Below are 52134 nucleotides of genomic sequence, written 5' to 3'. Positions count from 1 at the left end.
ACCCTCACTCACTTTTACCAGCAGGGTGTTGGGGAGCAGGAGGGTTTGCGGGCTCTGGGAGGGGGCTCAGGCGTGGGGGTGCGGGCTCCGGCCGGGCGGCGCTTACCTCAGGCAACTCTGGTTGGCAGCGCTGCAGGGCTAAGGCCGGTACAAAGCATTCAAAAACAGGATGTGAAGTTAAGACCACTTTGGGAGCAAGCCTGCAGCCAAAACATGAATGTACAAGGTCAAAACTTAGTCATACAGCAAGAACTCCCATGTTTAAATTAAATAAAGGTTCAGTATGGGTGGCACCACAAAATATGCAGAAAGATCTGCTCTTATGGTTGCACAGGTCCACTGTGTTTGGTCACTCCAAAGAGGCAGAGGCCAAAGACAGACTGGCAAAAACATGGTGTCGGTCCCAATGGCAAAGAGACAGGAAGGAACACCTTGATGCTGGTCTAATCTGCGCTAGACAATCCAGCTAACAAAGAACGTAAAAAAAGATTTTCTGAGACGATCATAGAGAGGTCCATGGAAACGAGTTCAAATCAACTATACTGGGGAGCTGCCCTTAACACCAAGGGGTAATAAGTATGAGCTAAGAGCAACAGAGGGTCCTGTGGCACCTTTAAGACTAACAGAAGTATGAGCTAGTTGTTGTCAATGCTTTCTCACATTAGGAGTAGGAGGCCTTCCACACTAAATATGTGACTGCCATAACGAGAGCGAAATAATTGGTGGGCAATGTGTTCTGCAGGGGCAATAAGGTTATTGACTCAGACAATGGGAATCGTTTTATGGGGTCCGTTGTCAAAGAAGTGTGCTCCTGGCTGGACGTAGATCAAAAGGTTCCCTTTCCCCATCAGCCAGCAACAGCAGGACACGTTGTGAGAATAAATAGGACCATCATCAAATCCAAGCTTAAAAAAGATGCTGCAACAGGCAGCAATTGGGATGAAGCGTTACCGCTGGTACTAATGTATAACAGAGCTAGGGATGCAAATTCACAGCCTTTTCCCCCAACGAGGCCTGATGGGAAGACTAATGAGAATGCGGAAGGATATAATTAGCTCAGTTCCACAGGGCTGCCCAGAAGGGGGGCAAGTGGGGCAATTTGCCCCAGGCCCCGCAGGGGCCCCACGAGCCCTGGCCGAGAATCTCTTCCCTGGCTACTCACCTGGCGGCGGTCCGAGTCTTCGGCGGCGGGCCCTTCAGTTGCTCCGGGTCTTAAGCTGCATTTCGGCAGCGGGTCCTTCAGTGCTGCCGAAGACGCGGCGCGAGTGAAGGACCCGCCGCTGCCGCAGACTCAGAGCGCCGCCCGGTGAGTACAAGCGCCACAGCGGGTGGTGCCTTTTTTTATGTCCGCTCCCCCGCTTTGCGCCAGGCCCCCTGAATCCTCTGGGCAGCCCTGCAGTTCCAGCCCATCTGGCTATAGTGGTCCTGTCAGAAGCCTGGTACAGGACTTGCGGATGCAGATACAGAGGAGCTTGGTGTAAGAAACGAAGTGGTACATATTAAAAGCCAAGGCATGGTTCAATGCCAAAGGAGACCTGACTGAGCATCACGTGTGATCTAAAGTCATCATCCAGGATCAGGCTCCCTGCAAGCCTTTCCCAAAGGCAAAGTGGTACATGCTTCGGGTAGGATTGACCTGACCCCTCTGTATTCTTCATAGTCCTGGAAAGTAAAAGGAAGAGCTGGGTTCACAAAAGTCAGCTCAACACTCATAAACCTCAAAAATGTAAAAAGGCACAAAACGGTTTCTTCTTTTTGTCTTGTTAATTTGCAACCATGCAGTGGTGGAGGGTTACGACACCGCATGTCCTGATGTGAATGGTTTGGAGTTGGTCCAGAGGTTCAGAAACAGTCAGTAATTCCACACTCCCACAACCATTCAGAACATGCCAGACGCCAGCTGTACAATAAAAACAAATGGGAAAATATTCTGCACCCCACCATTAGGGGCAAAACAGAATCAGCCTACCAGTCTAAACCAATTGTCCTGTTTGGCCATTAAGGCAGTGGCTGTTAAAGCTGAAGAACTACAAGGGGTGTGTTCAAATGATAGATGTGGACAACAAGGGATGGGGCTGTATTGTTTAAAATCTATGAGTTCATAATATGTCCCCCAAAATACTAAAAAACAAAAACAAAAAATCCCAGAACGGTAGGATGTTGTGGCATATAAATAAGTCTAGGGAGTTTTCTAAGGCAAACAATTGAACTTCACTAGGCCTAAAATATTTAGCGGGCACATTAGTAAATAAAACCCAGCTGTTTTAGTGGCAAACAAATGATAGGCAACACCCTTCATCCTAGCCTGAAGTGAGTACCTTTAGCATATATTCCTTTGAAAATTATGTTCCTCCTCTATGTCCCATGACCACTCTGTGGCCAGACAATAGTATTTGTATATACCCCGCTCGTAAAACAGTGGTAAGAAATACAGAATCAATACACTTCCCACTCATATTAAATTTGACAAGATACAGACTGCCTGTTACCTGTCCAGTCCCATGTAAAAATAGTTTAGTAATTTATCAGAGCACACATTTGATGATGATAGGATCCAGTGAGAGGCATATTTCAAGGACACAAAAACCATAATTCCAAAAGAAAGACAGTGGCAGCTATACTGGCTGGCAAGAGAGTTGGGTCCCCCTATAAAATTCTGCAGACGCTAAGGCATTAACCCTTAAAATGAACTTGCTAACTCATAAATTTAGTGCAGCCATTAAAAAAAAGGAGGAAAAAAATTAGTACTTTAAATCTGCAGCAGGAGGCATTAAGCATCAGTGATAGGACACAAAGTCTAACATACAATAATATAATTAATTCATTAAGCAATAACATCTCTCAGGCATTTGCATGCAACATATATAAAACTAAACTTGTTATGCATTTAATCAAAAAAAAAATCAAGCAGGGGGAATGGTCAAGGTTATTTAACAGCACATTTATCTGGACAATCGTGGAAAAGGGCATTAATAATATTGGGGACAAAAATTTACCATTGCATGGCTAGAAGGCCCTCAACCTTGGGCACCACATGAAATTAGTCATTCAACCATGCCAATTCTGGTTGCTATTCCTAGATGGACAAGGAATGCTAAATAATTGGTATTTATTAGCAGTAGTGGTACAACAGAGAATGGGACCTATTCCCAGCATTATTCCAGAGTGAAGATGGCAGCACAAGGAGGGGAGGGAATAAATAGTCTGCTGTAAACGAATCAAGCACAGATGGTTCCGGGAGTGTTCGGCAGGATTGAACCTCACTGCAATAGAGGGCGTCTAGGCCCGACTACTCATCGCAGAGAGTGAAGGGGGTGGTACGGCTCGGGGACACAGCATGTGTTCTGGAGTCCCACAACTTTTTGGAGGGGACCTCACAATGCCAGGGGAGCATGGATGGATTTTGTTTGAACCTCACCTCTCTGGTTCAGATTGGGACCCAGGCCCTATAGCCAAGTGTGCTGATGAACAAAAACATGACAGACAACACTGAACTGGGAGTCACTGGTGATCAAATGCACCCGTACCCCCCTTGTCCATTAACACCACTGATTTAGTACAAAGGAAAATAGAGCAATTGGTTCCCATTGTCCAACTGAGAGCTGAGCAACAGAAAATTGGGGACAGCCTTACACAGGTAGTAGAAACACCCTGGTGGGCTGTTCCAGAGGAGGTGAACATGGGGGGAGGCTCATTTCTTGGAAGACAGGATTCGGGAGATAAATCGATCAGCAGGCTAAAAATTGAATGTTTTGTGCTAAGTAAATGGGTCAGTGAGCTAAGAGACAAAGTGTCTGAGTTAGCTAAGATAAGAGGGGGTACACCCAGGGAACCATTTACTATGGACAAAATAAGTTGGGAACATATAGATGAGGTGAAGAGTAGGTTGAACCGGGACAGTACATGAACAGAGCATGCTATACGGGGTTTGGTTCCTACAAGGTAACCAAGCCAGTCCCAATATATAATAATATATGGAGATATACCTATCTCATAGAACTAGAAGGGACCCTGAAAGGTCATCGAGTCCAGCCCCCTGCCTTCACTAGCAGGACCAAGTACTGATTTTGCCCCAGATCCCTAAGTGGCCCCCTCAAGGACTGAACTCACAACCCTGGGTTTAGCAGGCCAATGCTCAAACCACTGAGCTATCCCTCCCCCCATGTTCAATGATGCAGTAAATGCAATTGTAACCCTTCTGCCAGGTGGAGCCAGCAGCAACCAGGGCCGGGTTCAATATCTAGGGATTCCTTTCCATTGATAGGACACAGAACCGGCTTGAGCCCCCACCCAGCAACCTGGGAAATTTACACACCACCACTGGGTGCCTCTGAGGCAATACTTCCCCACTCGCAAGCACAATGTCTGAGTGTAGAAAATAAACTTTTAATTAAAGGAGGGAAGTAACTCAGCGTTAATTTGGGAGAACACCACAAACAGGGTTCATAAACATAAACCATGAGTAAAAGACCCACCCCCAAGTAGGTTGGGCAGTGTCCTTTTCCCCTCAAGGTCTTAAGTCCAGCAACCCAAAAGTCCCTTTCATGTGCCCGACCCTTCTCTGCACCTCACTCACAGTTGCTGTCCTTGGTCAGTGCAGACCCAGAGTTCACCTCCCACCCTGTGTGGGGTAAAGAGGTTCCTCACTTGCTCTGCTGCTTGGGCACTCGTTCGCCACCCCTCTCTGCCAGCCAGGTGTCTGCTCATGCCAGCCACCCACTCACCGCATCTCTCCACCAGCCACCCACTTATTGTGCCTTTCCACCCCACTCATTCACCAGCTGACTGTCAGTCACCTTCTGCTGCCATCTGCCTCTCTGCTGTGACCTCTGCACATCAGTCTCAGTATTTTTAGCTCTTTGGAGGCTAGGCAGAAACACTGCCCCATCTCAAGTGATTTCAGCTCTGATTAGGCATTTAACATAACAAAGAGGCTCCTAATGAAGCCTATTTAGCTCTATTCTTTGAATAGTCAGTAGGAACAGGTTAAACCACTCTAGGAAAGACCCATGAGGGTATGTAGCCTCCTAGCCAGGGATACCTGTCCCCACCCCTCTTACTTCACATGGGTCTGACATTCAAGCCCCTGACTTAACGAGGTTCTTTCAACTGAGGGGGACAGATTAAGCCCAGTCATTTGGGACAGGTTAAGCACAGTCCAGCTTTCCTGTATTCCTACAATAATTACAACATTAGTAACCATATTTCACTACCCCTGCATTCAGTACTAAGGTGATTTGTACCCAACACCAGCCAAAGTTGATCACTTTTTGCTGAATATGTAAGCAGAGCAGGAGCAAACTGTATTTACATAAACACACCCAAGTCTCTACCCCTTCCAGATAGCTGTCAAGGAAGCATTCATTCAGACCCTGCTTACACAATAAAATGTGTAAGTGTACATAAATGGAGCGAGTTTCTCTGTAACTTTGGATACGCATGTGACATACCCTATATCCACCGCCACTCCGTGTTTGAGTCTAATCAACAAAACGTAGTGTTGCTATATGCCAAATAAAGATACCGGAGTGACAAAGTCTGGAGTTGAACTTGGGAAGCCAAGTGGAAAGAGGTCTGGGAGAAAATTCCAACACCTCCCTCACAAGTGTATTATGAGGATAAATACATTAAAGAGAGTGAAGCACTTTGAGATCTATTGGTGAAAAGCTCTATATAAGAAGTTGGCATTAACTGGTTACCAACTTCAAACCAATACAGAACTTGACATTAAGGGCTTAGCTAGACAAGGAAAATTTGCACCAGTCCAACTACATCAATCTAGTTGTACCAGAACAAACCTCTAAGGTCAAACATTACAGCAGCACAAGTCCTGTCCATATGGGCTTCATTTTAAGTCCATACATTCAGTCTAACATTCTACTGGACCCATGAGCCACCATTATACCACAGTCTGTGTTCCCTATAAGCTGCGCTCTTGGGTGGCCACGCAGGAGATGTAAGTGCCGCCCAGTTGATAGCAGAGCATGTACAGCCGGCAGCATGTGTTCAGGTGCCCCGCCCCTTACATTGTGCCGTCCTGCAGCTGCTCCTGGGACCCTCCTGCTGGCTGTGCAGAGCGGGAGGTGGGGAAAGGAGGAGGGTGCTGATGTCAGGGTGTCCCCCTCCCCCCACCCCTGTACCCCATCTCCACAGAGCAGGGCAGAGGAGACAGCCTGGCTCAGGAGGACTGGGAGCTGCTGCAGTCTGAATGGTGAATGGCTGTCAGCTGAGTGCCTTTCTTAAAGAGACAGTGCACTATTTCTGAGATTTCCCCAGCAGTCAGACAGTCTCTCTCTCTCCCCTGCCCCCCATCTCCGCAGAGCAGGGGATGGGAAACAGGGCACAGGACAGAGCAGGAGAGCTTTCAGTGAGTGTCTTAAAGAGACAGCGCATGGCTTTCCCCAGCAGCCAGCACACACAGAGAGACAGCCAGTCAGTCAGTCTCTCTCTCTCACACACACACACACACACACACACACACACACACACACACACACACACACACACACACACACACACACACACAGTCTCTTTCTCACTCACCTCCCAACACATCCTTGTATTATTGTTGTTGTTGTTACTTCTTGGTACTTCCTGCAATGCACATATATTCTCCGTAATTTTATTCTTTCAAAGTGTTATTTTAGTGTTTTGACTTGTCTATGCATTTCATAATTTTTATTTCTCTTACACTTAAATTTAATTCTTTGAGTAGTGAGTTCTAAAATGTCTAACCTGTCCTGGCCGGAGTAATTATCCCTATGATAACTTTTAAAAAATATATATTATATCTAGGTTTTTTGTTTCTACTGGTGGCGCACATAGGCACATACCTCGGTGCAAATGAAAAAATGAGAAAATTTATTTCGCACCTGGATGGAAAAAATTAGAGGGAACATTGACCACAATAGCTGTAAAATGATTTCTGTATCTAGAGTACTATTTTATATTCCAATTTCCCAGGGAATAACATGTTACCCCAATGTCTCACAAAACCAAACTGAACAGGTCAAACAGAATCTTTGAGATGCTGGATGTTAACATATACAATGGGAAATGAAGCCAACTTTTATACAGCACAAATAATGTAACAACCCACCAACCAACGGTCAGCATCCCGAACAGCATCACCACCCATTCAGTTACCATGGCAAAAGCTGACAGGGATGAGTCCTTCGAGGAATCAGTAAAGAGTGGATGGCACTGATTCAGCCTGGCCCACTCAGAGTGAGGAAGACTTTTTCCAGCCCTTCTCCACTGAGGAAGTGGAGAGAGCACTGAGCTACATGAAAGCAGGAAAAGCATGTGGCCATAACAAGATTTCCACCAGAAATGCTGTTAAAATTTGATAAGCAGAGCATAAAATGGCTGTCAATTTTCATATCCAGTGTCATCCAAGAGGACAGCTATGGCAGAAAGCTCGGATACTAACTACACCAAAACAAGGAAAGTACCATTCCCTCCAGCTGTCTGATATCAATTTCAGCCGTGCTTCCAAACTTCTGGAGTGACTAATTCTACAAAGGATCATGCTCACATTAGAGCAGGCTCTAAGTGATGACAAGCCAGGTTTCAAACCTAGCAGGAGAACTTATGACCAAGTTCTTTCTCTTACCACCTATATAGAAAATGGTTTTCTACCAAAAGAAAACAAAAAGACAGGGGCTGTGTTTCCTGACTTGATGGCACACTGGCTTGCTGGTCAAGATGTCAAAGATGTTACTTTGATGCATTGTTATGGCTACAGAAATGATGCTTCAAAACAGACAGTTCCAAGCAGTGCTAGGAAATAAACTGAGCACATGGAGGAGCCAGAAGAACAGGTTCCCTCAGGAGGTCTGTTCTTGCCCAAACATATTTCCAAAACATCTGTCTCCAGATATCTCAAGACCATTCAAGTATGCAGATGACATCCACCTAGCCTCAAGAGACAGAGGTTTCAGAAAGGTTGAGGACAACCAGAACAAGATATGGCAGCCATCAGTGGTGACTGCAGGAAGTGGAGACTGAAGCCCAGCATGTCAAAAACGGTGTTGTCATGCTTTCATATCAATCAAACCAATGCTTCATGAGAACTCAACATCTTCTTGAATGAAGAATGATTGGCACGTGACGTAAAGCCAGTATACCTACAAGGAACTCTAGCTCACACACTTACCTATAAGGATAACATCACCAAGAGAGCTCAGGAAATTAGCAGCAGAAATGACCTGTTAGAAAAGCTTGGAGGCTCAAGTTGAGGAGCTAACGCACAAACACTGCATGGCTTGGCACTACCTCTCTGCTATTCAGTTGGAGAATACTGTGCTCCTGTGTGACTAAACTCTCCCCAGACAAAGCTAGTTGATGTTTAATTGAATCAAATGACGAGAATAACAGGGACTATGAGACCAACAAACACCGGGCAGCTGCCAGTCCTCTCTACTATCCCAGCTCCTATCAGGGAACACTGTAACATTTCAGTGAAGAACCTCCTTGACACAACCCAGGAGATAACCACAACTGTCAAAAATACATGGGAGGTGCCTCACCGCTGGCACATCAGGATGGTCTAGGTTACAGAACATAGGACTTAGCCTGATGGGACACTGCCAGGCTTCGGGCTGCCACGCTATCCGTGGTACAAGCTCTACCATTTTAGATGTGGGGTGGTGAGGAGTGCGGCAAATGACTAGACCTGGGGACTCCAAACAGCTCCGTGTGGCTGCAGGTGGGGATAGACGCTGCACACCTACTGAACAGCTGCTCATCTCATGCTGGTCTCTCAGGAGGCCGTTCCAGACTCCATACTGCTGACCCCAAAGCTACCGAATGGCTAAAACCCGCATGATGTCTACCTAAGCCCTTTTGACATTATTTTTGACATACAAATTTCTGTTTTTATCTCCCTACTTTCTATTTTGTTGTTTGAACCCTCTTCCATCTTTATTGTACCACTTCTGCATTCACTAATAACAATGCAACTGCAGAGACTCTATAGAAAAGTGATGTGATGGCATCGACATCCAGTCCCCTCTGTCACTCGGCCAGAAGTTTCTCTCTTTTCCTGAACTATGTTGTCTTCAATGTAAAAATGGCTGTGCTGACAGATCCAGGGCCCAGAACTGCTCACTGGTAACAACTGGAATATAACCTGTTCCCCACTACAGAAAACTTATGGACACTAATACAAAGACTGAATGAGACCCCAGACTCATGAGCTGGCTCTATGAACAGAGAAAAGACTTTTGTTAACGTGTGCACACTTCGAACTGGTTGTGAGGTATAAAAAGGCAGTTGCCCGGCTGGAGTACTAAGGCTTGCAGCCTGAATCCAGCTATGATGGGAAAGGTAAGAGAAACCGATCTGGACTGGATTGTTTGGTATGTCAGTCTGAAGCCAGGGACCTGATTCTCCTCTCATTTACATCAGAGTTAGTCTCTTGATGTCAAAGGAGTTATTCCAGGCCGATACCAGTAGGAGAGGAGAATCAAGAATGCAGAGCTAGGGGACCTACTGTCTCTATTAGTCCCTGTATATTAATCTCTCACAGCCCAATTCTGCTTTCGCTTACCCCTGTGTAAATGAGGATCAATTCCACTGAAGTATACCAATTTATGATAACTGTGAGTAAAATGTAAGGCCCAGACACTTCAGGCTTAGTGTGCTGGACGGAGAGAAATTGGAATGCCAGGACGCAGTCACACTGTATAGGATGTTACTGCAAACTCTGCCGTTTGTTTCTCACACTAGATCATCCTTTTCGAGGACAGAAACTTCCAGGGCCGCTCCGTTGAGTGCAGCAGCGACCGGCCGGATTTTCAAAGTCAGCTCAGCCGCTGTAACTCTGTCCGCGTGGAAAGTGGCTGCTTCATGCTCTATGAACGTCCCAACTTCCAGGGACAGCAGTTCTTTCTGAAACGGGGGGATTATCCCGACATGCAGTCTGAGGGTTTCAGCACCTCCATTAAGTCCTGCCGGATGATCCCACCGGTGAGTTCGATTTTCCTTCTTTTTTTTTTTTTCTTCCAAAAATGGTAACATTGCCCAAGCCACTGTCATAAGGTTCTTATTTGATCATTTTCAGCTTAGCTACCGAGACTGAAAACAAGAACTGCTTTCTTCCTCCTAGTGGTCGTCCCTCCAGGATAGCTGAGGGGGACATTCAAGGGATAGGATAGGAAACCTTCCACTGCCTGTTCAGGGCCCGGATGCAGCTCTCCTTTGGTTAAGTCTATGGACAGTAAATGACAACATACTTCCAGTTAAGAAGGGGAAATGTTTCCGTAACTTCTGGGGATTTGGAGATACACTGGGCCCACTCCCCTCACACTGGTGTAAAATAAGGAATAACTCACTTATGCCCACAGAGTTACACCAGTGTGAGGGGAGAATTGGGCCCCAATATTTTCTGTAACACTTTCAAACAAAGTCACTTCTCAGTTACCTTGATTCTGGGGCCGCTGAAGCCTGAAACAGCCCCCAGCAGAACTTGGCGTAGCCTAGGAGACCACTTTGCTCACTGAGGATTGGCCAGCATTGTAAATTCCAGCCCCGCCCCCTCTTGCACCTGGATGGGCTCCCTCCTCCCCACCCCAGACATGCTCCCTGCACCAAAGGTGGGAGTCACGGTTCGCGTAGGTCTGAGTCAAATTGGTGGATGTGCTGCCTTTGCAGCATTCAAGGATTCCCCTCCTGTGGGGAGCAGAGGCAGCTTTAAGGGCCCAGGATCACAGGCAGCCAGCCTGCTGCAGTCACTATTACCCTGTCTCATTTTCTGTCACAGCACAGGGGCACCTACAGGATAAAGATCTATGAGAAGGCGGATCACAGAGGCAACATGGTAGAGTTAACCGAGGACTCTCCACAAGTCATGGACCAGCTACGCTCCCCCGAGATGCTCTCTTGTTCTGTACTGGACGGGTACTGGATCCTTTATGAATTGCCGAATTACAGAGGCCGCCAATACCTGCTGAGGCCAGGGCAGTATCGGAGATTCAGCGAGTGGGGCTCTATGAGTGGCAGAGTCGGCTCTTTGAGACGTGCCACTGATCTCTACTGAATCAAGACGCCTTTCGCCTGGAAGGGTCTCAATGAATAAAATGCTTTAGCAACCATTGTGCTCTCAGCGTGCTGTTGTAAATGTACTAAGGGGAACGTTGAGGCTTATCCTGTGTTCTTGGGCTACAGTATCATCTTCTGATCCAAAATTAGTCCCTCATCTTTCCCTGCCCTCCCCCAGCATTGCATAGCTACTTCCAGCACAAAGAGCCCAACGCCAAACACAGGGCTCCGGCCTAGGCAGCCACACAAGGGAGTACAGGGGCACCTTCATGGCTGTGCTGCCCTTACCCAGAATGCAGTGCAGGACATGTAGTAGGAGCTGAACCATAGAGTGAAACATGCAGGACTTGGACCGTAGAGAGGCAGACAGGAGGACTGTAACCATACAGCTACAGTCTAGATCATAATCCTCCAGCCTCCCTCCCCCCTTACCAGAGATTTGGAGCTTGGGTGAGAGGGGCCCTGGGCTGAGCTCCAGCCTTCACTCCCTGGCCAGAGGGCCCTGGAAGTACCACCAGGGAGCAGCAGCCAGAGTCCCCTCAGCCACCAGGCATGGAGCAGGCAGAGCTGGGCACCCAGCTGGTGGCAGGAATCAGCCACAGCCCCCTCCCAGCTGAGGGGCAGCGCCAGTCACAGCTCTCCCCCCAGCCAGGGTCTGAGCCTCGGGCCTAATTATCTGATTACACTGGAACCTCCTGTTTGTAACAAAAGCGGAGGTTTCTGGCCCAGAGGGGTGTAAAGCAAAGTATGACTCAGGTGGAACCAATGCAGAGACATCTGCCTAAATCTGCAGCCAGCCTGAAACAATAGCTTTTGAACAATGCATCTCAATGTGAGGTCAACTGCAGGAACCATCAACACCAGCCCAGCGGAGGACAGTGGGAGGCAGGAATAGAAATGCTGCAGGCCCAGCCCATCCAACCAAGCAGATGCCCCGGAGCCTGGGTGAGAGTTTTTGGAGCTCCACTACCTCTACCCCTGTATCTCAGGGTGGGAGGGACAAAGAACCCCCTGTTGTCCCTGAGGGTGGAGGGCCTTTGCTCCCATTCCTGGGAGAGGGGAGGGCCCCATGCTGCTGTTCTTGTCTCTTTTGGAGGGGAGCCATACAGAGCATTCACCAGGCTGGTGGAGGGGGTGCCACAGAAAGCGCTCGGAGCCATACCAGCAGCAGATGTACTTTGGATCCAAAGAGACTGTTATATGCAGCAAGATGCGTTTTAATCCTTGGGTCTTCATGGACAGTGATGAAGGTGTCACCGTTCTGGAAAGACTAATCTGTATATATGATTATCAAGGGGTGCAAGGGACAAGATTAAATACAAAGGAAAGAGCAAAGGCAATGAGACATTCAGTTCTAGCCTGCCCTCCAAGGCTACAGTACAGTCCCCTTATGGAGATGCCAAAGTGAGGCCGAGCTGAGTGTCTGCACGTAGATCAAAGACACAAGCTCTTTTGTCAGTGAGAGAAGCCCAGCATTGTAGCAGGGGCCAGGGCTCCAGTAATAAGTGCTAGACAGTATCATCTCCAATGGCCTGTTGGCAGTATGTTGCACAGTCGTATGGGAGACGAATTCAATAGAAATCTCTAGACAGACTGCCCAAAACCTGTTGGCATTCTGGAAGCAAATGGCCTCTGGGGGACAGCATGAGGCTCTGATCCAGCAAAGCACTTAAGCGCGTGCTTAACTGAAGCTCATGGATAGTCCCATAGAGAAAGTTACACATGTGCTTAAGTGCTGTGCTTGATTGGAGCCTGTGTGAAACAGCCTGTCATGGGGTTCACTCAGCAGTGGGGGCACCTCTTTGTGACTACATCTGGGATCAGCTCCCACCTTGCGCAGTACTCATGCTGTGAGCCTGCTCTCTCTCTTCACGACTTGGCCCTTCGGCAATGTCACTATAGTCCCCCGCCTCCTTCCAGGGCATCAATGTCCTTCCAGACTAGGGTGACCATATTTTCCTATGCTGAAGATGGGACACCTGGTAAAATTACTCATATTCAAGCGAGTTCAACAGCAATCAATCAGCACTATGTAGTACCAACGTTCAAATTAACATCAAGTTGACTGAACCCCATGTTAAAAAGAAATACTGCGTAGCTGGAGTCTTTTTATTTACCTTCTTATCTTTAAGGCTTTAGGGTTCACACAGGTAGAGGTGACACACACACACACACACACACACACACTCCTACACAACAGGGAGAGGTGACAGACACACACACACACACACCCCTCTCTCAACGGGGTGGGTGACCAACTGACCCGACCCTACCTGCCCGGTGCTCTCCACCCTCCATGCCTGGCTGTGCCCCCAGGACGGACCCTCCTCTCCTGGTACCTGGCACCACATCTCCCCGATGCAACAGGTGGAGGGGGGCACACAGGCACATTCTCCTCCCCCCTCCCCCACCAATTTCTGTCAGGGTTCACACGAATGTGGCCAGCAGCAGCCTTTCAGCACTGTGCAGGAAGGAAGGGATGGGAGCTGCTTCCAGCCATAGGGCAGGAGGTGCTGGGGAAGGGTTGATCTGGCCCAAGTCTTTGCAGAGCTCATCTTTTCCACGCCCGCCCCTCTGTTTCTGAAAGCAGCTCCTGTCCCTTCCTGCCTGCACAGTGTCAAAAGGCAGCTAACACTTCCAGGCTGCTGCTGGCCACTGGCGTAACCCACCCACCTCTTGTCCCCTGGCTACAGCGCAGGCAGGAAGGGGTTAAGCCCCACAGATGCATTGTGCACCAGGGCCCATGAACCTTACTGCAGGGGCTTCAGTGAACCCAGCCAGAGACGGGGCTCAGCAGGGCAGGGTACCTAGTGGACAGAGCAGCCCCACAATCCCTGGGGGCAGGATGGCAGGTGAAGAGAGAGTCTGCAGAGTCAGGGCACGAACAGGCTGGAGATCGCTTCCCCCCCGCCACTCCAGAGTTTAGCTGAGGGGCGGAGAGGCTACCCCCTGCCAGCGCTGTGCGGGGCTTTAGCACACACAGGGCTTGGCTCCTCCTGGCCAGCACCCCGGGCCAGAGGGTCTTGGGCTTTCCTGGGGCGCTGGCCCAGCCAGAGGCAGTGGGGGAAGAAAGCAGCCTGCCAGCCAAGCTGTTGGTGAGCTGAGTGCTCCGACCAGGGGCTGGTTCTCTGCACAGTGCTGGAGCAGGATGCGCCCCAATGGGGAGGAGCAGCAGGTAAAGGGGCCAAGCAGGGAGAGGACAGCGAGAGGGGGAGCATGTAAAGGGTCAACGGGTGGGCAGCAGAGGAGACATGTAACCCTCCGCCGCCTGGTGCCTGCCTGCACTCACCAGCCACCACAGCTCACAGTGCGCAGCCAGTGCTGGCTGGAAACAGGACAGGGGGCGAGATCCTGCTGGCCGAGAGCCGGCACGCAACAGGAGCTGCGCTGATAGACCAGCAGGGGGAGTGGCTGGCCCCGTGCGCTGCAGCTTTGCCCTGCCACCAACCTTGCACACCCACCCACATCATCGGCCACTGGATTCACCCCTCCACTCACTGCTCGAGAGTGGTCAGCTGCTGAGCAGGGATCTGGCCAGCAGCAGGACCCACCAGTATTGACTGGGGGAGACAGAAAATATGGAACAATTTGTAGGTTTTAAGAAAAAGTCAGGACACCTGCAGGAAGACTTAAATACAGGAATGTCCCTTTAAAAACAGGACACCTGGTCACCCTACTCCAGACCAGCTGTCCAGTTGGTGTCTCCTGCAATCCTGTGCCACTTCCCAGTGGCTGGTAGGAGAACCTGTGCCTGCCTGCTACTCGGGGTTCCAGACCAGCCAGCCTATAACTAGCAACCATGGTCTTTGTTATCCCAGACTCTATTGCTGCTCTCCTAGGCTGCTTCCTACCTTCCTTTCACTGTGTTCTGGCCCATCCCTGGGTTACCATTAGAGCCTCCTCTGCTCCCTGTGGCTACTTCATCCTCTCTCAAGTTCAAGTCCTACAGTCCAAAGCAGGATCCCAGGACTTACTGTCTCCTTAGAGCACCTCCTTCTCTCTTACTAATGTGCTTCCTCTCTAGGGAGTAACTACAGAGTTCCTTCCTGTAGCCCCCTCCTCGTGCTCCACTTCCTGGTTTTATACCAGCTCAGCCTGTCCCTGCCCAGCTGGCCTTCATCTTCCATCAGACCTTATCTGCCCTAATTCTGCTCCAGGTGCAGCCTGTCTCAGCATTAATTGTCCCGTTATACTTACTCAGGTCTGGAGTGGGGTAGACACCCCAACAACCAGCCATTATTTGAGTGCACTCTCTTAAGCAATATATACTGTAGTGTTGATTGCCCCCTTCTGTTCTCAGTCCTACCACTAAGTCAGGAGTAAGTCTACTGGAGGCAGGGGAGTTATATTGTTGTATAAGTGTGGTGAGAGCAGAAGAAAGCCCTGCAAGGGTGCTACTTGTCACACTCTTCCAAAGAAGAGCGACAGCTAACCTGGCAACCTTTTCAGCATGAAAAGGAAAACAAGCCCAAGCCATCCAAAGGGGTTGAGATACTTAGTACAAAATAACCCCTAATTATTTATATTAGTTGCTCTCCTGCCTCATGACACATCATGCAACCCAGCGTTTCCAACTCCCTCTGTCTAATGCCACATGTCTTGCTCTATTATAGTCTTTTTTCAGGACAGTAACATTTTTCTCAATGGTTTTCATATACATTGTCTATTGTCCTCCTGTTTTCTGCCTTCCACTAAGTGCCATCCAGTCAAAGGCTTGTTTAGGAATACAGTTTTTTGACATCTACACATGGCCAAAACACTTCGGCCTTCTTTCACTAATCATGATCTCTATAGCTGTTGGCCAAACTCCTACACAGGAATAAAGGGGTGTGTCATCAGAAAGCCATAAACAAAATAAACCCCAAAGAATGAATGCTGAGTGTCTAAGGGAAGAACACAATGATCCAAATGCTCTGGGGCAGAGTCCTAGTTACAAAAGAGGACAGGATGTCAGATCTTCCAAGGTTATCTAACTCTCGTGAGATTTGTAAGCAAAGGTTTGGCCAAAGGCTAAAACTCTGGAGTCTAGATAATACTCTTAGTCCTGCCATGAGTGCAGGGGACTAGACTAAATGACCTCTCGGGGTCCCTTCCAGTCTTATGATTCTATGAGTCACAATAGTAGCCACTTCCTTTAAAAGGATATGGGGGAAAGAGAAGCTTAGGAAGCAGTCTGTATATTCCAATTAGAGCTCATCACAAATTGGCTGATCCTACAGTGACTGACAGTAGGGGCACAGGGTTTGATACACTGAAAAACACCGGCCTTCTTAGCCACTTGGCAGAACTTGGAGAAGTGTGTGGCATTCCAATGGCTCAAGGTGAAATAACACCCCACAAAAATCTGAGCACAAGCGTGCTCCAGAATTTCAGGTTTTAGCTCTTACCCCATCCCTAGAAAGGAGATTTGGCTACAGCACCAGAAAAAATGTGCTTAAGTGACTTACCCAAGACTATGTTGGAGCTGGGACTGGAACACAGGGGTGCTTGATTCTTACTCAGACCCTTAGGGCTCCCTTTTTTCTAGTATCCCAGGAGGTGACTACTTTGTGGACAGGAATTCTCATGGGGCATAACTATTCGCCTCTAGAAAACAGGCTCAGTGTTGATTCAATAGCTGCTGAGAGGAAAGATGGTCTAGTGGTTAGGGTGTCAGTCTTAGACTAGGTAGACCAGGGTTCAGTTTCCTCCTTCACCCCAGACTTCCTGTATGACCCTTTGCCAGTCATTTAGAGACCTGAGGCAGAGAGAGGCTGTCTTTAAAATGGGTATAATAGCATTTCCCTACCTCACAGGTGTGTTGTGAATATAAACCCATTGAAGATTGGGAGATCTTACCAGATACTGTGGTAACAAGACTGCAGTGGGGTCTACAAAACCCCATACTGAGCACAGACACAGGGGGGAGGAGACCCTCTCCTGTCTACAAGCAAGCAGCTTGATCACAACCCCACACAGCTGCCAGAGCTGCCAATCATGGAGGGAGGAACCCACAGCTGCAACCAATAGAGGAAACACAAGGCCTGCTATGAAGGGGAGCAGGCAGAGAAGGAAAAGGAGGTAGAAAGGTCTGGGAAAGCAATGGGGTGACAGCCCTTTCTTCTCTTTCCTCAGCATGCCCTCCAGTATCTCTTTCCCTCTGTCCACAACATTCAAAGCTCACCCCGTCTGGCTAACACCCTGCTGAGTGAAGGAGTCTGGGTGCGCTTCCCTCCAAATCCTTCATGCTCCTGTGCCAAAAATAGCCATTTGCTCCATTGGAACTGGAGACTAAATCATTGCAAAGAACGCTTTTAAATAAATCACCAAGACATCCAATTAAGTTTGCATGCCAAGTTAGGTGACAAGGTGGATACCCTTACATGCCTGAACAGGTTTCTCCAGCTGCACATACAAGCTCAATTTTGTGCTCTCATTTCTGAGTGTGCCAGTTTCTTTGCTTTTAAGCATTGCCTCTTGGAAATATTAAAGTCTACATGCATTGATTTGCACCCCCGGTTAGGTGTGCAGTGGTTTGTTTTAAAGATTTTAGATTTAGGGAATAGACATTGTCATAAGAGAACAAGCCAAATGGCCCATCCAGTCCTGTATTCCACAGGGACCACTACGGGAAGTGATGTATTTCCCCATGATGTACTGATTGTGTTCTTCTCGGGAAGAAAGTGTCTTCCTGGCTCCAGCTGGTGATCAGTTTATACTCTGAATTCAAAACTGAAGCAGAGCAATTCGTAAGAACATTCAAAAGAAGAGAGTTTGCCAGGACTAAAACTGCTGAGCTTCAGTATTAGCAAGTAACCCATAATTTGAAGTCAAAGCAAAATGTCAGATAAGACCCAGTTGGTTCAATTGCTCAAATATTTGAAGTAGCTATGTTGATAGCACAACCAGCCCAATAAATGGTGAACTTTTCAGAAGGTGCAGGGAAACATGTAACCCTCCCATGTGAAGTCAGTGCAAAGTCTACTTGAATATGTCTTTTGATCTCTGCAATTCCTCTCTCCTTCCCTTCCCTTCCCTCCCCCCACATAGCTGAGCTATGGTACATGATACACGGACAGAAATTCCTTTCTGTTACTGTCTTGTGGAGTCAGGATATGTTCCAATATGTAGGGTAGCATTGCAGCATGTATTATGATACACATCTGATGTTGTTTCTTTTGCATGCCTTAAGGGCATCAGTCATTTTCCTATAGTAACTGAGTTAATATTTTGTCATCTCTTTATAACAAAAGGAGTAAGAAACAATTTGTTTTCATGAAAGAGGCGTAGTGATTGGTTATGGGCCAAATTTAGACGTGGTGTAAATAAGTGTAACTCCATGGAAGTCTCTGGGCTAATTCAACAGTGGCGGGTAGATGGGATAGAATGCACATATGGGCTAAGTATGCTGTTCGATCTCACTGGCAGATACAATTGAGAACCATTTTATCTAAAGAAGATAAGTCTCTGTTTAACATACTGGGCCAGATCCTCAGCTGGTGTTGATTGGCACACATCAATTTACACTCTGCCGCCATTGTCTTCAAGGTTATATAATGAACAGTTCATTAGCACTCAGGGCACCAAGAATAACACAAATGTAGCAAAGATGATGAATGCAGTATGCTACGTACAGTAAATGCCATTCCTCGTGATAAAGAGAAAACATGAAATCCCCTTACTCATCAGAAAATGCCCCTTTTGTGTTATTCTTGCAGTTGCAGCATTAGGTCTGCTGTAGATAAAAGATATCTCTGTATTTGGTCATGGCTCCGAGCTGTCACCTCTACAAGCTAGTGAAAATGGGAAAGGTGAGCAGAGCAGCAGGCCTGCAAGACCAGATATGCCAATATCATGATCTAATACGTGCATTTGGGTGAGGTTTTATAAATATTTACATTGCAGATTGTCTTCTACCAAGACAGGAGCTTCCAGGGCCATTGTTACCAATGTAGCACTGATCACCCGGATCTGCAATCCTACTTGAAACAATGCAATTTCAGCCAGGTAGAAAAAGGCAGCGGGACGACTTATATGAGTGCCCCAATTACTTGGGACAACAGTACTTTCTTAAAAAGGGGAGAATATCCTGACTTCTGAAAGTGGATGACTCCACTCAGTGCCCCCTCCCCCTCCCAACACCTCCTGCACACCACTGAACAGCTGATTGTGGCAGGTGGGAGCTCGGGGTAGGAGCTGATTGGTGGGGCCCACCGGCGGGAGAACGGGCTGGGGGGTAAGGGAAGGAGCTGATCCGTGAGGCTGCCGGTGGGTGCTGAGCACCCACTATTTTTTTCCCATGGGTGCTCCAGCCCCAGAGCACCCACGGAGTCGGCGCCTATGCTAGGTGCTATACAAACATAGTAAGAGACAATACTTCCCTGAAGAGCTCACCATGGAAACAGAGAAGACTGACAGAGGGTGGGAGAAAGGTCATATCATCCTCATTTTACATTTGCGGAAGTGTGGCACAGAATGCAAGTGTCTTGCCCAAGGTCATAGGAAGACCGTGATAGTGGTGAGAGCTGAACCCATATCTTCCCCATCCCAGTCTAGTACTTTAACCACAATGCCACCTTTCCTCTCCGCAAACAGATATGAAAAAAAGAGTATCTCTCTGTGTATGTTTCTTTAATAGCAGCCAGATTTAATCAGTAGAAGATCTGTCTGGCTTTCGAAAGTTAGAGGTATTTCAGTCTTTCCTTCTCTGTGGTCCCTTTGCCATCTCAGAACACCGACTCCCACAAGATCGAGCTCTTCGAAAGAGATGACCTTCAAGGCCAAATGTTGGAGCTCACAGATGATTGTCCCTCAGTTCAGGATTGCATCCATTATCCTGAGATCCACTCCCTCAATGTTTTGGGTGGCTCTTGGATCTTGTATGAGCTGCCGAACTTTGGAGGGTGCTGACAATACTTGTTGAAACCCGGGGAGTACAGAAGGCTCCTTGACTGGGGTGCTGTGAATGCCAAAGTTGGCTCTTTACGGCGGATGGTGGATTTACACTAAAAGATGGTGTTTTAAATACATCATTGACAAACTCCAAATTCCTTTTTCGGTGTCATGTTTGCTAGAATATTTTAAGTAAATTTGAATTAAAAGAGGCACCAAGCCATGGAGTCTGATTTAAGTTTGCTTGGTGTCCCTAGCCTCTGTTTGCCAGAAGCTGGGAATGGGCGACAGGGGATGGATCACTTGATGATTACCTGTTCTGTTCATTCCCTCTGAAGCACCTGGCATTGGCCACTGTCGGAAGCCAGGATGCTGGGCTAGATGGACCTTTGGTCTGACCCAGTATGGCCGTTCTAATGTTCTTAACCAGATCCATAGATGGTTTCAATCAGCATAATTCCACTGGTTTCAATAGAGCCATGCTAATCTATACCAGTTGAGGATCTGGCCCAAATGTCAATAGCCAGGCAGTCATTATGCAAAGAAAGAAGTGTGCCATTCTGGATTAGTAACAGCACGCTATCCCTGCTCTGACTGAGAAAATTCTATTTCAAATGAGTTATAATAAATGTAATTATGTCTGCATATAGCAGTCACCTCAGCCCTGCAGCATGCCGCGTATAATTTACAAGAAACAGTAAATTACAACAACACTATAAAACTTATGCTACATTTTAATGCCCACCATCATTCATTTAAGGCCTGATTCAGCAGAGCACTTAATCATGTTGTTGCATCTTGTGCTCCCTATACAACGTACGTAATATGAAGGGACCATATGAGTACAGTGGGGTCCAGATAACCATGTTTATAGCTATACACCAACATAGCTCCATATATACACTGCGACTCTGGAAGGGTTCTTCTTATGGCTTCCAAAGCAGGATAGTGAGGACCACTAGAGGGCTCACAAAGTACTGAAAAGGGATACCACACAATTCCTTATACACTACACACGTGCAGAACTTTACTGAATATCGATGGGATTAATCACATGCTGAAAGTGCTTAAAGATGTGCTTAAGTCCTTTGCTGAATTAGGGCCTTAGCTGGTGACTTTTTGTTTTTTAAAACAATGATTGAGGAGCATGAAGAGACCAAAGTAGTTTTTTGTTTGTTTTTGTTTTGTTTTGGCCTACCAAAAATAATATTCCTTGCCCTAAGCCAGTAAAACTATGTGCGTTGTTTGCTGTCCTGGGTGCACTTCTGGGCCCCAGAGCGGAAGGTTTGTATGTGATTAACCAACAGGAGAGGGCATTAGGAGTTCTGGTTCTCTCCCCAGATGTATCATAGACTGCCCCTGTGACCAAGGGCAAGCGGAGTACTCTGAGTTTGGTTTCTCCATCAACAGTAATTTTCAGCTCCATGAAGAGTGTTGATGGGCTGTACTCATTCATGTTTGTAAATGCATTGAGATCCTTGAAGAGATGCCATGTAACTACAAAGTGTGCAGAGAGTCGGTATCGGAAATAGACAGTCTGGCTCACTCTCTGAAAATAAGTTTTGGGCAAAATTCTTTCAGATTTACACAGCACATTTAATCTTCAATATTCTGCTCTCCTTAGGGGCATGCATCTCCTTCCGAGACCTGTACATGTGAGGTTTATGGTTTGTTTAAAGGAGTGACTGAAAAAGTTTTGATTTGGGGACTGAGAAGGAGGCAGCCACCGTAGGAAAGAAAGTGTGTGTGTGTGTGTGTGTGTGTGTGTGTGTGTGTGTGTGTGTGTGTGTGTGTGTGTGTGTGTGTACACAAAAATATAAATATGTTTTATTACCCAGCACTAGACTGAGTGGTATGACATTGTGGCACGGATATTCTTATTGCTCAGGCATATTTGTGTGTGCAAATAGTTCTACAGTTGTACACACATACATAGCATGATTGTGTGTGCAAAGTGGGTATGTACAAATGCATGGACATTTGCTCAGTTTTGACCCGCTGAAAATCTGGCCCCAAACTTCATACCATCGCATTTTTTAATGTTATTTTGCATGTAACAATTAACTGAACTCACCAACAGTCTGACCCAAAGTGTTTGGTGTTCCTGAAATCCTCAATTAGAATAAAAATAAAGCGGCTCCTCCTTTGCCTGTCATCAGAAGTAGCCCGCCAATCCCAGTACACATACACTACGTAGTGGTATGACAATGTAGAGCAATCATTCGGCAGGTAGAGACTGAGTACCTCACTCCAAAAACTGTGGACCTTACTGCACCAATATTGTGTGGCATAGCATGCACCAGCAGGTCCTTGGGCATCCAAGTATTTGTTTGTATGTAGAGTTACTCAATTTACATACATACAGTCATGGCACACGTGTGTACCATTGCAGATGTACATGTTCAGCGCATTTCATAGTGTAGCTACCTCAGGCTCTGTCTGTTGAAAACCCAGCCTTCAATATCATAGTAGACAGAAGGCCAAATTTATTCCTTATGTGATTTGTCTTCAGCGTGGTTCTCCGCTCATCACTCAAGTATCGTGACATCAGTGGACTTAACGCTGGTATGAAAGCAGGGTAATGTAGTGGAGCACCAGGTCCCCAGAGTCCTAACAGTTCCATGACACATTTGTTGTACTATTCAATTTATAATATGTCCCTAATGGCCTCCAGCATCATTTACACATGTTTTGTCCGATTGCACATCGTCCCTACCAGGATCTGAAGCACTCAACTGCCACACTAACCTCAGCTCCGGGAATGCCTTCGGGATGAATGGAATTCCATAGAGCGCAGATACTTCCTGACTAGTGGGAGAGACCCACCCAGAGCCTGTTAGGGTCTCACTAAATTCATTTAGATCCTGTCTCTTGCTCCTAAGGTTAACATGCTGATTCCCCACTCACCTGCACAGCTGATTTTACCCTGCTCCCTTGCAGATCCCTGCAATACGGCACAGAAGAGGTTAACCCTTTTCTTGCTTCTCAGAGGACACATTCTGTGGGGCCTACATAACATTCATCTGGAATGTGATTAAAATAAGACCAGCACCTCTGTGCCAGAGCAGGCACTCCTAGTTGAGCCAGTTAAGGGGCAGGCCTGCACCTAGGCTACAAAGAGTTAGAGGGCAAATTCAGCCAGGGCTGAGCTAGAAAAAGAACTGCCAAGTGAAGCCGCAGGGAGAGAGGGGCTCCTGCAGTAGTTCCTGAGGAAGGGAATGGGGGTTGGGAAGACCCAGCTGAAAGTTTTGTTTTTCCTTTGGGCGAAGGCCCCGAGAGCAGGATAGGACAGTGCCTAAGGGAGGAAGGTTGCACAGTTCTTTGCCTATGCTGTGAGTTCCCCAGCAAGTTAGACTGCCTCTGCAGACCATAATTGCCCATAGATATACACTACCACACAGCCCTTTCTGAGCAAGCACATCTGTTCTTAAGCTGAAAGCCTTACAGAGAAAAGAACCTACACTTATGTCAATAAGTGATCACCCCATTTCCAACAAGGGTTCTGGCAGACGATCCATCCTTCAAACCCCACCAAGGGGTTTCTCTGTGGTCACAAGTTCAGAACAGCTGTTAGCTCGGAACAAATACCCCCCAGGCATCTGTGAGTCACTCCTTTATACAGCTTGGATAGGTACTCAGCCAGACAATGGTCCCCTCCTTCAGGTGAAGCTTCAAAAGGCTGTGTCTTTGCGTAACCAGAGAAGGTAATTTGTATTCACCTCTCCCCAGGTATTTCCTAGGAACCTCACTTAACTTGGGTTGTCCGACACATTGTTTTAAATAGGTTTTGAAGCACATAACACTCCCCAGGGTTTACATTAGTCACATCTGCCCGCTCGAAGCATTACATACAACCCCACAATAATACATAAAATACTTAACCTTAATTCAATCCGGTGTGTCCAGGATATTAAAGGAAATTGCCATATGTGCCACAGGGTCAGTGAGACAGCCTGGAATAATAGGGCAGCTTTGGCCCTGAGCTGCCTATGTTTCCCTTTAAAGGAGCAAGTAATCAAATACAACTGGTAGCTTATGGGTTCTCAAGAACTTGGTATCAGTCCAGTTATATTAATACTAGCATGTATAATCACTAGTCTGAATGGAAAAGCACAGAACACAGATTTGGTATCCAGGTTTGGTGACACAGCCCCCTGAGTTCCATTAACTTCAGTGGGACATGGAATGGGAACCGGTGTCCTTGCCAGTAGATCCCAGTGCAGGATGGAAGCCACAGTGATTTTTTAAACTAGCTCACGGAACACCTTAACTCCAGCCTGTCCCGCTGAGAAACTGCCAAAGTGGCTGCTGATCGCCCTGCACACCTTTAAGTGCTACCACTTTACAAAGGTGTAAAAGGAGTAATAATAAATAATGGTTATGATGCCAATCAAGCAACCAGAATCAAACCATGTGACCAATCCCAAACAACCCAGTTTAGGGATGGTGTCCCGAGTCTCTGTTTGCCAGAAGCTGGGAATGGGCGACGGGATGGATCACTTGATGATTATCTGTTCTGTTAATTCCTTCTGGGGCACCTGGGATTGGCCACTGTCGGAAGACAGGATACTGGGCTAGATGGACCTTTCGTCTGACCCAGTATGGCCGTTCTTATGTCCTTATGAAACGCAAAAATGCACAGTGAAAACCTACCAGGAAATTCTGTGCTCAACTGGGACAAACTTTTTCTGTGCACAGAAAATTATGTACAAAGTGCTACATTTCTGTGGTAATATATATGAACTCTTAAAAGGTCAGAATAAATGGGACTATTTTCTATCCAGTGGCAGATAAAGTCTCTTTGCTGTTCTGAGGTGAGTGGTATTTATTCTTGAACTTCTTCAATCCCCCTGCCTATGGAACTTCAAGTGTTTAAATTTTCACTCTCAGTTGTGAATACCCAGTTGATTTAAGCATCCATTACTACACACAGGTTTTTTTTTTAAGTGTGAATAATTTACCACCATAAATACAATATAGCCCACGAAATCTAAGGAAAAATATTTTCCCCCCTGATATCCAAATCCTATTGAAGTCAATGGGCATTTTATTAGCATAATACCAGAGCTGCTTTTCAATGTCAGAGGGCCCATGGAAATTTTAAAAAGTCTTTGTCTCAGGGAACAACAAGAGATTGAGAATAAAGGTTATGAAACAATCCTGCAGCAGCAGTTTACCAGCATTTTCTGTTGAACATGTTCCCGTCAGTGAAAGAATGGCAATATTGACTGACATACACATTAACCTGATCCCTTCGTTATTTACAGTAACAATACACTTAGCACCCAGTAAACAAAAGGCCATAACAATTCTTTACAACGAGTAATGTTGATGATGAGGGGGAAAAGAATGAGGAATTCTCTTTACTGGACAAAAAATTCCCTTTTGTCCAATTCATGTGAAGCCAGCACTGTGTTGTCTATATAAAGGACTGTTGAACCTTCCAGAGTATTGTGGTCTTACAGCTAAGCTCTGGCTAACATGGCAAAGGTAAGAAAAAAACTGAGTGAATCCTGTGTTGAAATACAGCATACCATTATGTTATTCTATGTGTGTGTGTACCTATACAGAGTGCGTCAGCGTAGGAATAGCTTAACAGAAAGAAATGAAAACATACACAGAAGTGTGCGATAACTAGATTAAAAAGGAAATATTAAAATCTTATGTGCTTAATAACAATCAAATACAAAGATATTTGATATGTGCAAAATCTTTATTTTATGTTTATTTTTTCTGTGCGGTTGGTGTTTTATTTTCTGACTTTTTAAAGAGGGTTAGATTTCACAATCACACACACCATTCTTTGGAGTCATGTTATTCTAAGGTGCTGCAATTTGCACACTGCAATATGGGAATGTGTCTGAATATTCTCCTTATTTTATTTTTTTTACGTATCAACCGATGTCCCAAAAAAACTACATTTAACTCCTACTTGGAAGTTGCTGCTACTAGCATAAGTCTATTCAAGTGACTGAAGTATTAGCGAGAGGATACCACAACATCATCTGGAAGGAGTGTCCCAACTATGGGATCATTTCCCTCTGTTCCAGTTGGATGTTTTCCTTCCCTGAAACTTTCATCTTCCTCAACAGCACAGAGGCTGTCAGACCAAGGGTGGGACCGTTCTACTGTGTCCCAGAAAATCTCATCTATGTACCTCTCTGTCTCCCTTAGCTCCTACAGTTCAGCCACTCTGGTCTCCAGAGCCCGTACGTGATCTCTGTGGGCCAGGAGCTCCTTGCACCGAATGCACACATACGCCACCTGCCCATAGGGCAGGTAGTCATACATGCTGCATTGGGTGCAATAAACTGGATAGCCCCCAACTCTGTTGCTGGACTTCTGCCTGCATTCTCTTTTTACTCCTGCAGCTCTTTGCTGTGTTGATGTTTTGTTTTTATCGGGAGGTGTTTTTGGCTTTAAAGAATGTTAAATGTATCTAGCCCCCCCCACACACACACTCCTGCTCACAAAACTCCCCTGTTAGCCGCTCCTGTTCACTAGCTGAAAGCGGTTTCTCACCTGCCTAAGTTACACGGTTTCAGAATGCCAACCAGCCAAAAACCCCAGCAGTGCAAAAGAGTCTCATGCTCCTTAAAATAAATAAATTAATGGAGATATCCTATCTCCGACCTTGAAAGGTCATTGAGTCCAGCCCCCTGCCTTCACTAGCAGGACTAAGTACTGATTTTGCCCCAGATCCCTAAATGGCCCCCTCAAGGATTGAACTCACAACCCTGGGTTTAGCAGGCCAGTGCTCAGACCCCTGAGCTATCCCTCCTTCTCTTCTTGGACTCTGAGAGGTGCAGCACACAATCTCCGCCCGGCCAACTCGAAGCGCTGGAGAACGTCAGCTCGTTAGAATCCTTAGGGTCAGCTCTGAAGACATCTGCTATGCTCATCATCCGCTGAACCAGTCACACTTCACTAGCTGTGCCCTGATAGGAAAACATATCTCAGTGCTTCAGTATTAATCCTGGATGTTTTCTAGGCCGGATCCAAAGCCCACTGCGGACAATGGAAGCCTTTCCATTGATTTCGATGGGTTTTGGATCAGACCTTATGGGAGCCAGAAGATCAAAGCCAATTTTTTAAACAAATGCTTTACAATGTTATTAGACTTGCTTTGTTATTTCAACACAGATCATATTCTACGAGGACAGAGACTTCCAGGGCCGCTCCTACGCGGTCACCGCCGACCAGCCGGATATGCATGCTCACCTTAACCGCTGCAACTCGATCCAGGTGGAAAATGGCTGCTGGATGATCTACGAGCGCCCCCATTACATAGGACATCAGTACTTCCTGAAAAAGGGAGAATATTCAAATTACCAGCAATGGATGGGGTTCAATGACTCCGTCAAGTCCTGTTGCATAATCACACCAGTAAGTTCCCTGTCATTTCTATAGGTGATGATTATTATTATTTATTTTAGAGTAACACTAGAACCATCAAACAAGTTGAGGGATCTATTGTGCTTGGTGCTGTAAGAGACAGTCCTTGCCACAAAGAATTTACAATCAGGATAAAGGGACAGCCAAACGGGGGGATGGGAAACAGAAGCCCAAATAGATTTGTAAAGGTGTTTAAATGCCTAAACACATGCTTAAATACTTTGCTGGACTGGCGCAAGCGTGCTCAGTCGGAACCTGAAGCTCTAGTCCTGCAAATGCCAAGGTGAAGGTTACTCATGTGAGTAAGGCGTTGTCTATGCACGAAAGTTGTACAAGGATATAGTTAAAGCAGTACAACCTGCAGAGCTCCTGCAGGCAGGTATACTGGTATAAAGGTGCTTAAAGTCACAAAAAGGGGACGAGGCTGAACTGATATAAAGCACCTTGGTACCAGCATCGCTGTCTACACTCGTGGTTGCACCGGTAAAACTATATTGGTAAAAAAAAAAATCACCCCGCTAACCTGCCATAGTTATACTGGTACAGGAACCTGCCTGCATACTTCCCAACATTTCGAGAGACTAAAGCAGGATGCACTGCCACTCAGGTTTGGCCCGTATACCCCTCTGTAGATGGAGACAGAGGGGCGTCCGGGCCAACTACCCCCCGCATCTGTCCCAAAATGCAGGAAATGTTCACTTCAACTGGGACAGGAGGTTGGGGAGGGATCAAAGCAGAACACTCCTGCAAAATGCGGGATGGTTGGGAGGTCTGTGTGTGTGGCTTAGGCCTTCCTGTTTGCAGAATCCAGGCCTAAAATACTAACTCGGGGTCTGATCCTTCAATCGTTGAAGACCGTCAGAGTTTTTACCATTGATTTCAATGGGAGTATGATCAGGCTTTGATTTTGTACAGCATCTTTCATACAAATTGTATCCCAAAATGCTTTACAGAGTTACAGAGTTAAAATAAAAATTCTTAGAAGAGGTAGAAAGAAACTAAAAGCGGTAGGGAAGAGGGAAAAATGAAGGTGAAATATTTAAAATATTGGGGTATATTCTTATTTCAAGGTGTTGGGTTTTCTCCTAGAGAGATAATGAATATATAAGGAAGAGGTTGTTAGGTGAGATAGCAATTCTGGGTATTTTTGAGAGAATAGGTATTCACTATTCCTTATGAAAAGCAGAATTACTAGTTGATAAATTAACACCAATCTGTTTATAGACATCCGAGTGCTGAGGCAAGAATAGAATTAGGGCTTCTGATTTTCGGTTTTAACCAATAAACGCTGATAAAACACTCGCAATAAAAAAATGAAATAGACGTTTATCCAGTAAACACTGGAAAAACACCAGAAAGGTTTACTAGTATCTAAGGGCTTGCCTACAGGGAGCAGTAATGCGGACTATGGGGGGTATAATTTCTATAGCCCACCAGCGTGTTGCACATGAATTGGACCATGTAGAACCTGCCGGTGTGCACTAAAGGTTCCCCAGTGCACTTTAATGTAGTGCTGTTCAGAAAAGTACTACGTTCAAGCTCACTAGGGAACATTACAAAGAGATTATTCATTACTGTAATGAACAATATAGATAATATACATTCCTCATTACAGTGGATACAAACAGAAAGACCTTTTTGGACAGCCAGATAAAACTCAAAAATTGCTAAAAATAACCCCCCCCCAAAATGAAATTAATAAACTCTGAAAAACAGATGCCCTCAACATAATAAATTTTGATATATAAGGCCCTAACCGGTGAGGGTCCCACTATGCAGCTAGACCCTGTACAAACACATAGTGAGAGACAGGCCTGAAGTAGAACTTACAATCTAAAGAGACAAAGGAGGGGAGGGGAAACAGAGGGAGGGGAAACTGAGGCACAGAGTGATGAGGCGACTTGCCCATGGCCACCTTGCAGGTTAGTGGCAGAGTCAAGAACAGAACCCAGCTCTCCTGAGCACCACTCTAGTGCCCTATCCACTGGAGAACAGTAACGCTGGCAATGCTGGTGCATATGATCCGTATGGCAGTCCAGCTGTCACTTACCACTTGCTTTCATCCTTCACTTGGTAAATCTGGGTATAATTTACACACCCTAGGCTTGATTCCCCACTGCTTACACTATCCTTACACCACTGGAACTCTACTGAAATCATTGGAGTTGTGTAAAACTGGCAGAGCCGTAGTGAATCAAGCCCTTTTTCTGCTAATTGAACACAAGTCATCATTCATTTCTATATCATTAATGTCAATAAGGCAGCAAGCAACCTGCAACCTATGATCATATACTGTAGAGCTGCTGCTTGTGTGCTATACACCTGTGTTTGTGTTTGTCTTCCCAGAAGGATACGAGTCTATGAAAGGAATGACGTGGGAGGCAGGATGACGGAATCCTTCTGTGACTATCCTTCTCTCTGTGACGAATTTCATCCCAGGGACATCCAGTCCTGTCATGTTTTTGAAGGAAACTGGATTTTCTGTGGACAGCCAAACTACCGAGCATGGCAGTACCTCCTGAGACCCAGGGCGTACCGGGGAGTCACTGACTGGGGAGCTGTGACCGCCATAGTTGGTTCCTTTCGGCCGACAGTGTACATTTCCTAAGCAGTACACGTTTCCATGCTGTAAACGCTTCTCTTCATTGGGGTGGGATGTTCAAAGTTGGGATGTTCAAAGTAGCCTAATGGAAGTTAGGTTCCCAACTGTCCTTCAGTGTTTAAGGCCCCGATCCAAAGCCCATTAAAGTCCATGGGAGTCTTTGGATCAGGCACGTAAGTGATAGGGTCCAATCTGGCTCACCGGCCTAACACACGTAGTTCCACGGAAATCAGTGACCAGGATTAAACCCAGAGTCGGGCTCAGAAAACAAACAGGCAAAACGCAGCTACAGCCAAATTGCTGGAATGGAATTTGATCTGCCGAGTGAGAGTCACATAAATGGCTGCATGATTCTGCCCTTCGCAAAATGGTTTTCAGTTCTTGTCCGAAGAGAAGCGAACATTCAGCTTTAGGATGTTCTGAACGGCTCTTCCCAACATGACTTTTCGGTACTGCAACATAGAGTCAATGGGTCATATTCTGAACCTGCACTCACTATGACCTGTACCTTATTTCAGGAGCGGGCCCATGAAATCAATGGCACTGCTCAGGGTGAGCAAGGGTGGCTGAGTTGAACCCATAGTTCTTTTGCAAGTGGTTTTCTAGTCCTGCCCGTTGTATGCTGGGATTTATAGTCCTGGGACACACAAGCTGGACTACGACAAAGCATTTCTGATTGATTTATACCATGTTTATCAGTTACGCTTCCCTTCTTGGCAACCAGCATTTGTAATGTGATTGGTATCATATAATAAACCTTGTTGGAGCTTACACCTCGCTCTGTTGTTCATTTCTCAGTAAAATAAAAATATATTATAAAGACCCTAGCTCTGCTATCAAATAGCAGAGGAAAATCTCTGTGTCCACCTGCAGTCTCACTGAGGTCAATGGATCAGAGGTCATGCTTTGCTTTTCTGTAGTGTCAAGTGTTTTAAAAATATGAACTAACCACAATCCTGGGAGGTAGCTACGCCCCAGGCCTGCTAGAAGTGCCAGGGGATTTTTTGGTGTATTTATCTTCAGGTACATCTACACTGCAAATTAAGATGCAATTGCAGAATGGATAGGCATAGCCACAGTAGCTTTAGTCTGACACTCTGAAAGCTATGCTTCTTAGAGCCATGTTGGAGCATCAGACGTTTTTGTGGGAATGACCTCCAAGCTGTGCTATTCCCCTTTCTCATAAGAGCTACACATTGGGATAAGGCTTCAGAAGTTGGGGGCTTTCAGATTATGAAGTGAAATTGTGAGCTATTTTGTTAACTACTGGTAAAGCTTTGACATCGTTGCCTCTTTGGCCAAGCCGTAGCGGAAATACGGGGCCTTGCAGGGTAGTTTCCACTTGGATGAGAAATCGGTGACATGGGGCCAGGATAGTTTCTTTATGTAACTTGTCCATTTACAAAACGTACACACATCCCATTTCCCTAAACAGTCTGGGTATGAACTGCACACCGGGAAGGCACCCATGTCCTGCCCCAAGAAGCGGCTGTTTTGCAGCCCGCTGTTTCTCTCAGGGCTCACCAGACTCCAGGGCCAGCCTTACAGGTGGGTGATGTGGGTGATCGCCCAGGGTGCCCTGGGAGGCGCTGTGATCAAGAGGCTGCAGAAGGGCCATGTCCATCCGGGAGGTGGGGAGAGGGGATAAAGGGGGCTGCGGGGCAGGAGGCAGGCGCTCACATGCGTCCCCTCTCCGTCATCCTGGTAGCATGACACCTGCAGTGCTGCCATGGCTCCACGGGTCTGCTGCTCTGCCTGCTAAGTGGCCGCCTGCTGCTCGGGGGGCAAGACTTGAAGGGCACCAAAGAAAGTTTGTAATTTTCCCTAAGGCCGGCCTTGCCGGACTCACAGCCACATGCAGACTGCTTCTTTCCAGGGACCACCCCAAACTCGATCTCCCCACTGCTGAACGTTTAGCCCCCTTCCACCCCTCAGCTCCTGAGTTTGAAACCTAGGAAACCCTTCTGGCTCCACACTCTCTCATGGGCATGCCAACGGATCTGGGCTTCAACCCCTCCAGTCTGCCCTACCCTAGAGCCTCGGCTGAGTGCTGTAACCCACCATTCACTAAGAGCTACTGAATGCCTTGCACCAGTGACCCCAATAAGGACTGATTACAATGGCAATGTTCATCATGTTTGACTTGATTAGTAGCTTACAACCAAGACAGCAATTTAAACAAAAACAAAACCTACAGGCAAAACACCAACAGTGTAATTAGAAAAAAAGGAACAACTTAATCCCTGGTATATCTCCAGGGTGATTTGGGCCCAGCACAGGCAGAGGCGGTTCTGAGCTGCAAAGTGCAGATTGGAGTTTGGGTTTGTTCAGTCGTAATATTTTGATTCACGCCCACCTCCGAATATTATGATTTATTCCTAGGAGCCCCAGCTACAGACCAGCACCCCATTGTGCTACATGGAACAAAAAGATGGTCCTAGCTTTAACCCTCCTTTACATAATAATCCAGTTATGAGAAGGGTTACTCAATATAAAATGATCCACATTTCCAGCAAACTGGGTTTGATTCCATGGATAATAAGGAAATCATTAGGTCCCAGGGAACTGACCTGGCCTCTTCCCCTCATTTCTACCCCTCCCCCGCAAGTCTGGGTCACTGGCCCGGTCCCCCTCACTGCCAGAGTTCCAAACACCTCCAGAACTAGACCAGAGGAGAGGTCTTGAGGCATTTTGGACCTTCTCAATATGCCAGAGATCCAGCTGGGAAGCCAAGCGGTGACAGGAAATGCTATGAGGAGACCTCAGCTGGGAAGTTTTGGTGGTATATTTAACCAGTCCATCTCATGTATGCAGGTTCAGAGGGGCTTAGGGACCTTTCTTCCAGGTTCTAAATGTGCACCAACATGACTGTTTATGGGCTGTTGGAGGCAGCTACAGGAGTGGATGGAAGTGTGTTCCCATGCAGCATCCTTATAGCCCTGTTCAGTCACCATTTTCACTCCCTCTTTCCTCTCGTCAGTTGATTTGCTCATTAAAACCTTCCCATATAGGGATGTTTATACTAACTGCACTCCTCCCCACCCTCTGGCAACTGGGAATAGCTCTTCCCTTTTCCCACCTGTGCAGGTAGGGCTCTCTGCCTCCTCCCCAGCCATGGCTACATGTGGATGAGCACAACACGGCATGCAAGGATTCAGGACACCAGTGGCTGCAACGCACAGACAGTTCTCCCGTCATATCTATCAGGGCTCTGATGTTTCTGATCAGAATGTTGGTCTCCTACATCAATACGCTGCACTGGGTTAGATTCCACATGTGTCCTCTCCAGAAGTTTCTCATTTCCCTGAAGCCATGGGACCCATCCTCCCTGTCCTCCTCTAGTGCTGGTACCAAAAGGAGTCTCCACATTCCCTCTCTCGGTGGCTAGAAGGTAGCTACTCAAAGGGCCACAGGATGCCAGAATCAGCAGGGGTTAAAGAGAGCTTTTGGGCCCAGTTAGCCCCACCACACTATACCTGCGGCCAATGCCAGGCCAGGGGCAGGGAGGAAAGAAGAGAGCCAGGTTCAGTTCGGGGCTGACTGGTGAAAAGGCAGCAGCTAGCCGCTTCCCTACCTGAGGGGAAGGAGCACTAGCCTGCCCCCCTGGCCTTAAAGACAGGCTCCTCAAACAAGCAGGGGGCTGAGAGCCATGCGCTCTAACCACTAGGCCACTCAGCCCTCCAAGCTGCCTGTGACATGTATATTTTGGAATTCTCCCAGCAAGGACTTAATATGAGTTTAAAGCCCCAGACTCTCAAATGCCAAAGGGCAGCCATTTCCATAGAGACAGAGGTTAGGGGTCTATTACAGGAGGGGGTGGGTGAGGTTCTGGGGCCTCCAATGTGCAGGAAGTCAGACTAGAGGATCACGATGGTCCCTTCTGACCTAAAATCTAGGAGCAATGAGCACAGGATTCAATTTCATCTGGACATCAGACCGTCTCTTGGCTGCCTTGCATGTCAACCCTACACAACACGGGGAACTCCCCCTTATCAGCAGAACAGCAGTATTGCACCTCTCCTGGTAGTAAAGTTGTGCTAAGCGCTAACGCAGCCTGTGTCCCCCAGATAAACACTATGTTCTGCAGGTAACAAGAATTTGTTCTTCTCTCCTTTTGTTCACATACAAGACACCTTCTGAAAAGCCCTGGCATGCTCTGGATGTCTGGCGAGCTCTAAAAATCTACATCGAATTACTAAGCAATCCAGAAAATCTTTAGCTCCATTTGCTCTGTAACCATCTGTCCATCTTCAAATGAGAGGGGAAAAAAACCAAAAACAAAGACACAAAAATGAGTAGATATCCATGGTGCGTTTCAGAAATTCACAAATCCTGAAACCTTTCTTCATCTCAAACTTTCTTGTCCATTCATTCAGCACCAGGGCAGCCTCTTGGTCTGAAGGGTAACATACAAAGAGAGATGTCGGGTGGACACTTGGTCATCTGTCCACACCTTCACAAATTAAGTGTGCAGGCCTGATCAGGTCCTGCCTTTGGAAGGATGATTCCTCAAGCTGTGCTCACCCATATAAAATAGAAAATCTATCTCCTTCACATTGCAGATGGCTATTCATCCTTTGTTTCCTCGCTGGATTACACACTGCTATGGGATATCTCATTGTCCTGGATCGGTGAGCTTTCCTTGCAAAGAAAAATAGGAATTTATCTCAACTTACCTGGAAATTTCCTTTCTTCTAGCAGGAAAGTCTGCAGATCCATCCCATCTGGCGCAAATATTCCTATTCTGAGGGAAGGACTACAGTATTGCATCTCTACTCCTTTCTCTCTTTGGTACACAGTATATCTCTGTCTGCTGGTAACTGGGGTGGAACTTGAAGTTACTCTGTAGTACAGGGGTGACCAACCTGAGCCGGAGAAGGAGCCAGAATTTACCAATGTACATTGCCAAAGAGCCACAGTAGTATGTCAGCAGCCCCCCATCAGCTCCACACACACCCTTGCTACCAGCACCTCCCACCCACCAGCAGCCCCGCCGATCAGTGCCTCCCCCTACCTCCCTGCACCTCCCGATCAGCTGTTTTGTGGCGTGCAGGAGGCTCTGGGGGACAAGGGGAGGAGTGAGGGCATGGCAGGCTCAGGGGAGGGGGCAGGAAGGGGTGGAGTGGGGGCAGGGCCTGTGGCAGAACTAGGGGTTGAGCAGTGAGCACCCATCGGCACATTGGAAAGTTGGCGCCTGTAGCTCCAGCCCCGGAGTCGGTGCCTAGACAAGGAGCCGCATATTAGCTTCTGAAGAGCCGCATGTGGCTCCGGAGCCACAGGCTGGCCACCCCTGCTGTAGCAGGAACATGTTTATGTGTATTTTTGGCTATGGTCACTAACCTGTTGGTTAATGGTTCAAGGAATTAGGTTTATGAAGTAGCTTTGGAAGTATCACAAACTAGTTGAATCTCCACAGGTGTGGTCATGCCCTCTCTACTTTGACTGACTGGTCTGGTTCTGCCTCCCAGGAGGTGCCAGTAGAGGAAGACCCATTTTCATGGATCTGTGGGTTTTCCCTGATAGAAGAATGGAATGATACATTTTCCTAATCTCATGAAATCATATATAAGGAACAACAATCAAAATCCCACACACAGCACTGGTTTTACTCTGCTTTAAATCAGAGAATCTGGCCATTCTAGAAAACAAAAAATTTCCCCTAATTTTTCATAACCTCCAGTGAGAATTTATTAAATTTATTTCTCTGGCCAAACAAATGTGCCTGGAAATAAATATCTGCATCTTGCTCTGGGAGCTTGAGAATTGTCTGATTCTCTTGGGAATAGTTTTCTACACACACACACACACAGAGAGAGAGAGAGAGAGAGAGAGAGAGAGAAATGTGGGCTCCCTAGAAAAAGTTTTGTCTTAACTAGCTCGTGCATTCTTCACCATAACTTTGATCATTTATAACAGTTGCTTCACTTTTATCAACAGGTATAATAGAGGCATTAGCATGTTGGGAAAGTTAAGAAAGACAGATGTTCACTCCTAATTATACTAATCACATTTCAGGCCTTTTTAATGTCATAGTGAATATTGTGCTAATAATTAAGTCATTAGACATGGGATCTAAACCAAAACCCCAGATTTAAATACCCCAGGCTTTGGGGGCTTTTGAAATCTGCCGTGAACCTCAGTCAGAATTTTGAACGTCTGTATTATCAAAACCCTTGATCCAAACACTCCTGAGCTTCGGAATCTGTTAGGCCCAGATATGAACTGTCTCTATATACAACATAAGCTTTGCTTAGCCAGCAACTTACTGCACTAATGTGTTTAATGTGTGGATTATGGTGTTCCTAAAATATATCTTGGAACGGGTTCTAATCTACTTTGCCTTGTAACCATCACAGAGGGTTTTTTCACCCTTGTCTATTACTGCTCTGTCTTAAATCCTTACCCTTTCACAACCCTCTCTGTTTCTCTCTCTTAACTCCACTTGCTGACCAACCAATTCCATCTATAGCAGGATTACCGAGCTCCAGATACACAATGACTATTCAAAAGGCACAAAGAACTAGAAAACAAGTCTGTGGTGAACAGAAAGAGGCAGAATGTGGAAGCACATAGGAATGAACCTGAGCTCCCAATGAAAGGCAGTGGCCAAAGTCAAATGACAATGCAATATGCAGAGGAAGGACTTCCAGCTTGGGTATTTAAGCTCCATTAAGCTATCAGTGTAGTAACTGCAGAAGAGAAAGTCAGTCAGGTGGTTTGTCAGGATGGCAAAGGTAATTTTTTATTATATTTCCATTCCCCTCCCACCACACACACACACACTTTTTAAAGCCCCTTTTGGTAGCTGATGACTGTTCCCCCCCCCCCCCCACACACACACACACACCCTACCTCCCACTGGAGTTACCCAACACTGATCCTATCCTGTCAGTCAACCAGCCAAGGATTGTTATTAATACACGGTAATGTGGTCTGTTCCTTTCTCGAGAGGGTCACCTACAGTGTTTAATTGTAATGAAAGAGGTGCCGGTGCTCAACAATTAGTTGTTGGAGCTCAAGCAATTTTTTTACATTCATAACTGATGCAGCAAGTCAAGAGGTGCTGGGACTATGAACTACCCAGCCTAGAGGTGCCGGGGCTCAGCCCTGGCAAGCCGTGGCACAAATTAAGCACTGGTCACCTATTCTCTACCTGCCTCCACTGACATGGAGGGACCATATTTGAAGCCATGTCCAATATTAGCTATCTACCAAACCAATGACTCTTCTTCACAGTGAGCAATATCAACATGAGCTGAACCAAAGCAAGGCACTACAGCCAGCTAACACCACGATGGTCCAACCCACGCAGAATTCTCCGTAACACAGCTCTGATGGTCTATCCCCTTTCTCTAGATCATCTTCTATGAGGACAAGAACTTCCAGGGCCACTCCTATGAAAGCACCAGTGACTGTCCTGATCTGCAGGTCCAGCTGAGCCGCTGTAACTCCATCCGGGTAGAAAGTGGCTGCTTCATGATCTATGAACAACCCAATTACATGGGACAGCAGTACTTCCTCAACAAGGGTGAATATTCTGACTTCCAGCAATGGATGTGCCTCAATGATTCCATCAAGTCCTGCCATGTTATCACATCAGTAAGTCAGCTGTCCTTTATTTCAAACAGTAGTAATTCTATCAGAGAATTAGGCAGGATCTCAGACTAATACATTACAGAGTGCAGTCAAATCTGTATGTGGGCCTGGCTTTCCAGAAGGAAGCCAGTTGTGAGGATGATCCTGGTATAAACCAATTACAACGTACCTGAGCAATAAATTGCACAGGGCTGTTGGCCACCAGTGAGGCTGTGAGGCTTCAACAGTGCGTAATAGTTTTGTGTAGCTAGAGGAATGAAAGAAGTGTGGGTGCCACTGAGTCCCAGGTGACTACATGTGCATTGGTTGACTGGAACCTGCTCTCATGAACATTCGTTCTGAATGGCTGTGGGGTTCTACCTCTGCTCCCTTCCTGGTCCCCAGTGCGCGGGGCATGTTAGGAACGGGCTGAAGGTGTAGAGAGGGGATCAGGGAGCATTCCTGAGAGAAGAAGGGGGTGTATTGAAGCACACTGTGCTCCTGCTACTCTCTGTTTCCCATGACCCATAGGGTATAAATTACAGCCCTGGGGCTGCTCTAACTTACTCCAGGCCAGACCCTAGAGCACCCCCTTATAAGAGTATTGAAAAGGTGACTTAAAATGCAAGGATAGGCTTACTAAGAACTGAGGACGTGGGGCGAGATGGAGCCTTTGGGTTCAGCCCATGTAAGGGACAGTACATAGCTGCACCACCCAAAGAGAAGTACCTTTCCTGCTTCCTCCTAGCTAGACAGGGGGTGTGGGGGGGTGTAACTTAGTACTACCCTTCTGGGGATGGAGCTTGCTCCCCTCAGGCCTGTCCAGTTCTGCTGCTCGGTATGGGGTAGGGGGCAGAGCCAAGACAGTCCTTTCCCCTGAGCTCCAGTCTAAGAGGATCGTACTAGTCCTTACCCCCCTTTGCAGCCTAGGGAACAATCAAGCCCTTCATACCAGGTGTATTGCTCTGCATTTACTGCAGTGGGACCATGCACAGCAGCAAGCGCTATGCTCGGGAGTGTTTGCAGGACTAGTCCCTTCTAGTAAAAGACACCAAACAGGGGGACTTCCCAGGACCTCAGATTCTGCTGAAGGAATCAACCTCATCAGAACAGAACTGAAAGTAACAACACAAGTGCAGTGCGCCAGAACCCACAGGGCTGTTGTCCCCAGATTCCCAGTCAGATGGGGCTCCGTCCTGACGCCATTGAATTCAGTGACCAAGCTCCAGTGAAGTCAATGAGGTAGGATCAGGACCAGGGCAAGAAACTGGAGGGAGTCCAGAGGTGCGCAATAAAAATGATCTGGGAGCAGGACGGATTAATATGCGAGGAAAACTGCAAAGAGCTACTTACGCCGAGTGAAGCAAGTGCTAAGGGTAAGGAGCGCATGAGAATGCTGTACAAATATTAGAAACATCAGGTGGGGAAGGGACTTAGTTTTGGTGGTAGAAGAGGGATATAACTAGGGGTGACAGGATGGAGATGAATTTCCACCGAGTAGCAGGATAACTTCCTAGCAGGGGGTCGTATTAGGATCTCTACACAAACAAGTTGTGCTGCTTTAACTATCCCGGCTGACTGTGGGGATCTACTACTCCTACACCCACACCACACGCAGAATGGCTCTTGTAGGAATGCTGGGTCTGTCACTGCCCATTAGTTCATAACAAAGTTTTAGGGCTGGAACAGCTTGTTTAAATAGATCAATACTGTCCCCTCTCTAGTAACAGCAGGGACTGAACTCGGAACCTTCACCACTAAGAGAATGACCCTCTACCCTTGAACTAAAGGAGCAACTCCATTAGGTAACAGCAATAGTAGCTTTTGGGGCAAACACGTAGTGTGCAGCAAGCTGGGGTATGAATGTACAGCACTTCAGCCTCTCCCCTGCTAACTGGTGATGTAGTCCACTGAACTCGTGAGTTGCACATCTATTTAGGCTTGTATAAAGGTGTCTCCCTTTAAAGGTGACATGCAAACCGAGGGGGAAGGGGGAATGGGTTTGTGCCCTTTTGTACTACTTTATGGTCCATAAAGGAGCCCTGAAGGTTTTTTTCCCCCATGCCTTCCCCCTTCCCTCCCCTCAGAAATACTGGGAATGTTGAGTCTTGTTTCATTTTTCACCATGCCTTGGGTGACTCAGAAATGTGGGTTGGGAGCTCTCTTGGCCTTAACTGAAGAGATGTTGGAGCTGAATTCCTAACAAAGAGAGCTTTTTTTCCCCATTGTTGTTAAATAGATGTTAATGAAAAAATAAACAAATCAAAGGGCTGGATACACTGGCTGGCCCAAAGACTTTCAAATAGTCTGAATAAAAATCATCACTTCTGTCATCAATTACAAGCAAGTCCCACTTCTTTTGTAGCTGTGGTATTATACTCCATGAGGTCTTTCAGAGTGGATAAGAGCTGGGGTTTTTTGTACACCTCTACCCCGATATAACACGACCCGATATAACACGAATTCGGATATAACGCGGTAAAGCAGTGCTCCGGGGGGGCGGGGCTGCGCACTCCGGCGGATCATAGCAAGTTCGATGTAACACAGTGTCACCTATAACGCGGTAAGATTTTTTGGCTCCCGTGGACAGCGTTATATCGGGGTAGAGGTGTATCATTAAATTATATTTTTATTGTATTTGAACAATAATGTCATCAATACAAAAGATTGTTAAAGATCAATCTATATCAGCAATGGTAGAATTTATCTAGTGAAGGAGACATCTGGAGTATCACCAGTTTCCAATACAAAATTCATTGAGAGGTAAATCAAACACTTACACTCTTGGAAGCCAACTGCTAGAGCTGTGTCAATAAAACAGCAGTTCATTTCCTGTACAAGTGCCTGAGTTTACTTCTCAGACGCACGGCAAATAGGAGCACACAGAAAAGAGGTTACACATTTTTCAAGGAAGGTTTCTTATAGAATGATAGGACTGGAAGGGACCTCGAAAGGTTATCTAGTCCAGTCCCCTGTAGGAATTAAGGCTCTAAAAATTTAATCAGGTTCCTCTCCTTAGAGCAAAGATTATATATCTTTGCGAGAGAGATGGAACGGAGGCCTGAAATCTTTAAGGCTGTGACTCCTGCTATTCTATAATGGACTATTTTATGGGACACACTTTACTCCAAACTACGGCCCTGATTCAGTAAACCATTTAAGCACATTCCTAAATTCATCCCTATGGAGCAAAGCACTTATGCACCTGTCTGACTTTAATGCAGTGTGGTCTCATGGATAAAGCACTAGATTGGGGCTCAGTACCCCTGGGTTTCATTCCCAGCCCTGCCACCACCTTCAGGGTGACTTCAGTTTACAGCCTTTGTCTGCTAGATTAAAGAGCCCTTGAGTATCAGATATCTCCTGTCTGTGTATAGTTACATATCTACCTTAACCAAGACAATTTTAACCTTTGATGAGATAAAAGGACAGAGTACCTTAAGTCTCCCATTGCAAGGTGTGATTTTTAGACCTTGAATCATTCTTGTATGCCTAGGTAATCCCTTGCATCATACTTGTGCTGCATTTCCATTTTACAGGTTGAGAAAGTGAGGCTCAGTGAGGTCTCTGCACTTCTCTAGGATCTAGTGGATTAACCATAGCTCACAGTCAGGACTCATGCATTCTAATCCCAGATTTGACACTCATTTGTTCTGTGACCTGGGATCCACCACCCTCACCACGTGCTTTCATTTCAGGTTGAAAGTTCACCACTGCCATTTATTATTTTTTTTAAGCAACAGGATCTTTTCAATTTCACAGACATTCAGATAGTGGAAAATGTTGCATGCAAAAATTAATCTTCATTTTTCCGATTCATTTCATGGAAGTTTCACAAACTCAGATTCAGCTGGGGGAAAAAATGTATTTGATGGCTGTTTCCCCCCATATGTCATATTTAGACATCTCTCATGCTTCAGTTACTTTCCTCTTTTATCACCTTAATAATAGTAATCAGAGCACTTAACTCTTACATGGTGCGTCACATCTGTAGACCTCAACGTGCTTTACCAAGGAGGGTGTCACCATTTCCATTTTCCAGGTGGGGAAACTGAGGCACAGAGCATGACTTCTCCAAAATCACTCAGGAGGTCAGTCACAGACCTGAGAAAAGAAGCCAGGTTTCCTGCCTCCCATTCCAGTGTCCTACCCATTGGGCCAGACTGCTTTTGACTTAAATTCTTCTTTTGACAGATGTTTCCTTACCAAGACTCCAGACCCTGATCCAAATCTCATTGAAATCAACGGGAGTCTTTGCATTTATATCAATGGGCTTTTGGATCAGGTCCGCATAGCTTCCAAGTATCAGGAAAGGTCCAGGCACCTTTTTTATATTCTCTCTTCTCTTTTCGCCACTGCAGCAGAAAGGCTCCAAGATAAAGATTTATGAGAGAGAAGCTCTAAGGGGACAAATGATGGCGTGTGTAGGAGATAGCAGCGAAGTCCACGATTGCTTCCAATACCACAACGTCAGCTCCTGTAACGTACTCGAGAGGCACTGCCAGAGCCACAACACAGATGGCAGTAGCGCGTGCTGGAACCCGGGGAGCACAGGCAACTCACCGAGCGAGGAGCCCTGAACAGCAAACTCTGCTCTTCCTCACCCCACAGAGACTTTCGCTCCAGACATTATCCGAGTTCTTGCCATTCTGCTTCAGTGGAAAAATAAACCCAGCACGCTGGCATTTCAGCAGCAGTTCTAGTCTGGGTGGGTGTCTAGCAAGGTTTGTTTCCTTTTAAAATGACTATTAAACTCAATGTCAAATGGTACAAGGGTTACGAAGAGTGAGCACTCATAAGGAATATCTGTATATTTAAACCCTGTGCATTTATTACATTGAAAACATGCCTGTGACAGACCCTCCAGGTGACCTAGAATGGGAGATAACTTGTCACACAGAGGACTACAGACTAGATCCTGCAATGTGCTAAGCGCTGTGGCCCCAATCCAGCAAAGCACTTAACCACATGCATAAGTCCCATTGATTTCAATAGGGCTATTCACATGCTTTAAGGTAAGCATATGCATGAGTGTTTTGCTGGAGTTCTCAGAATCATCGTCCTAGCAGAATGAACACAGGAAGGTGGTGTAAGGGACTCTCAAATAAAGCCAGGGGCAGTAGATATTGCAGCACAGAGTAATCCCTGCCTGAGAACAGGAAGTTTAATTTAGGGCAAAATCTTTGACCCCTGAAGAGAGCTTGAATCAGTGGATTTCTCTCAAGTAGGCCAAGGAAAAGGAACCTTCTCTCTCAGCGACTGAGCCCCAACCGCAAGGTTGTAGTAACATCTGCATCTCCTTCATGCCACTTCTCCTCTGGGTTCTGGTCAGTGTGTCTGTGTACAGACCCATGAGCCACTCCTTTGTTCTCTCGCCAGCCAGCCCTGCCTCAGTCTGTCCCAAACCCCTGCCCTCCCCCCCAGCCCACTGAGAGAACTTCTCTGTGGCATGTAGCAGGTGCACAGCCCCCCGGCACAATGCAGTCACAGCAGTTTGGCTGAATAAGGCCCTAAACACCTATGGAAGGGGCAGGATTTCAGTTAGAATGGCATGTTCTGTGTGTTTCATGTCATGACCCCAGAGAGCTTTCTAACACAGCCATGAGAGCCTTGCCATTTCTTCTCTTCCTTGGCCTGTGAGTCAGAACGAGACATTTTCCCAACACGAATCACTGCGCTCAGCTAAAACCCACAGGAGATCCCCCCAGAACAGAGACATCCTTTCTCCGTCAATACAAGTCAGCCAGGGAGACCACCAGGCACGTGAGCTGCTCTTGCGCACACCCAAGACAGCCAGATGAAAGAACCCTACGTTCCTTTCCCGAATGGGTCACTAGAGCTGTGCGACTGCTGAGACTAGCAGCTACAAACAGCAGTGATGAGAGGATGAAATAGAAATATGAATGAGTAAAAGTAACGATTTTCATCCCTAGCTTTCAAAGCTCCTTACAAAGATGCAGCAGGGAACCTTGGACATAGAGAGATGAAGGCTGGGATTTTCAAAGGGGCTGAAGGGAGACAGGTGCCCAGCGACCATTGGAAGTCCGTGGGATATGAACACGTCGCTCCTTTCGGCCTTTTTGACAATTCCAGGGAAAAAGACTTAAATACTCAGCCTGCCTCAGAGAAGAGGTCGCACCAAAGCTCTGGATCTGAATACGCCCAACCTTTCAGGGGGGGTGAGTAGCAGAACCCGGTTCCAATCGCTGCAGCTGGTCCCAACGTCTACAAGGGCCTGAACCAATGCCTCTGATCAGAACATCCTCACGCTTTGGAGCAGGAAGGAGTTTAAAATCCAACTCTGAATTCGGAGGCCTGGGCCCATCTCTGCATGGCACTCTGCAACGTAAGGGCCACTTTACTTCTCCTTAGCCACTTCTTGGGTCCTTCCCTTCTGTTCCCTTCCTCCCATCGCTCAGCAGCACCACCTCAGTGGTCTGGATGAAGATATATTCGGATGCTGAGCACTCTAGACATAACTAGAAACACACGAGTGGATGGTCTGAGCCCATGGACCCGTAGACAGGGGTTGTACATCACCCCAGCTGGCAGTCTCATCGAGAGGGCAAGGTTTGAATTGTCCTGGGGGCTGAATTCTCTTCTCTCCTGCAGAGGTGCCCCCTCTGGAATGAGTTGAGACACTTTGGGGACTGTTTCCCAGTATTGTAACTCAGTCATTCCTCAAACCCCACCGATCCCGCAACACACAAAACCCCCTCCATTCGTGCTGCGATGCGAGTGGCTAGCATGACCGGCAGTGCCGGGCAGACCTCGAGTGAGATCACCTTTTCAGCTGCTGCCACAGCCTCTCTGGAGTGTGGACGCGCACACTAACCCAACTAAACCGTTATTCTGTAGCCGGGCCATGCTCTCACATGAGGAGCTAACGCGAGGGAAGTAACTCGAAGGCAGGTCACTTGGGTTAACTCTGGAGCGAAGACGCATCCTGGGTGGAGCACTACATGGACACCCCACTCTGCTCGGACCCCAACATACCCATTCTGTGGATACACTCAGCGCCCAGGGCTGTCAATCCTGCAGTTTACACGGGCACTAAATTCCCTGAAGCAATTGAGATTTGTTAATGTACCTGTTCCTTTGTCCACGCTTCTTAGGACAGTTTTATTTTCTTGATGGAATTTTCCCTGTAACTCTGCGTTGACAGAGCCTACAGTGATCTAAACCCACTAGTGTTACTGCTGGGGCCTCATTGTCGTATGTGCCGCTCATGCACATATAATCAGGGACAGCCCCAGCATCAAAGAGCTTTCAGTGTAAACAGACAAGCTCGACACAGGTGGGAGAACAGGGGTTTAATGAATTAGCCCCAGTTTACAGAGGGGAAATGCTACACGACTCCCTGTTCCAGAACACCTCTCATGGCTCAGGGGGCATTGCAGACGCTCGGGCTCAACTTCCACGCCAGTCTCTTCAGCCTACGCCAGCCGTAGAGGTGACGTGGCCCTCCAGCCTTGAGAGAGTTCAACCCCTTCCAGAATGAGAGAGTCCCTCAGTCCAAGTCCATCATAGCAAAAGGGTCTTTGGACCCAGTGGGCTCTGCCTTCAGTCCCCTTCCTTGCAGGCAAGCTCCCGGCAGCAATGGCCCACCGCACTGTCTAACCACCGGCTCGTGAGCTCCAATCAACCCAAGCATCTGGATGATAACTCCCCCCTATCAAAGCCTCTGGCAGGCCACAGGCCTCTGGCAGTTCCTAGACCGAGCCCAGATTTCTGCCCACATCAGAGCAGCCTGCTTGCTCCCCCCACCCAGCCAGCCCTCATGTGTAGGGCTCTCCTCCTCTCTGGCAGCCCTCTCTCCTCAGGACTAGCCACAGGAGACTTTGCCTACCTGCCCTCCCTGCTTCCAGTGCCTCCTTCTAAGCCTCACACCCTGCACAGGTGTAGCAGGGTGGGGCTAATGGAACAGAGCTGACTAGCCCCCAGTCTTCTGGACCTTAAAGGGGGCAGACCACCCTGTTACAGGAAACTATGGCCCAGGGAGTTAAAGTGACTTGTCCAAGCAAGATCACACATTAAGTCTGTGGTAGGGGTAGGAATTCAACCCAGGTTTCCTGAGTCCCAGTCCGGCACTTTCACCCCACAGCCTCCCTCACAATGAGTTCAGCCATCTCCTTTCTGTTCACAAATTATTCACAGACATGCTTAGAATTTGATGAATTCGTTCAATATTCCAAAATATTCAGCCTACGGACTGTCATGAACGGTCACCCCAACTATTGCTTTGAATATTGGCGATGGGTAATTTGTTATTGACACTGCATGATTGGTCACCTAAGTCACCTGGTATTGTTTCTCTGCCTGGATGATCTCCAAACCCACAAAGCGCTTTACAGATAACTGTGCAAGAACTTATGCAAATGTCTATTCACATAAAAATTCACTGCCAAAGTGGTTATGTTGCTCCTTGGAAACATTCTAGTGAATAACTGTATGAACGGTTGCCGAATGCGGCTGACAGGAGACTGTAATAAAACTCACTGTCTCAGAGCATCACCTCACAACATAGTGGGTTGTTGCAGCAGCTTTGTTTCAGTTTCCTCTGGGGCTTCCACAACTCCACCCAACCAATGCGTCCTGTGGGCTGCCTCAGCATCCAAGACCTCCAGTTAAGTCACCTTTAGTCCAGGGTACCAATGAAGCCTTACACTCAGGCCTGTAACTATTTCTTCTTCCCCTGTATCAGGGCAAACCACATTCCTTCTTCCCCTTGATTCCAGGGGTCCTCTATAGCCCTCTAGCTAGAGTCTTTCCGCTTCTCTCCGGCCCCAGTAGTCCCAGGCTAACCAAGGTCCTCAGGAAGGAGCAATCAATCCACCCCCATCAGCCTCCTGCTGCATGGCTTTTTTCCTTTTAAGTCCCCCACTCTGCCCAGGAGGAGCAAGGTGACGCAGACATGAGAATTCACAGTGTTTATCTGAGACACTATTTACACATACATTTCCTTGTAACTTTTGCTATGCTACCTGTCGCTGCATTAACACATTGTTCACACTAGAGGGTGCTTGTAGGCTGTGGACTCCCAGCGAAGCACAGTGCTAAAAGAGAAATGTCTGAAGAAACCAGACTGGAGGTAAAGTGATACTGATGATTCCAGTGTACCTCACATCACTCTGGCAAAATGCGAAGGCTGAATTTAACCAGTGTAGAAAATTAGGTGTATGGCACCCAGAGACACTCAGATAATATGGTTCTGAGGGCCATCTAAGAAGGCTGAGAGATGTCTCTTTTAGGTACTTATATGACCCCCATTACCATAGTTTCTGGCTGCCACACAGTCTGTAATGTATTTACCCTCAGAACAGCTCTGGTGAGATAGGGCAGTGCTATTATCCCCATTACACAGATGGGGAACTGAGGCACAGAGAGGCTAAATGGCTTCTGTTCTATATAGGTTTTCATACTGTGCTCGTCACTGTTGTGACGAGCACAGTCCAGTCCGGCAGTCCATTATGCAACGCGACTAACATCTGGCACCTGTTGTTTGTCCCCTCACCTCTCCCACGGGGGAGAAGCACGTGTCCTGGAGTGACTAGTTGTGGTAGGTTTTTTGGTTTTGTTTGTTCACCCAGATGGGATGGAGTCTGCCAACCAAACAGAGATGATAAAGCACCACTCACGGCTGTTATGTGAGAGCTCAGTGCCCATGAGGAATCCAGGACTAGTCCTGGATCACAGACTGAATTGACTAATCGTGGATGTGAACCTGATGCCAAAGGAGAGAGCACTGTGGCTGCAAACTATACAAAATACTTTCTTATGCCCACCAGCATCACCTCTGTCTTGCTTGGGTTCAGCTTCAGCCAGCTGCTCTAATGGACTTGCCCCCGGTCACACAGGAAGGCTGGGGCAGAGGGAGGAACTCAACCAGCTCTGAGTCCCAGGTTAATGCCCTAGGTACTGACCTTCCTTTCCCAGATAGGTCTATATGTATGTTTGGCTCTTCAGTTTTGTAGAAGCTCACCACAAAGATTGTTGGTGGGCATGGTCAGATCCAGAGAGAGAACTATCGCTAGATGGGGGAAACATTACAAATGTATTCTTTGTGATGTCTGGCTACTCACAGCACAAGACTTTTGCAGAGTACTATGGCAAAATGTGCAAAACAAAATATCTGCATCCACAGTAACTATTGCATCCTGTTCTTTATTGTTTATGCAATGCCATAGATGTGCATGGTGCCTAACAGGTTCCTTCCACTTAGAGATTATCATATAGAAACCCAACCTCAGACTTTTACTCATGCAGACAGTCCCATTGAATGCCTCCTGTGCTCTGATGTGTCAAGAACCAATGCATTGCACCAACATGCCCACGCCTTGAAGCACTGTATGGCTGCATCGAGGTGCTGATGCATCAAGACGCTGATGCATCCAGGGTCCACCAAGGACTTCTCTGGGTCAATGAGGATTGTGCCAATGCATTAAGGTGCCACCCTGATGGGCCAAGGGCCACACTGAGACACCAGAGCACCAGAGCCTATGCTGAGGAGCCACGGATCTGTGCACGAATCTGAAGGGCTGTTCCTAGACACCAATGCCCTTCGCAAGGCTTTAGGTGTCCAAGGACCTTGCAACTCTGCTGCAAACTCTGACTGCGATGCACCCATTGCAGCCAAACTGCACTGAAGCTAACGCCTCTGGAGCTCAACAATGCCCGCATGACGAACCCCCTTCCCCACAATAATGAGCACTTATCCTCTTGCCAGAAAAAGACAGGTAACCCCCACCCCCATCGAGCTATCTTCAGATAACATTAAAGGGCTGCCTTTCCAGCCTCCCCATGTTTGCAGACAACTGAGCACCTACCTAGGACATACAGTACCACCTCTGCCATAGCACTTAGCTACCACGGGGTGAGGGCAAAACAATTACTTTGCTACTTTGGGCTTAAGCCGTCAGACCTTTGCTGTGATCTGAATGTCAAAGGTAGAGAGAGGGGTTCCATATGGACCTTAATTCTTTAGCACCAGGGTTGCATAAAGACTGGAGCAAACATTTTGATGCGTGAACAAAGAACAACCTAAGGCTTAGGAAAGGCCAGGTAAATTGAGAAGCTCACGAAACCCTGGGCCAGATCCATGAGCTAAAATAAATCAGCACAGTTCCATAGAAGTTGTGAAGCTACGCTGAGTTACACCAGCTGAGAAGCTGGCCAATGGGTTCCTCAGTGTTTAAAAAAGGACCATGACTCACTTCACAGACATTGGCCCAGCTCCAAAGTCCATTGGTATGGTTGGTGAGACTCCCATCTGCTTCCGAGGGCTTTGGGTCAGGCCCTCAGTGGAGGCATATCTCTGTGTGTATGCAGAGCGTAGGCTGTACACATGAATACATACGCTGGAGCTGCACATCATATCCATGTAAACAGTACTTAGCTTGCCGAGCAGGGAAACAGAGACCAATTTCACAGGAAATCATGGTACTTTGAAGACCAGGCCTATTTACATGGACCAATTTGTTTCTCCACATTATTTGAGAAGGTTTTAGTGTTCAGGCCTGAGCCCCACAGCATCACAAGTACCTGAGGCTTGGAAAGATGTGTTGGGGGGCGGGGGAAGAAGGAGGCGTATTGCCATGGAGACAGATGAGAGCAAATGGTCACACCATCAAAAGGAAGGAAGAAAAGAGAAAAGGCATAAATAAAAAGAGAGATCTCATTAAACCCAACACTAATTTTGTAATCAGCGAAATAAAGGTACCCTTGAAAGCCTGCTGCTAGAAGACAGGGTACAACAAAGAGTCCGGTGTAATTTCCAGGTTGCACGTTGCATCTGAGCTCCCAGCATTCAGCTTTTCACCCCGTTCCTTCCCAGGTTGTTCTATCCTACCGTAGGGGTCCAGCCCGCCATCGGATCCAGAGATTCAGCAGCATGGGAAATAGCAGGGAGGCCTGCCCTCGATTTAGGAAATTCTTCCATGTTGCAGAGGTTTCTGAAGGACGGGAAGAATAATTTCTGACTGTGTAGTAAAAGGCATGGGTATCTGGGGACTGAATGCGGGGGAGATCCCAGAAGGGGCTTTTCCTGCAGCAGCAGCAGGGAGTGGGAGGTAGCTTGTCAAACCCTGAGTGTCAGCTGGATGGGAGACTGCGGCACATCTTCTGAACGCTGGACATCCTGCCTATCTATGGTAGTTATACAGCCCCCATTCCCATAGTACCTGAGCACCTCACAGCCTCTAACATATGTATCCTCACAGCACCTCCTGGAGGTAGGGGAGTGTTACAGATGGGGAACTGAGGCACAGAGAGACCAAGTGACTTGCTCACGGTCAGGCAGGAAGTCTGTAGTGGAGCAGGAATTGAAATCAAGTCTCCTGAGACTCAGACTAGCAACCTCACCACTTGCGCTCTCCCTCTGCCCCGCACAGCAGGAGACGCACCAGGTCATAGTATATGGAGCCACCAGGATTTATTGAGAGGAAACAACTAGCAAATAAACAGACATTCCAGCAGCTGCTCTAGCTCCAGCCTGACATGTTTGTTTACCAGGTACCACTTCCTGCTGGAACTCTACTCTGCACACAGAATCCTCTAGTGGCTGAATATTATATAGTGAGCAAACATTCTTATGGAGCAAGCACACACTGGGGCAAAAGCCATGGAGAGGGGCTGGATTTGCACAGGGAGAGGGCCCTGGTTGTGGGAGGGAGATGTAGAAAGACTATAGGCAGGATGGCAGAGGGTTGCTATGTGCAGGAGTAGTCGTGGGTGGATGCCCAGGGGATTGTGGGACACTTTGACCAGCTTAGGAGTTTAGTGGTTTAACACAAATGTAATAATAATAATAGGTGTCACGGGGCGACTTGCCTTTTAAGAGGGAATGGGTCCAGTTCACCTGTGACTACCTAGGCACCTCCCAATGGGGCCTCATAGACGGAACTGGCCCTCCATAAAGACCTGAGCACAAAAGGGGAGCACGAAGGAGCAGGTGAGGGCTGCATGAGATCTGACAGAGCGTAGTTGAGAGTTGCTGGAGAAGAGACCTAGAGAAAGCTGCTGAGAGAGTGCTGCAGGTGGGAGCTGATGGAGAGGAATGGCCGGAGTGGGGATCCCTGCTGAGTGGAATGCTTGTGCAGAGGCCCCTAGATAATGGGGAAGAACCTGCTCAGTCTGGGAAAGCTGAGCCCAGAGGATCAAAGTGGTTGTTGTCCGGTGGGAGACCCAGAGAGGGCAATGCTGGCCTGAGGCTGGAGAACTGCAGTGTGTTAACCTCTTGTACTCTGGGCTCTTGAGAACTGTCTGACTTTGAGGGACTGGCTGAAGGTTGAAATTGTACTAATCATTATGCCCAGAAGTAGGGCTGGATGTGGACTCTGAGAGAGACTTAATTCCTTTCCCAGGCAAGTGAGATGGCTGTTGGTCTGATCCAGGGGTAGGCAACCTATGGCATGCATGCCAAAGGCGCGAGCTGATTTTCAGTGGCACTCACACTGCCCGGGTCCTGGCCACCTGTCCAGGGGGCTCTGCGTTTTAATTTAATTTTAAATGAAGCTTCTTAAACATTTTAAAAACCTTATTTACTTTACATACAACAGTAGTTTAGTTATATATTATAGACTTATGGAAAGAGACCTTCTAAAAACGTTAAAATGTATGACTGGCAGGTGAAACCTTAAATTAGAGTGAATAAATGAAGACTCGGCACACCACTTCTGAAAGGTTGCTGGCCCCTGGTCTGATCGGTGGTGGAAAAGAAGGCAACATGAAGGGGAAACTGAGGCAGGCCTCCCCTCTATTGTTGTGGGTGTGGTTGGCTGCAGGAAGGTGCCCTGGAGGGAGTGCGGCCTGTGACAGGGTATACTTGCCCTGCACTGGATGAGGAGGGGTTAACCATGCACTGTGGGCTGAGGAAGCCACGCCCCCTCACCCCTGCTGGGCATGCTCCAACTGGAGCACCAGTATAAAAGGGAGCAGCTCAGCTCAGTCAGGGCAGACTGCAGAAGAGGGAGGATGCATGTTGCTGGCTCTAGCCATGAGCTGCTGAAGCCCCAGATCACGGAAGCCAGACCCACCAACACACAGACAGATACCTGGCTACCTGAAGATACCCAAGGGAGGGCGGAGCTGCTGAGAGCAGCACAGGCTGAGGAACCCAGAGACCCCAGAGACGCCTGGACCGCCACATTGGGAGAAAGGCTGGGAAGTAGCCCAGGGGGACTATACACTGATCCGGTTGTAGAACCGAGCAATAAGTTGGTGTTCTTCAGTCAGATCCCCACTGAGCCAATGGCAAGTACACTTGCCACTTACAGGGCCCTGGGCTGGGACCCAGTAGAGTAGGGAGGGCCCGGGTTCCCCTACCCTGGCTGCCACCCACGCCTGAGTGGCGTCCCACTCCCCCAACAGGCCACCAGACCACATAGCCCTGCAAGGGAAGGCAGCCATATTGACTCTGGCCACTAGGCTGCACAGCCCTATGAGGAGGGGCAAACATATTGACTCTGGCCACACTGCACCGAGGGAGAGGGCAGCTGTATTGACTCTGGCCATTGGGCCACACAGCCCTGAGGGAGAGGGTACTTACATTGGCTCTGGCCACTAGGCCAGCTTTCCCCAAGGGTAAGGGCAGTCAGGTGGACTTAGCCATGGGGCTGCAATGCCCTTGCCCCACGAAGAGGGGGACAGGG

At 47.3% G+C, this 52134-nt stretch overlaps 2 protein-coding genes and 2 pseudogenes across 2 annotated transcripts; all 4 read left to right on the top strand.

The window, feature by feature from the left end:
* Positions 1 to 9321: 9321 nt before the first annotated feature.
* LOC135885463 (gamma-crystallin B-like) lies at positions 9322 to 11041 on the top strand. The gene is made up of 3 exons (XM_065413182.1): positions 9322 to 9330; positions 9733 to 9972; positions 10766 to 11041. The coding sequence occupies exons 1-3, from the start codon at positions 9322 to 9324 to the stop codon at positions 11039 to 11041; spliced, it is 525 nt and encodes a 174-aa protein (XP_065269254.1).
* Positions 11042 to 18824: 7783 nt separating this feature from the next.
* LOC135885477 (gamma-crystallin B-like) lies at positions 18825 to 20031 on the top strand (annotated as a pseudogene).
* Positions 20032 to 25395: 5364 nt separating this feature from the next.
* LOC135885318 (gamma-crystallin C-like) lies at positions 25396 to 29917 on the top strand. Its single transcript, XM_065412991.1, has 4 exons — positions 25396 to 25404; positions 26089 to 26193; positions 27058 to 27311; positions 29656 to 29917. The coding sequence occupies exons 1-4, from the start codon at positions 25396 to 25398 to the stop codon at positions 29915 to 29917; spliced, it is 630 nt and encodes a 209-aa protein (XP_065269063.1).
* Positions 29918 to 36636: 6719 nt separating this feature from the next.
* LOC135885316 (gamma-crystallin 2-like) lies at positions 36637 to 42155 on the top strand (annotated as a pseudogene).
* The last annotated feature ends 9979 nt before the right edge of the window (positions 42156 to 52134 follow it).

The sequence above is a fragment of the Emys orbicularis genome, chromosome 11 (genome assembly GCF_028017835.1).
Source record: "Emys orbicularis isolate rEmyOrb1 chromosome 11, rEmyOrb1.hap1, whole genome shotgun sequence".
Taxonomy (NCBI): Eukaryota; Metazoa; Chordata; order Testudines; family Emydidae; genus Emys; species Emys orbicularis.
This window is presented reverse-complemented; position numbering and strand designations above follow the sequence as displayed.

Coding starts and splice junctions, on each gene's coding strand:
- LOC135885463 (XM_065413182.1), top strand. Junction 9,973..10,765: donor CCTGCCGGATGATCCCACCG/GTGAGTTCGATT, acceptor TTTCTGTCACAG/CACAGGGGCACCTACAGGAT.
- LOC135885318 (XM_065412991.1), top strand. Junction 26,194..27,057: donor GCCACCTGCCCATAGGGCAG/GTAGTCATACAT, acceptor ATTTCAACACAG/ATCATATTCTACGAGGACAG. Junction 27,312..29,655: donor ATCACACCAGTAAGTTCCCT/GTCATTTCTATA, acceptor TTGTCTTCCCAG/AAGGATACGAGTCTATGAAA.